The following is a 72,089-nucleotide window of genomic DNA, read 5'->3' on the forward strand; positions in this document are numbered from 1 at the left end:
TTATTTTGAATTATCATCTTTCGTTAATTCTGTGGTTAATTGGCAAACAACTCATCTAGTATACGGAAGAAGGCTACAAGAAATACCCTAATACGCTTCCGTAAATAAGAATCCAGGCAAAGGCTAAAAATGTTTATATTTAATCACTAGACATCAACTTATTCTCCTGAACCTGCGTGTACATCTTTAATGCTTTTCTTTGGGCAACGACTCAGAAGTGCAGATCGGAAAAAACTACGAGTCCCAACATCCCTCAGGTGTTTAGTAGTCTGTGACGTCAACAAACATCGACGAGCCCAAACCTCTGTTTGTCGCGCTTAGGAGTAGGTCGGGGTCTCAGCAATTAACCAAAACAATCCAGGTATTCTTTAAAATAACTCTTACTTTTTCGTATTTCTTCATATTGACATGTCTACATTTATCATAAAATATTTTGCCATTGTACGTGCTGTATGCTTTCATTTTTTTTTTTGCTTTATTGTCGCATATATGCTACAAGACTTTTGGCTTTCACGTTATGTAGTGAAATTAATATTTGAAACTGATTTTTTCAGGAGCTTATTTACAGAGTAAAGTACTTTGTCTTCATGTTTTTTTATTCTTTGAGACCGTTCTGTACGTACTAATGCAAACGAATAATTGGTCTAATATCTACTGTACATACATTCGAAGTTTTCAGCCTAGCTGGTTATAAGTTGGGTAATGAAAAAAAAAACGTTCATAGTTTTAGATCATCAACTTATCACATCACATATACAGTATGTGGTTTTTGTCAGCGTCTTCGATCTCCCCTGATGTCGTGCTAAACTTTATTATGGATCAACAAATTACGTAATTTTGACAGTGGTTCAGATTTTAAGAAGAGTGCACTAGTGTTAATGTGAATTTCAGTTTATAACTTAACCTTTATCATCTAAAAATCGGTAGAGTTAAGCCCCCTTGACATGCATAGATGGCTTAACGTGTTCACAATAAATTATACAACAGTATATACGAGTAGCAGTGATTGTTGATGTCGACGCCAGGATGTGAAAGAGTAGAAGGCGTATTTATTGATGTAGCAATAGATTTTTGTTAATGAAAAAATGAAGATGCTAAAAATAAAGACTTTGCCTGGAAATTCATAGGTAGAGTGGTATTTTACTGGAAAAAACATGTATCAGATTTTTATGCAGCAAATATATATTTAATTCTAGTTTTCATGTTTTTGTTCACTTGAATGTACTTTAAACCATTCACTAAACTGGAGCCTTAGTGGCTCTGTAATTTAATCCATCGTTTATCTGAAGCCTCATTATCATTTTCAGTATAACAGTGAGCTGGAGCTTTCTCAGGACCGTTGGGTGTTCCTACTTGTTATTATATTCCATATTTAATGTATAGCTTGTTATTTCATACTGTTATTTAATTTCAAGTAAACATAAAAATGTACATTTCTTGCGGAATTTTAGATAATTGCATATTTGGTAGGAGTGGCATGGTAAAGCAGTGGATAGTATTTAGGCTTAGTAGTTCAAGGGACTTTCATTCATGTTCACACTCAAAACTACTCACTGCATATATGGAGTTTGCAGATTCTTCACTTCTGCACAGTTTTTTTTCCCCCTAATTTAATTTCTTCCCACATACTGTCTACAGTATTTATAAGGTTGATCGTGAACTCTGGTATGGCTCAGTACATGTGAGTATGGGTGTGAAGAACTGGCATTCTGTCCACATTTTGTTCTTGTTTTAGCCCTGATGATACCAGGATAGGCTGTTGCACCATGTTAATTGCATGTATATACAGTATGTGCATACTAGGTAATCATAAACTCCACATTAAAAAAGTAGAACACTGGAACTGCCATATTTGCTTTTGAGCCTTTGTGTGCCTTAAATAATCAGTTAAGATACAGTGTACTAGTAGGGAAGAGAAGAATAAAGTTGCAGGTCGGAAATTTCCCGTTGGCTTGCCTGCTCACAGCTGCCGTGATGAGTGAGTTATGACAGTCCCCACTCCCTTTTCATCAAGGTATATTATGCGTAATATCGTACTTTTGCTTTTGCCGTTCTGTTTCTTCAGCAGTTATGTTCCAGCATAGCTTGTAACAATACAGTAGATGGGTGTGCACATTTTGTGCCCTTTTGTTTTATGAGGCACAGTTATTTAGTTTGGGGCAGTTTGGCCCTTTGCTCTTGATTATTTGCGGTGCTGATCTAATTCGAGCTAAGATTTGTGTCCACATCAAAGAGGACCTAACCTGGTCCAAACACTGCAAAATCTTGGTAAAAAAGGCACACTAACATCTTTACCACTTCAGACGCCTTAGGGATATCAAGCTGGCCTCCAAATTATTAAACCACTTCTACACACCCACCAGTAAAAGTATTCTGACAGAAAGTATTACTGCCTGGTTTGGGAACAGCACACAGCTGGCCCACAAGACTCTGCAGAGAATGGTGCAGTCAGCCAAACAGATCACTGGTTGTAAACATCTAAACTTCAAGGGCAGCTTCGCCAAGTGATTTTGGACCTGGGCAAAAGAAATGAAAATTTTTCCTTTTCCAGCAACATCCTCTTTTCTATACTGTGGTCAGGTAAACACTACTGCTTCGTAAAGTTCACTTTAGAGAGACAGAGGAAGAGAATTTTTCCACAGTCCGTATGCATTTTGAATAAGGAAAGTCTAGGACTACACAATGCCCCATTGTTAACTCTCTTACATTAAGTTATTTAAGTTGTTTATTTAGTTATCATTTATTATTTATTATGTAATTAAAATTATTTTAATACTGATTTATTATATTTATAAATATATTTATTGTTATTGTCCTTTTATGTTATTGTTAAAGGCACAATCCTTAGAGTTGAGCAACTAAAAATTCCAGCACATATTGCACGATATAAATAATTTGTATGTGACAAATTTGATTTGATTTTCTTTTGATTTTAGACAAATTAGTAAAGTAATTAGAACAAGGTGCTGGTAATCAAGTTCACATAATTAGCTGATGGCCAGAAACCGTTATTAACTTTATATAAACTGCTCAAAAAAATTAAAGGAACACTTTTAAATCAGAGTATAGCATCAAGTCAAAGTAACTTCTGGGATATTGATCCAGTCAGTTAAATAGCAGAGGGGGTTGTTAGTCAGTTTCAGCTGCTGTGGTGTTAATGAAATTAACAACAGATGCACTAGAGGGGCAACAATGAGATGGCCTCCAAAACAGGAATGGTTTAACAGGTGGAGGCCACTGACATTTTTCCCTTCTCATCTTTTCTGACTGTTTTTTTCACTACTTTTGCATTTGGCACCGGTCAGTATCACTACTGGTATCATGAGGCAATACCTGGACCCTACAAAGGTTGCACAGGTAGTCCAACTTGGCCAGGATGTACATCAATACGTGCCATTGCCAGAAGGTTTGCTGTGTCTCCCAGCACAGTCTCAAGGGCATGGAGGAGATTCCAGGAGACAAGCAGTTACTCTAGGAGAGTTGGACAGGGCTGTAGAAGGTCCTTAACCTATCAGCAGGACCGGTATCTGCTACTTTGGGCAAGGAGGAACAGGATGAACACTGCCAGAGCCATACACAATGACCTCCAGCAGGCCACTGGTGTGAATGTCTCTGACCAGACTATCAGAAACAGACTTCATGAGGGTGGCCTGAGGGCCCGACATCCTCTAGTAGGTCCTGTATTCACTGCCTGGCACAGTGTAGCTCGATTTGTATTTGCCATAGAATACCAGAATTGGCAGGTCCACCACTGCCACCCTGTGCTTTTCACAGATGAGAACAGGTTCACCCTGAGCACATGTGACAGAGGTGAGAGGGTTTGGAGAAGCCGTGGAGCACATTATGCTGCTTGTAACATCATTCAGCGTAACTGGTTTGCTGGTGGGTTAGTGATGGTGTGGGGAAGCATATCCATGGAGGGATGCACAGACCTGTACAGGCTAGATAACGGCACCTTGACTACCATTAGGTATCAGGATGAAAATCTTGGACCCATTGTCAGACCCTATGCTGGTGCAGTGGGTCCTGGGTTCCTCCTGGTGCACGACAATGTCCGGCCTCATGTGGTGAGAGTATGCAGGCAGTTCCTGGAGGATGAAGGAATTGATACCATTGACTGGCCAGCACACTCACCCAGCCTAAATTCAATATAACACCTCTGGGACATTATGTTTCGGTCTATCCGACACCACCAGGTTGCAACTCGGACTGTCCAGGAGCTCAGTGATGCCCTGGTACAGATCTGGGAGGAGATCCCACAGGGCACCATCCGTTATCTCATTAGGAGCATACCATGTTAGCCATTATGAATGTAGGGAGAATTATAGCAAAATGACACCTTTTATTGGATAACTAAAAAGATTACAATATGCAAGCTTTCGAGGCAACTCAGGCCACTTCTTGCTAAGCTATCAGGGTAGACATCTGCTCTTTGACACCCTGAATTAAATTAAAAATGGAGTTTCAGAAGAAAAGCCATATTTGAAATTGGCAACTGAAAAGGTTAAAATGGGCAAAAGAATACAGACATTGGACAGAAGATGACAACAAAAGTGTATTATGCTCAGCATCCTAGAGTAATTTTTTTCTCTGTTGCAGATGAAACTGATATTTAGTATATATTTAGTGAAGAAGACAACTGAGAATCTGAAAGGCATTTGTTTCTCAAGCTACAGACTCTGTTGTCTTAATGCTCTTATGCAATTGCCCATCTGGACCTTTCCCTTTTTCTGTCCTGACTGAATCTAGTTCGCCTTCATCTCTTAAGACAGTACTAGACACCATTGTATGAAGTCTTCATTTTTTGGCAACCTGGCAAATGAGTTAGCCTTCACTCTACAAAAACAAAACCAATAGATCAACATGTGTCTTGCGAAAGCCGTTTCATTTGGGCCATTTTTGAAACTAGAAATGAACTTTGTGAATGCCAATACCTTGCAATCCAAGTGAACAGAATAACAGGTTTCAATGATGCAAAAGCAATTGCATATGTTTCTCTAAGAGCCAATTAGCATGAAAGCATAATTAAGAATAAGCTAAGGAATTTTACAATTAGGGCACTGAAGGAATTGCTGCTCAAAAAGGGTCTTTTCTAGTCTTGTGTGAATGATAAATTAAAAATCAGTAATTTCGTGCAGTAATAGCCATTATAAATACTAGTAACGTTTTGTCTATTTTTTTAAATCAGTTTAGTGCTATGTTGAGTAGGTGGCGCAGTAGTAGTGCTTCTATTTCGCAGTTATTTTATTATGTTTTTGGAACTTTAGTGTCAAGTTAGTATAGAAATACCAGTGTCATGACATCCCTACTATGTAAAACAAACTTACTTCTTGTATAGTCACACAATGTCAGTTAAATAATCTTTGTAACCATAAAAGTAAGAAATGCAAGTAAGGAACTCAAATAATGACTGAACTTATCTAGAAGTGAGTGGAAAAGGAAGAGAGCTCTTTAGGCCTTTATGCACACCAGTGATGTGCATGAAGTTCATGGCTGGTGAGGCGCTGACTCCTTCAGAGTCAGATTTACAAATATGTGAACCCAAAAGAGTAGCTTATTCACTATTCAATTGACAGCATGCACATTGACTACTGGTTATGTTTCATGTCTCATCAGCATTTTTCATACACAGATAGGTAAGGTACATTTTTGGCTAAGAAAGAACATAACATTTATAGCGGTGAGAGAGAGCGGAGAGAACGCATTTGCTCTGCACCCTTCATGAGTTCTAAATTTGTCATTGCAATTTCACGTATAGTGTAATGTACCAAAGAAAATGGATTTCAATTTTTAATTTAATTGAAATTTTAATTGTTTTTAAAAGCTTTTAATTCTGATGCTTTAATCAATTTAAATATAGACTGTTCAACAGGAGGATAACAGGGAAAACAAGAATATTTTATTTAAGGTCAAAATTTAGTTTTTAAATATTGGATTGTTTTTTTTTTTTCTTAATCTGATCCCATTTTTTATAAAATTGAAAACCGTTTATGGTCTTACCTTTATTTGTAAATGATGTCCATGCATCCTATCCTTCTCCATGAAAATCTCTGTCACTTTCTTGTAAAAGTCCTCCTTATTTTTCTTTAGTTTTAAAAATCTTAAATCTTCCATTTTAGCAGTCAATCGGAAACCAAAAATAAAAAGCTGACTGCTGCAGTGTACTTGACTTTCTCATATTGCTAACTTATTGGTGCCTAGAGCCTCAGTGTAGAAGAACAGCAGCAACAAGCACCTTTTGGGCTCACATGTGCCCTCTTCAGTGCACCATGGTATTGTCTGCCTCACCCTGTGCCTTTTCACTGCTGTTTTATGACCGATCAGTAAAACTAAATATGTCACACATATTCATTAAAGGTATCGGCCAGAATGTGGGAAGTCAGGGTGTAAATACAGAGAGACAGCAACAGGCACGCACCAGTTGCATACATCAACCCAGTGCGTGAGGGATAGCGGAGTCCGAGGCGAGGCTGAGCTTGTTGCTGCCACACTTCACATTATTCCCCTGTATTTGAATGGGAAATGTGCACATTCAGTGATTTTGACTATAAAAATGATCAAAATAATTGGAATCATACAGAAAACAAATTTATAGCACAGACCAGTGGACACATTTATTTTATGTTATCATTATTAGTTTTTTTTTTACTTTTCATGATGGGAGCCTCACCTGCCTTGCTCGACCGCACTTCCCTGATGCACACAGTGATTAAAATTTCCACTGTATTTACAGTATTTAACACCATAAACCACCTCCAGGCTGCATATGTTACATCATAACCATTCTTAGGCTGGCTGTGTTAATCTGCAGATTATAATCTATACTAATAAAAGGCAAAGCCCTCACTGACTCACTCACTCACTCACTGACTCATCACTAATTCTCCAACTTCCCGTGTAGGTAGAAAGCTGAAATTTGGCAGGCTCATTCCTTACAGCTTACTTACAAAAGCTGGGCAGGTTTCATTTCGAAATTCTACGCGTAATGGTCATAACTGGAAGTTATTTTTCTCCATATACTGTAATGGAGTTGAGCTCGATGGCCGTGGGGGGTGGAGTTTTGTGTGACATCATCACGTCTCCCATGTAATCACGTGAACTGTCAACGCAGTACATAGAAAACAAGGAAGAGCTCCAAAAAGCTCTGAAGAAAACATGCATTATACAATTGAGAAGGCAGCGAAACAATAAGAAGCGAGCGACTGACACATACAACCATATTCATGAGTGCAGCTACTTCAGAAACAAAGCACGGTGTAAACCTAAAGTTTAAATTAAGTTCATAGACAGGCTGCTGCTGGCGTTTGTCATGCCCACGGCTAATGCGGGATACAAGTTTAATGAGAGGACACAGGATATAAACGAGAGTTTTGATCACTTTGTAACTAAGTTAAAATTGCTGTTGAAGGGCTGTGCTTATGTAAATCCCGAGAGACTGTCTTTGTGGGGGGATTGACAGTTAAGGCGGATGGGGGAGTCACGTCATCATCTCCCCTCCCATTCACCTCATTTCGCTGTGAGCTGAGCTCCGCAGCTAACGCAGTCTTGCGGAACCAACTTTGTGGCACTGCCACCAAATACTCACAGAAAAATCCACAAGTTAATACACACGCTGTCTCTAGAGTTTCTCCACACTCTGAATCCTCCAGGCACTACTTACAAAAGGTTACATTGACAATCATGTTACGTTATTTTTAAAATGTTTCCTTTTCTTAGCACAAGCACAGCTGAGAAGCTTCGATGCATGTGCTCCATAACGCGTTAAAAAATAAAGCATTTAATCACACTTTGCATTCCAAGCAAAGGGGAACTTCTCTCAATGCATGATTTCCTGGTACACCGATTACATTGATCAACGCTTCCCGATTCATTTTACCCTCCCACCCCCTTGGTTTGAGAATGAAAAAATATGAGGTTAATGCAGAAAAGCAGATCACCAATTGAAGCTTTATGAATAATGGATACTTTATTCTCCATCAATAATTGTTTTTGTAAAGCCATACTCGGTTTAATCCCCCTTCCATTTTATAATTTTTCCGCGACTAGCCATGATTAAATGAACGGTAAAAAAGTAAGAGCGAAGCGAGGTGACTTATTCAGGCAGGCAGGCAGGCGACAGCTCAATAGCTCGAATTTGGATATAAGTAGGTTCTATTTCGTCGGCAGAAATATCTTTGGTAGGAATTGAAGTTGAATTTTGTCTTTAAATTTCTATAGTAAAGAAAAATGTATGCAATGATGACTAAATTTAACTTACATTCCTACTAAACATATTTCTGTCGACTAAATAAAAATTACTTATATTTAAAATTTAAATAGAACTTGAACAGATACAATAGTTCATAATACCCACTCAGCACTAAGTGCACGTAAGAGCAGGAGCCATTCGTTTTAACAAGCAACGTATTGCACTTACATGAAATAGCCTGCCCATTTAATTATTTAGGAATGGATAGATTAAAAACATTATTTGTACAAAATGTTAATTTATTTTTCTTCCTCGATGGATTCTGGCACCCCCAGCAACAGCTGCTTGCACCCCAAAGTATATATATATATATATATATATATATAGATAGATATATTTAGATATATATAGATAGCTAGATAGATAGATATAACAACATTTATTTATATAGCACATTTTTATACAAAAAAAATGTAGCTCAAAGTGCTTTACAAAATGAAGAATAGAAAAATAGAAGACACAATAAAAAATAAAAATAAGTCAACATTACTTAACATAGAATAACTAAGGTCCGATGGCCAGGGTGGACAGAAAAAACAAAAAAACAAAAAACTCCAGAGGCTTGAGAAAAAAAATAAAATCTGTAGGGATTCCAGACCAAGAGACCGCCCAGTCCCCTCTGGGCAATCTACCAAACATAAATCAAACAGTCCTCTTTGTATTTAAGGTTCTCATGGAAGGACTTGATGATGATGGTCTTCTGGCTTTCAGTCCTTCAATGTTGGAGCATCATGATGCTTTGAGTAGGTAGTGGTGGCGCAGGCCGCCACCACAAAGAAACCGGAAAAAGAAACAGAAGAGAGAGTTGGGGTCAGTACGGATTTTGGAGCCACTATGAATAGTTATTATGATGAATTGAACATACAGAGTATCAGTATTAAGTTAAAGTGAAGTTAGGAGAAAGCCATGTTAAAGTAATGTGTTTTCAGCAGTTTTTTAATGTGCTCTACTGTATTAGCCTGGCGAATTCCTATTGGCAGGCTATTCCAGATTTTAGGTGCATAACAGCAGAAGGCCGCCTCACCACTTCTTTTAAGTTTAGCTTTTGGAATTCTAAGGAGACACTCATTTGAGGATCTAAGGTTACGATTTGGAATATAGGGTGTCAGACATTCCGATATAGAAGATGGAGCGAGATTATTTAAGGCTTTATAAACCATAAGCAGTATTTTAAAGTCAATCCTGAATGACACAGGTAACCAGTCTAAATCTAGATATAGATTTACATATACATATATAGATAGATAGATATATACATATAGATGGATATATAGATATAGATAGATAGATATACAGTATATAGATATAGATAGATATATAGATATAGATAGATATATAGATAGATATATACAGATATATATATATATACAGTATATATATATATATATATATACACATATATATGTATGTATGTATGTGTGTGTGTCTATGTATGTAGACATGTATGTGTATATATATATATATATATATATATATATATATATATATATACAGTGGTGTGAAAACTATTTGCCCCTTCCTGATTTCTTATTCTTTTGTATGTTTGTCACACAAAATGTTTCTGATCATCAAACACATTTAACCATTAGTCAAACATAACACAAGTAAACACAAAATGCAGTTTTTAAATGATGGTTTTTATAATTTAGGGAGAAAAAAAAATCCAAACCTACATGACCCTGTATGAAAAAGTAATTGCCCCCTGAACCTAATAACTGGTTGGGCCACCCTTAGCAGCAATAACTGCAATCAAGCATTTGCGATAACTTGCAATGAGTCTTTTACAGCGCTCTGGAGGAATTTTGGCCCACTCATCTTTGCAGAATTGTTGTAATTCAGCTTTATTTGAGGGTTTTCTAGCATGAACCGCCTTTTTAAGGTCATGCCATAGCATCTCAATTGGATTCAGGTCAGGACTTTGACTAGGCCACTCCAAAGTCTTCATTTTGCTTTTCTTCAGCCATTCAGTGGTGGATTTGCTGGTGTGTTTTGCGTCATTGTCCTGTTGCAACACCCAAGATCGCTTCAGCTTGAGTTGACGAACAGATGGCCGGACATTCTCCTTCAGGATTTTTTGGTAGACAGTAGAATTCATGGTTCCATCTATCACAGCAAGCCTTCCAGGTCCTGAAGCAGCAAAACAACCCCAGACCATCACACTACCACCACCATCTTTTACTGTTGGTATGATGTTCTTTTTCTGAAATGCTGTGTTCCTTTTATGCCAGATGTAACGAGACATTTGCCTTCCAAAAAGTTCAACTTTTGTCTCATCAGTCCACAAGGTATTTTCCCAAAAGTCTTGGCAATCATTGAGATGTTTCTTAGCAAAATTGAGACGAGCCCTAATGGTCTTTTTACTTAACAGTGGTTTGCGTCTTGGAAATCTGCCATGCAGGCCGTTTTTGCCCAGTCTCTTTCTTATGGTGGAGTCGTGAACACTGACCTTAATTGAGGCAAGTGAGGCCTGCACTTCTTTAGACGTTGTCCTGGGGTCTTTTGTGACCTCTCAGATGAGTCGTCTCTGCGCTCTTGGGGTCATTTTGGTCGGCCGGCCACTCCTGGGAAGGTTTACCACTGTTCCATGTTTTTGCCATTTGTGGATAATGGCTCTCACTGTGGTTCGCTGGAGTCCCAAAGTTTTAGAAATGGCTTTATAACCTTTACCAGACTGATAGATCTCAATTACTTCTGTTCTCATTTGTTCCTGAATTTCTTTGGATCTTGGCATGATGTCTAGCTTTTGAGGTGCTTTTGGTCTACTTCTCTGTGTCAGGCAGCTCCTATTGAAGTGATTTCTTGATTGAAACAGGTGTGGCAGTAATCAGGAAATTGAACTCAGGTGTGATACACCACAGTTATGTGATTTTTTAACAAGGGGGCAATTACTTTTTCACACAGGGCCATGTAGTTTTGGATTTTTTTCTCCCTAAATAATAAAAACTATCATTTAAAAACTGCATTTTGTGTTTACTTGTGTTATATTTGACTAATGGTTAAATGTGTTTGATGATCAGAAACATTTTGTGTGACAAACATGCAAAAGAATAAGAAATTAGGAAGGGGGCAAATAATTTTTCACACCACTGTATGCCAGCAACACTCATGACAATGACAAAAAATTACATTGTCAATCATGTTACGTTATTATTAAAATGTTTACTTTTCTTTTTCATTACTTCTTTAACACACTACTTCTCCGCTGCGAAGCATAGGTATTTTGCTAGTAGTTTATATGCATATAATAGTAATTTATCAGCAAAGCACCACAATGATCTGCTATCCATTATGGTTTATTGCTGCTAATAATTTTAACTCATCCATAACCCACAACTAATAATCATCCAAGAAATGAAAGTTTTTATTTAAGGAGTTGGAATCTACCATCTATAGAAGCTCTCCACACATCTATTTGAGCCATTTTTGTAAGTGCAGGATATTGTAAAATGCTAGTAAATATGTATTGTATGTACTCTATTAAAACATGTAGCTACATTCTATTCTCCCAGTTATTTTTGAATATTACTCATTGGTACAAAATGTTAATTAACAAAAATGTAATATGTCTCATTCACTTCTTCATTTTATTCAATGAGACAAGTAGTTGTATTTTATAGTACATTGATATAGTTTTTACTTTGAATGGCACTACAGAAAATAAACACCAGTTTATGTCTGACTAAAATATGTACCGTAATTGCACATTTCAGTGATCATGTAAAACATTTGCTTTCTATAGAATAAATTAATTTTATGAAATATAAAAAGATTTTGCAGTCTCACATCTTCAAAGACTTGGCATAGGTTTCAGCCTGGAATGTGTGAAGTTAATCTATTTGGATTTCTTGCCCAATTTAAAGATTTGTTTATTAGTTAAGTAATTGTTTAAAATAGTTCCAGTATGAATAAATGTGGTTGTGCACTTGGATAAGACTCTTTTTGTTTGGTATCCAAAATGTGTCTGCTTCCTGCTATTTGCCTAATGCAACACTATAGTTGAAAAAGTAGCTTCTGAAAATAATTGGATAGATAATCCACAAGTCAGATATTCATGTGCATTGCAATACATATAACATACACAATACATACAGAATAATACAGAAATACATATATAATATACATAATAAATATAATATTATTTCCTTTGACTTATTCTTGCAATGTTATTGGTCACAGCTATGAAGTGATGACCGTATTATTTAACAAGAAATGAGCTCATGAATGTACCTTTCAGTCTTATTTCAGTTATTAATTTGGACATTTTAGTTTAATTATTGAACATCTCAGAAAAAAATATAAGATTTATAATAATAGTTGACCTATAAATTTAAAATCCATTCCATTTTTAATTTAATTCAGGGTGTCAGAGAGCAGATGTCTACCTTGACAGCACTATGCATAAGACAGCAAATAACCCTGGGTAGGATGCTAATCCCCACATATCAATTTAACACCAGATTAATTCAGGAAAGGTTTTGAAAGTGATTTCAGTCTAAATGTCTTGTAGATTTCTTTTATTTTATTATTGTTTTTTTTTTCTTTTTATAAAGTGGATAGTTATTCAACATACTGTGAAAGCTGCTATATACAAAGGTTTATTTATGAAAATTGGAAGCAGTATTCTAAAGTGAAGAAAGATTTATGAAATTTAAAGATTGTATCTGGCACTGTATCTTTATTCCATTGCCCTTACCCTAATGATGGGTTATGTAGAATCCCCAATAAATTAGGGATCTTTCAGATTCTTTAAAGGAAGACATTACAACATCCTCTTGGTCCAAGATTTTATTTGCAAAGCACTTTGTGAGTTAGGAATACAGAGTCTTCAAGCACTGTCCTGTCTGACTTGAAATACCTATTTCAAAACATTACATTTAAAGACAAACAATTTGAGTATATAAACAGGTTGTTATCTACATTTGTGCATCGAACAGCTACAGTGATATAGCTGTCATATTCCTGAAGTTGTGAAAGAGACGTTGGCCTATCAAAGGGTTGATACATCCTACTTAAACAGATTCCTTAAATCAATGAGATTATATTACTGCTTTATGGAAAAGGCAAAAGACTATAAACAGGTTGTTTCTAGCAAAATACTTTTCTTATCTTTGTTTTACAGTACATCAAACAGTTGCATTATATTATTATTACAGTTATGAGAAATACATAGCCTTTTCTAACATTAAAAAACATTTTATGAAAGAGGTTGTGATTCTAGCTAATACTGTATACATCAAGCATGCTAGTGCACACCAGTATACCCTTTTAAAAGCAGTGTTAACTTAACCTTAAACACTTTTACCATACAATCTATAAAATTAGTATCATGTCCATTGTCTGTAGTTTTCAAATGAGAGATATTATTTTCTTAATTTTCTTAATTTATACATACTGACATAGGTGAAATGGAGAGGGGTTTGTGGCAATCTTGGTGCAATGCTAAAGAAAAGTTCTGAAGGTAAAAATTAGGGCTCTTTTGTTTCTTTTTCATTTCTTGCTTCTGTAATCAATTCAATATCATATCACTTTAGTGCTCAGTAAGTTATCTTTGAATGGCACTAAAACCAAAATAAGTCTCTAGTACATCAGTATTTAACTTGCCAGTCTGCCTGATAGCTTACAGTGCTGACTGCCCTAATATAATGGCAAAATTATATGAAATAGAAATGTAATGATTATCCCTACCCATGTTAAAGTTTGCAGTATCTTTTCTAATTTATGTAAAGAACGCAATATAACTAGCTAGGTAATAGACGGTGTCAGTTTTTAACATGATAACAGCTATGGAGATCTTTTTTAGCATACTAGGAGCAAATATTTAGATAAAGCAGCTTTTTCCAACCATTTTTCTGTGGTGGAACGTTTCTGTAACCCAAAAAATCCCAAGTCACACCACGATTATACCGACCACAAAAGCATTAAATCTCTTAGACTTATTAAACTGTCTGATGGGACGAGACGGGGGAAGAAAAAAAGCAGCTTTAGAGATTGCCGTTTGCAGACACAACACTTGTATAGAGTATAATTTTCAATTGTTGATGGCGATGAACAAAAGAGGATAATATTTGCGGAGTTTTAACACGTTTTAATGTATGCCAATTTAGGAGATGCTTTTTCTTTGTCTGTATATCAAATTCTATGCCAATTTGATAAGTAATACATTAACCTCATATTCCTATTGCCTTCTTTTCAACTTGCCTTTTAGAAAGACATTCAAATTCAGGTTGTACTTGCTCAGGTAGTATTTTGTTAAAAGTTCATGTTTAAGGTCATTGTTTAAATTTAACTTATGCCATTATTTTTTTCAATTCCTTTGTGTTGATTCTACATTAATTTTGTGATTCAGTGTGTATTTAGTTAATGATTTATGTAGTAATTTTATAATTACATGTTTTAATATTAGATGCGATTAATCGTGATGCGATTAATTAGTTAATTTTTTAATCCATTCCCACCCCAAAATACATTTTATATATATATATATATATTTAACAGTAGCTTTATTGCCAGCTTTAGCTCTATTTTTGTTGCCTCATGTATACAGTCTTACTCATTTTATTAATTTGTTCACAGTTTGTGTTAAAGACTATGCCTTGGCTTTTTAATGTGCATCTTTTTTCTCCAGCCCTCTGGAGTTTTTTTTTTTTTTTGTTTGTTTTTTCGGTCCTTCCTGGCCATCGGACCTTACTTTATTCTTTGTTAGTTAGTATTGCCTAATTTTATTTTTATATTCTTTCTTTTTTCTTTCTTTATCTTGTAAAACACTTCGAGCTAAATCATTTATATGAAAATGTGCTATATAAATAAATGTTTGTTATTGTAGAGAACAGTGTTATCACTTGACATTTTCAGATAATGGGCCACCCGTCCAAACACTGTCTGCATTTGTTCAGTTTTGCATGTATATTAATAAAGAGGTCAGTAAGTTGAAATATTCAGTAACGTCGACATCTAGTAATAATAGTGGTATATATAATTTTTTTAGGTATCACTAAAGATTTTGTTGTGATTGTCAGTGAAAACACTGATATGTATTTAAACAGAGCTGGCACACAAGTTAACATTTTCAAAGTTGTGTGACATGCTGGTGAAATCGGAGCATTTAATAAAAATGCAAATAATATGTTTCTTATGGTCATAATATTAAAGCAGCATGATATAATAACACATGCTGTATCAAGTTGGTCATCCTAGAAGTGTTTGATATACTCTGTTTTCACTTTTCTTTGCAGATGTTACTAACTACAAAGATTTCATTGTTAGGCACTTCATAATAGTGTGAAGTCAGTCAATTTTTAAATGAGTGAAATTAAGTATTTTGCTTTTAGAATTAAGCAAGTATCCTGAAGTGGTTCTCATTCTCATTAGGCCTGAGTAAGAGTGGGTAAGATTGAGCCTTGTTAAAATTTAAAAAATGTTTTTTCATCATATGGTAAAACCCTTTCAGAATATTGTTTTGTTAGATAGTTTTTGCTTAGTAAGATAACATCCTCATGTACTTAGCTTGAATTTATTTATTTTTTTTTTATAAAATTATTGACTAATAATTAGATAATCTGTTGATTATATATTAAGAATGAAAGTTGTAATACCATGGTGATTTGATTAGTACATCTATAGAAATTATGGTTGCTGAAGTCAGATCCTGTTAATGCATAGTTGCTTTTAGTATTTCTTCAGGCATTTGTATGCTGTATGGATTTACTGATTTACAACAGTTAAGTTAAAGTGATAACTTCTTATTTGAAAGAGTCTGCATATTTGCTGTTAATAATTGTTCACACTGAAAAAATAAATCTTGCATAAGAAGCATAACTCATATTCCTGGTTGATTTTAGAAAGAATATTGGCTGATATAAATGAGTTGAATTTATGTTTCTTCATATCATCTGTTATTTTGAGCAAAGAAATTAACTTCTCATCGATTCAGGTCTGTCGGAAAGGAAGACTTTTGTTGGGGGAGTGTTTGCTAAGAGCAAGGTGATTCATCTTTCTTGTTTCCTGAGCCTCTCCAGCACTGACAGTACATGAATCTACAGCTAGTGTTATTGATAAGGTATCTTAAGAGGGCTGATAGTTTAAAACAATGAACTTTTAAAATGATCTGAAATATCAGTTGTTATTTTTGTATTGCCATTTGGCTTTTTTAATATACTAAATGTAGAGAGAAAATATGCAGGGATGAAAGTGCAATCAATGTTTACAGTTGCTTCTAAATGCTGAATTATTTTGTTTTTGAAAATATGCACTTAGTCATTAAGGAAGTGTTTTGCTAGATAACATCTATAGAGTTAAAATCTAATATGCCTTTCCAGATATTACCTGACTTTGCCGCCACCTTCGGAATAACTATAATAGTGACTTGTTTTTATTTTATATGCTTCTGTGCTAGCATGTATTACACGGAGAGCTGCAATGGCAGGAAGAATTTGTAGTTTTAAACAATCAGTAAAAATATCTGAAGTTTTTGGCATTTCTTTTTCCCACTCACCCTTAAATCTGTGTATTGTTTCTGTTGCTTTTGTTTAACTCCTCACTTCCAAAATTGGGAAGCTTGTGGTTGATAGAGCTAAGCTGCAGAAATACATTTTTGTTTAATTTCAGTATTATTGATCGAAGTGTGGTTTATTGCTTTGTGACATCCATAATCGCAACAACAAGTTGACAAGGAAAATAAATAAAAGTGAAGACAGGGGCAGATAGGTAATGGGGGGAGTCGGGGGATTGAGCTGAGTTCTCATCTCTTTAGTAATTACTCCTGTTTTCTAATCTAATTGATTTTGCTACCTGCTGTAAATCTACAAGCATTTAAATTCCAAAAAATGGGAAAATGGAAGATGTCCTAAACAAGTACCTTTTCTCTGCAACTAATGAATTATTTATCTTTATATTTATGGTCTTTTCTTCAAATTCACTAAAACTTTGTTACTTTTGATATATTTAGGTTGTAAATGTATTTCTGTTTGGAATGCAATGTAAAATGTAATGCTGCATGATTTATTAATATCACAGTACAACACTGCTTTTTTGGCATTGTATGGTTTTTAACTTGTTGATCAAGAAGAATATTAATTCCTTATATATTTAGTTTGAAAAAAATGTTTAGTTTGAATTTGGCTATCTTTAAAAGTGTGAACTAATTATGCAAGAATTACTTGATTCAGATATATACAATAAGTCCTATTTTTACAGCAGTCCATCTACCACCGATGTACCATCTTTTCTTATGCTATGTTCAGTAGCTTACACTTTGAAAAATGTACACATATGAGTCATGCTCTTTTTATGTATAAAGCTGTGTATATATTTACAGAACACCATTCCTAGAGCACCATAATCAATCAACAATTCAGTCTTTGAGTATAGAGTCATTCTGACATAATTCCACTCCCAGAATGGGGTAAAGGAAACCATGTATATCAAAAAATGATTTGTTGAATTTATAAAATGCACAGTTGATGTTTACTTGAAGGAAAAACACAAAATTTGAAAAAATAGCAAAGTATCAAAACTTGCTCTCCTCTGGTCTTCCTAAGCAGGAATTAATCACCCTTTACTTCCTGCTCTTGTCTCTCTCATAATACTTCTTGAAGAAACTTAGAGATGAGGCCCCAGATAATTGCTTCCAGAGTCAAAGTCACCTCTTTTGAACTAGAGTCACAGCAAGCATTCATGCTCTGGTGAAGCTGGTCTATTTTCCAGAACCTTCCTGGCATAGGAAGGATATTTGCTAAGCTGTCTGAGGAAATTTCCACATTTCCCTTCCTGTATACTAGACTTTCTCTTTATTGCATTGGTTCCTCTTGAGGTTTCCAGGCACCTCACATAAAAGTGTCTATGACCTGCTATCAGTCCCTCCGTCTTCATACTCTGGAATGGTGAGGCTTGGTGCTCTTTCTAAAGTTTCTTTCATAACATTACTCTGCTTATTGCCATTCTGATGGATCATTGCATTGGCAGCCTTTTGCCAGCTGGGCACTTTTTTTTACAGCTAACCTCTTAAAAGGCATTTATGAAGCTAGTCTGCAATATAGAGTAATTAAAAGCACCAGAAGATAACATGGTAGGTTGCAGAATATTGTATGGTTTGTTACAGTTTGAAAATAGAAAAAGAAAGTTTTTTATTGTGGAATTTATTAATTTTTTACTGTTTTTCAGAATTTTCCTTCTTTGATAACAATGAATCAAGAGGCAGAAAAGAAAAGGATACGTTCCAGAAAACCTGACATGGCTTTGTATGTCCCCAGAGGCCGTCGAGTCAATGATGCGCAAGAAGAGGATGAGGGCGAATCAGAGAAGGATCCTGCCAAAGTACAACCTTCTGCCAGAGATGAGCCCTCTTCACAAGCTCATAATATTCCTAGCAAAAGCTCATGCAGAGTTTCAAAGGTTCAAAAGGCACATAAATTTAGGGAGAAAAGGGGAGGAAAGAGCAAGGAAAAATGTTTGAAGGAAATTTTGCATGAAGATGAAATTCATAGTAAAAAGGAAAATATGAAAAGCGATAAAATTGCACAGTGTGCAGTTGAGAATGACAGTAATGGCAAGAAGGATGCAGTTCAGAATTTTACCAAAGAAGAAAAACAGAGTTGTAAAAACTCAGAAAATCTTGAGAAAACAAAGGAACATTTTTTTAAAAATGGTGATGTTGCTTTGGCTGAAAGGAGAGATTTACAACTCCCAGATCAAAGCTACTCCTTAAATAAAAATGGTTGGGAACAGACTTATAGCCCTCATGATTTTGGGGCAGAAGGACACACTGAAGCCAAATATGATGATTTGTCAAAAGATAACTTGAATCATCTCACTGAAGAATCCACTGTAAAGGTATTTCCAGAGGAAAGTGTCCCTAGATTGTCCCCAGATCTTGAATCAAGAAATCCAGACACTTCATTAGTGGAGTCTAAAGTTGAGGATTCACAGAATTTGGAACAAAGTTGCAATCATGAAAACTGTGTTGTTGAAACACTATTACCACTTGACCTCAAAATCCGAGAAGAAGGGTCAGATATTTTAGTAACAGTTGGAAAAGAAGAGCATAATGACCAAGAGAGCTGGGACTCCATGTTTAATGATGATGGTGACTGCCTTGATCCTCATTTGTTGGATGAGGTAATTGTAATTATGAAAGATGTAGAAAATGTATTTACTAAATTATCACCAGTGATAAGCCAGTGATTTTGCATATTTATATTCATTTATGATACTGTTTAAATTAAATATATTTTGTTTGTTTTAAAATTGAACAATTACGGTATTAGTTTAAAAAGTTTAAATGATTTGATTGCTCTGAATAGATGACTTTTAGTTACCGTTCCTCTGTGTTAGAAGTTTGAGAATGTGTCACTTAAAAAAAAAATTGTAATATAGACAGGTTGCTGTTTTGTAAATTTCTGTTCTAAGGGTGTCTTCCTGTTACCAGTAATAGAAATTTCAAACACACCTTTCATTACCAACTTATTGCAAAACACAGTACATTAAAAGAAGTTCTTAAAACTTAATGCAATAAAAAAAGTTGTTTTCTCTTTCTTTGAGAAATGTAGCACAAGTAACAGCAGTTAGTTGGAAAAATAATTAGATTTATCTGCGAGCAAACAAAATTAATTAATGTAATATTAAAAAAATTGGTAGCTTTAAATTGGAATTCATTAATAATTTGTATAATAATTCATAGATTAAACAGAATAGTATAGCACATTGAAAAAAGTTCAGAAGTTGGGGCTTATGAATAAATACAAAATATTTGAGAAAAGAAAGGCAGGAGGATTGTCAGTCCTCAAAATGGTAGTGTTAATTCCTAATGACACTTAATAACCTCCTTAGATGCAATACAGTTTGTCTGACTGGAGGCTAGACTGATCAAAATCTTGTTTTCATTTAGAGAAACTTAAGTTGTATTTGACACTTATTCAACTGCTAAGTATTCAACAGGCTGGTAAGAATGATTAATCACAATAAATGGTACGGTTGATGTAAAAAAATGGTGTTAGGCTCAAAACAGGAACCTATTTTGAAATAAAAACATTGCATTTCTTTTTTTTTTTTGTATAACTACCAATTTGTACATCAGGGGAGTCCAACTCCCATTCTGGACCAACAGTTGGCTATAGGTTTCCCTTCCTGCCACTTTCTTAATCAGTGACAACTTTCTCCTACTAATTAACATTTGCCTTGCTGTTTAATTGACTCAGATCCCTTAATTGTTTTTTTTTTCCTTAATTGGCATCAAACAATCCTGAGAAACCAAGTTTGGTAACACATGACTGTGTCCATCGTACAGTATTTGAATATGAAGAAAAGTAAGGGTCTCAGTAATGTTGATCTGCTGATCTGTCACCAAAACATTCTGATGGTGCCTTTTAGGAGAAAATTAACAGGTTTGTAATTGTCTGGTGTGGCAGAATAAAAGGACCAACAAACCATGGAGTTAAATGATGGGCTTAACTAACAACAAGAATCCATTACTAATTAAGAAACTGGATGGACTTTGAAGCCCCAATGTAGCTGGTCATCTTTTGGCTCATTGTACATATCATTTTTATTTGGCTGCCACTTAAGGAAAAAAGAAGCAGTTTAGAGGACTTATTGTTAAACGATATGGCAATTAAAATGAAAAGCAAAGAAGTCAAGTGACAGCATAAGTTGGTCACTGATTAAGAAAGTTGCAGGAAGGAAAATCTGCAGCTGCTGTAGCCCAGCAGGATAGGAGTTGGGCACCCCTGTAGACAAACAGATAGATAGATATAGATATTCATAGTATGTTCAAGAATTTGTTTTACATTTTAAATTATCTTTGACTCATTGTTGCAGAGCAAAATGTGTTTTGTAAGCACCAGTGTAATTTTAATGAAAACACCTGGCTTACTGTGAAATTCTTTCAGAATTTTTGCCAAACATTGTATAATCCTTTCTCATAATTTTGAATGTTTTCTTTCCAAATTGTTCTTTGCAACATGCAAAGCCACTTTTCTTGAACTCCTCCCCATATAGCTGAAAAACCAACTAAAAGGTATGCCGCATTGTACTTTCTTTATTAGATCTTTAACAGATTTTTGTGCTGCTGCATAAATGCACCCTTAAATTATGTCTCTTTGACTTTAATTAAGAAACCATTCTCTGTGGAGTTTGTTATAATTTTTACAATTGGTTGGTATACAGTTATTTTTTTATTTGAAAATCTAATTCATAAATGCCATTAACACTTCATTTTAAAAAATCTAAGCTATTACTTACTACATGTCTGAACAATGGCGGAACAAAATAAATCATAAATCATTATACTTCTGTCTCCTGACTTCCCCCTTCCAGAGAATTTTTCTTAGGTATTAAATGATTCCTAATCACAGTGTTCCTATAGGTACAGTGGTGTGAAAAACTATTTGCCCCCTTCCTGATTTCTTATTCTTTTGCATGTTTGTCACACAAAATGTTTCTGATCATCAAACACATTTAACCATTAGTCAAATATAACACAAGTAAACACAAAATGCAGTTTTTAAATGATGGTTTTTATTATTTAGGGAGAAAAAAAATCCAAACCTACATGACCCTGTGTGAAAAAGTAATTGCCCCTTGTTAAAAATAACCTAACTGTGGTGTATCACACCTGAGTTCAATTTCGTAGCCACCCCCAGGCCTGATTACTGCCACACCTGTTTCAATCAAGAAATCACTTAAATAGGAGCTGCCTGACACAGAGAAGTAGACCAAAAGCACCTCAAAAGCTAGACATCATGCCAAGATCCAAACAAATTCAGGAACAAATGAGAACAGAAGTAATTGAGATCTATCAGTCTGGTAAAGGTTTATAAAGCCATTTCTAAAGCTTTGGGACTCCAGCGAACCACAGTGAGAGCCATTATCCACAAATGGCAAAAACATGGAACAGTGGTGAACCTTCCCATGAGTAGCCGGCCGACCAAAATTACCCCAAGAGCGCAGAGACGACTCATCCGAGAGGTCACAAAAGACCACAGGACAATGTCTAAAGAACTGCAGGCCTCACTCGCCTCAATTAAGGTCAGTGTTCACGACTCCACCATAAGAAAGAGACTGGGCAAAAACGGCCTGCATGGCAGATTTCCAAGACGCAAACCACTGTTAAGCAAAAGAACATTAGGGCTTGTCTCAATTTTGCTAAGAAACATCTCAATGATTGCCAAGACTTTTGGGAAAATACCTTGTGGACTGATGAGACAAAAGTTGAACTTTTTGGAAGGCAAATGTCACGTTACATCTGGCGTAAAAGGAACACAGCATTTCAGAAAAGAACATCATACCAACAGTAAAATATAGTGGTGGTAGTGTGATGGTCTGGGGTTGTTTTGCTACTTCAGGACCTGGAAGGCTTGCTGTGATAGATGGAACCATGAATTCTACTGTCTACCAAAAAATCCTGAAGGAGAATGTCCAGCCATCTGTTCATCAACTCAAGCTGAAGCGATCTTGGGTGCTGCAACAGGACAATGACCCAAAACACACCAGCAAATCCACCTCTGAATGGCTGAAGAAAAACAAAATGAAGACTTTGGAGTGGCCTAGTCAAAGTCCTGACCTGAATCCAATTGAGATGCTATGGCATGACCTTAAAGAGGCGGTTCATGCTAGAAAACCCTCAAATAAAGCTGAATTACAACAATTCTGCAAAGATGAGTGGGCCAAAATTCCTCCAGAGCGCTGTAAAAGACTCATTGCAAGTTATCGCAAACGCTTGATTGCAGTTATTGCTGCTAAGGGTGGCCCAACCAGTTATTAGGTTCAGGGGGCAATTACTTTTTCACACAGGGCCATGTAGGTTTGGATTTTTTTATCTCCCTAAATAATAAAAACCATCATTTAAAAACTGCATTTTGTGTTTACTTGTGCTATATTTGACTAATGGTTAAATGTGTTTGATGATCAGAAACATTTTGTGTGACAAACATGCAAAAGAATAAGAAATCAGGAAGGGGGCAAATAGTTTTTCACACCACTGTACATCTTGAAAGAATGTTGACTGAAAACCTAGTATCACACTGTTAAGAAAAAAAAACAGGATTTGTGTAATATGTGGTTTAGTGTTTAAACCAGGATTGATTTCAAAATGTAATAAGTACAATAAGCTGCAATTTTAAAGACACAGTACTCTATACAGGTAATGTTTTTGCCCTCCTTTGTTCCGAAGATTTCTTTAGGGATAAATAAAAAAAACCTTCTCAGTTATTGAATCGGTTTTGATGCCTTCTCTATTAAATGTGAAAAAATCATTTAAATTTAAGTTGTATAATAATGTTGTATTGTAAGTTGTTAAATTATATGTTGTATAATAATCTTTATGATAAGTTGTATGCTAATGTTTATGTTGCATTTTTATTTTATTTTATTTATTAAACGTAAGGATTCCTTTAAAAAGTAGTTCTGCCATAATGTTCAGGTATTATTAAATCCTTATGTGTAACTTTCTTAGTACATTGTAGCATATAATTGAATCTCAGACTCAACCTGTTTCATTCATTGATCTTTATTGCAAATACAGTGATCCCTCCTCGATCGCGGGGGTTGCATTCCAGAACCTCCTGCGAAAGGTGAAAATCCGCGAAGTAAAAACCACATGTTCATATGGTTATTTTTATATATTTTAAGCCCTTATAAACTCTCCCACACTCTTATAAACAATTTCCCGCACAGTTATACTGCATAAACCCTTTGTATTCTCTTAGATATTAGGTAAGATTCATTGAAATTATGTATGTAAACACACTGTTTATATACAGTAAAACCTAATTATTATTTTAAAGATATCGAGCATCTCCGGTATCACATATGTTACAGCCATTACGATAGACAGGCCACCAGCAATAAATATGTACAATGGCAGAAAAATTTTATACAGTAAAATGTGTGTACAGTAACACTAAATGCACGTACATGTACTAAGTACTGTACGTAGAAAATTAATTATGGTTACTCACCAACAATGACTTGTCCGATAATGATGAGTTTAATTTTACTGCACAACAAAGGAGAGCGTTACAGCTCTTTTAAAGGAGCCTCTTCAGGTGACTGTGTAGCACCGCTGTTGTTCTTCTCCTCCAGTCTTCAATCCAAATGCCTAAAGCAGATTCCATCCGGACTACCGCCTTATTACATCCACTTACAACTCATTTTGCGTCCTGGTTAAAGGACACTGTGTCCATAGATCTTATATTCTTTTCCTCCTTTTTAAATAAAAAGAATTGTGGACTCATTGATGCCGTAATGGTGTCCTACAAAGCTGTTCCCTTCCTTCAGCATATCCAAAACTTTTACCTTTTTGGCAATCGTTAGCATCTTCTGTTGGCACTTGGGCACGGCCCCGAAGCAGTAGCAGGAGCAGATCGTTTTGGAGCCATAATGAAGGGCTTGACTATGCACAAAGATAAACACAAAAGAGCACAAAAGTTAACTTTTTACACGGCGAAACATGTTGATGCTGAATGAGCGAGATGAGACTTCCTGGTTAACGCAGTGAAATCGAATTCGCCGCTCCGTCGCTGAGCCAGTCAGCACACAGGAACTTAACTCCGTGCTCTGATTGGGTCGCTTCTCAGCCATCCACCAATAGTGTCCCTTGTATGAAATCAACTGGGCAAATCAACTGAGGAAGCATTTACCGGAAGTAAAAAGACCCATTGTTCGCAGAAACCCGCGAAGCAGCGAAAAATCCACGTTGTATATTTAGATTTGCTTACATATAAAATCCGCGATAGAGTAAAGCCGTAAAAGTCGAAGCGCGATATAGCGGGGGATTACTGTAGCTCAGTCCAGAACACTTACTGCTTAAAACTTAAATTAGGATATTTGACTTTAAATATGTTTATAGCATATTACTGCATCCAAAGTTATTCTTAAATACCGAAAAGACAGTTATTTTTTGGTAATGGAAGGTTTTAGAAATTTGAACTTTAGTCATATTTGTGTTTTTATCCATTATACACAGACAGGTAGTTGTAGTGCAGTATAAGTACAGTGGTTTTGAAATTAAATTCAAGATTGCCGAACCTTTTTACTGTTTTTCAGTAGGAACAGGTTTGGATACAGTAAACATGCCTCCTTTCAGCACTGACATTTTTCACTGGAAGGAATTTTATTAGACCAGTAAGTACAGATAAGTACAGGATGTTTCCCCATTCACTTTAAATTCAATTTTATTTAGTCAGTTGAATGTATACAGTTGCTAAATACACACTTTTTTGATACTGACCATGAGTGAATCCACAAATTTATACTACCTGTTTTTTAAGATGTACTTTTAAATATGCTATATTAAACTAAATTTTCTTTATCCAGAGTTGCAAATAAAATTTAGGAACTGTAAAGCTGTCTGCTGAATGTGCTCATTGTGAACTTTTGAAATGTAGGAATGTTAAAATAGCATTAACTACAGCAAACTGAACGTTCTGACTTATGCTTCATTATATACTATTTACAGCTATATTTAAATTTATGTTTGTAAGTGTAAAACAATTGGTTTTATTTTACATCAAACAAAAATGCATTACTTTAGTAAAAGCTTTCATATTGCTGTTTTGAAAGTACAGAATAAATATAAAACTCTTTCTGCTATAGAACTGTAATTGTTTTTGCTCAATTGTTGGATCATTAAATTATAAAATTAAATATTAAAAATATGTTGATGGAGGATTTTCTAATTTTTTTTTAAATTTCTATAATTATTTGGTATCATTATTAATTTATTGTTTATTTGTATTACTTCAATTTCTGTCTCTCAGGTTATTAAACAAGAGAAGAAATCAAAGAAGTCTATTCAAGATCCTCAGTATGATTACTATAATTACTCAGCAGAACCTGATTTGGAGCTCAGAGAAGATGAGTTGTCTCACATTATTGAAATATATGATTTTCCCACAGAATTTAAAACTGAGGATCTTCTACGGGCCTTTAACAGTTTCCAGTATGTATCTTTCTCTTTGTGTCACAAGCATAAAACCCTAGGTATGCTAACTGATTTGTCATGTTTTTTGTGGGGTATGGCGATTAACATATTTGAATGCACTTTAGCTTTTGTACTTCTTTATTAGAATTATACAGTAGTTGCAGAGTTTAAAATGTGGGATTTGATTGTCTTCTGGTAAGATCACAATAAAGGAGTTGGTTTTGCTTTTATGACAAAGACACCATAAGAAACTGAAGAGAACTGTTATCAGTAATTCTTAATAACTTGAAGTTGTGGTCAATGAGGTGTGCAGTATATTTTTATGAACAACCTTTGCTATGGAAGATATTTTTTGCAATAATATTTATCATTTTTATTTCAGCCAAAAGGGATTTGATGTTAAATGGGTGGATGATACCCATGCCCTGGGACTTTTTTGCAGCCCAATTGCAGGTTAGTGAATTATCAGTATTTATTTTTAGTTTGCTTTAAAAGTTACTCTATCTTCAAGTACATAATTTTATACATGCAGTTTAACTATATATTTTATCAGGAAAGGACTTTGATGCAATCTCCACTTAAAATATAAACCCCTTTTTAGTCTTGCAGATACTTTTTCCTGTAAATCTACAGCTATTTGTCACACCCCTGTCACTACTTTTGTTTGCCACTTTTTGTACTTTCCTACCTAGTAGTATACAATTCACAGTTGTAATGCACATGCACCCAGTACTATAGACCACCTCCTTCTGCCTAGTTCCTTCAGGCCTCACCCAGGCATGAATGTCACCATAGCCTTAGAGAAGGAGGCACTCCCTCCTCCCTGCTGATTAACCTAGTTGGGAAACAATAATAATGCAAACTTTTAAGTAGGGGAACTGGCTCAATGTACTTTATTCTTCAATCGTTATTCCAATAGCTAGTATCATAAGCAAAACCAAATATAGTATGGAAATTCACATCATGCAACCTGGATCATTCTGTAGTTCTGTAGAGTAGACAAAGATAAGAAGTACATTCAGTATGTGTGCTGTTATGCCAGGTGGCTTTTCTGTTGTCATTGCTTGAAACTTTGGCACTGACTCAAGGCATTCTCAGTTTGATTTCACTCATTTTTTTAAACCGTTCATTGTCTGAACTTAAATTGTTATATTTGGGCATTGTGTGGTCCTTTCCCCTGTTTGGCTTAATGCTTACTTGCTTTTCATCCAGGGCTTATGCAACTAAATAACATCTACCTGTTCTAGATCTATCTTGGCTGCTTTCATTATGAAGGGGATGAGGGAAGCCTTCAGGATCCCCATCCCTGAAAGAGTGAAAACTGTCGGAGAGCCAATGGGGTAAGGCCTGTTAGGAATCAGAACTGGTGTGGTGCTGAAGCGTTGCCCGCTGCACGGCAGCACTCGGGTCACAATTTTAGGATTGCGCATCTGGGAAGGCCCATGGAACATGTCTGAAAATAAAGAAAGGTGAAGATCTCAGTAACATTGATCTGCTCAGATCACCAACACATTTTGACGGTGTTCTTCAAAACAAGAAAATCAAGTTTTGGAAATATCAGCTGTGAAAGAATGAGAGCAGCAACAAGCCATGGAATTAAATAATGGGTTTAATAAACAACAACAAACAGCTTCTTATTAAGAGACTAGTTGGAGTGAAATTGGTTGGGGGTTGAATCCTCAGTTTAGCTGGTCGTCTGTTGGCTTGCTTCACATCTCATTTCTGTTTGGCTACCATTTATTGAAGAAAAGAATAATTTCAGAGGACTGAATCCTAAAAAAAGGGAAAAGAAGTTAACTAGCAGTGAAACTGGTCACTAAATATGAAAAGGGTTGGAATGAAAATGTGCAGCCACTGCGGCCCACCAAGATCAGAGCTGAACACCTCTGCTGTAGCGGATCAGCTCCTTCTGATGATGTCCGATGTCACTCCTTTCAACGGCCCTCTCTGGATGCCTTGTCTGTTGTCTCAGTGTATGCTCTGACCGCGATGATTAAAGTCTCAGTGAGGGAGACATTCTATTTGTAGCTTCACTTGGTGGTTGATGGGTGTTTGCGAGGTGACATTCCTCTGGTCTTGGGTGATATCAGTGCACTGGCATTGTCAGGGCTCGCTATGAGGATTGCGTCGGTCCCTGTGGGTGTGGTGAAAGGTCAGGTGCTGTGGATCGCTGGATCGTGGTTCTAGTGCCCCGAGCCACATCATTGAACTTGGTACTCCAATACTGGTGGTACGGTGAAGGAGATCTATAACATCCTCGTGGGCAGATGCTGGAGGCTTTTACAAAAATGCAGGATTTACAGAAGTGCCCAGTTCGTTAAATTTGACCACAGACTTGTTGCTACTCTGAAGATCAAGCTTAGGTCTAGTAGGCTTCCACCTACTTGGAAAATGAGGCCGGACCTGGCCAGAGTCTTAAGATCAGGTTGTTTATGGCGAGATTGCACGCAGTTTGTTTGAGGATCTTAAGGACTTGGGTGTGACTGCCGATCCTAATGTGATGTGGGAGACCTTTTGTGACAAAACCCTGAAGGTTGCTGAGGGTTGTGTTGGTGTTACCAGGGTTCTCAGAAAGAGGTGTTTCATTACGCAGGGCACTCTGGATATTATTGAAAGGAGTCACAGCGCACAGCTTAATGGCAACTCCGGTCTGTACCGGGAACTGAGAAGGACATCTGTGAGGGCTCTGAGGGCAGATAAGGAGGTGTTTGTTAGAGGAATTTTTGAGCAAGTGAGCATCTATGGTCTAGTGACCCATGTCCTGCTTACAAAGGAATCGAAGCACAGAGCACATCCAAATGGAGAGTCGCAGTCATGGTGGCTGATCGAATGGTCCTTAAGGATGACAGTGCAGTTGTGACCCACTGGGCTGGCTACTTTGAGCAGCAGTTTAACGCTGATCCTCCGGCTAGGAGGTTGGATATCTATGGGTCCACGGTTCTTGAGGCTGATCCTCCAGTTACCTGTGAACCACCCAATCTCACTGAGATTGCACAATTGGTGAACCAGCTGAGAGTAGGCAAGGTTGTAGGATTCTGTGGTATTCAAAGTGAATTTCCCCAGGCTGGTGGTAAGTCTATCCTTCTGGCATTGCAAGCAGTCTTTGCTTACATTTGGAGACAGGCGTCATCCCAACTGACTGGAAAACAGGACTTGTCATCCCTATCTGGAAGGGGAAGGGATTGTGGCAACTACAGGTGGATAACACTGCTCTCAATCCTAGTTATGGTCCTTGCTAGGGTCATCCTCAATAGGATCCGTGATCACTTGCTAACCTACCAGTGACAGGAGCAGTCTGGTATTACACCTGAGACGTCTACCATTGACCGCATACTGTCACTGAGGATTCTCATGGAGCGTAAATGCGAATATCAACAGAGTTTCTTTGCAACCTTTGTTGATTTTCGTAAACCATTTGACTCAGTTGATCGAGCTGCCCTGTGGGACTTCCTGAGACTTTGTGGGATCTCCTCAAGGTTGCTGGATATCAGGGCTGGCCTGTGAACTGGTACAATGTGAGTGCTGTGCAGAGTGGAAGCAGAACCTCTGCGTTTTTCCTGGTTGAGTCTGGGGTCCGTCATGGGTGTGTTCTTGCTCCTGCTCTGTTCATTTCTTGCATGGACTGGATGTTGGGCAACGTCATGGGGTCCTGTGGCTGTGGGGCATCTGTTGGTGAAGAAAGATTCTTTGATCTTGACTTTGCTGATGATGCTGTGATCTTTGCAGAGTAAATGAAGACTCTGATTGGGGCGCTTGAGAGATTGAGCGAGGAGTCTGAGTGTCTGAGCTTGCGAGTGTCCTGGATAAAAATTAAGATCCAGGCCTTTAATGACCTCTTAGACAAAACCATCAACAGTTTGTCTGTCTGTGGAAAGAGTGTCAACCTTGTTGAGAGGTTTACTTACCTTGGAAGTAACATTCATGTCTCTGGTGACTCTTCCTATGAAGTCAGTAGACGGATTGGGAGAGCTTGGGGTGTCATGAGGTTGCTGGAAAGGGGTGTGTGGCGCTTCTGATATCTGTGCAAAAGGATGAAGGCCCAAGTGTTTACAGTCCTGGTGCTTCCTATCTTGCTATATGGCTTCCAGTGACTTGAGACAAAGACTGGACTCCTTTGGTACCGTGTCTCTTGACTTGTGTCAAATAAGCGGTTGTTAATGGAGTCCCAAATGAGGCACATTACCTGCATTGTGAGGGAGTGTCAGTTATGACACTATGGCCATGTAGCGCAATTCCCCAAGAGTGATCCGGCTTGCAGGGTCCTCATAGTTGAGGAGCAGGGTCCTCATAGTTGAGGAGCAGAGTGGCTGGACCAAGGTGATGCCCACGTAACACCTGGCTGCGGCAGATTGGTGGTCATTTCCAGAGGATGGGACTGGACCGCATGTCTGCCTTGGGAGATTGCCAACCAGGATCCCAATCTGTTTCATCGTGTAGTAGTTGCAGCAACGCTCTGTACCAGTGAATGCTTCCCAACCTGACCTGATCTGTTGTTGAGGTCAGTTGCCAATGTAAGTTTTATCTTTAGAGACATGCAATTTGCTGCTATATATAATATGATTATATATTTGTTATTTAAGCTAGTATTCATTTATTTAGTATTATTAATTTATAATAGTATTTATTTTTATTACTTTTTTTATGACTATTCTTACCTAATTTAATTTCTTTTACTTTTCTTATAATTATTTTTGACATCTTGTAAAGCACTCTGGGTCACATCCTGGGTATGAAAATGTACCATAGGAATAATTATTGTTGTTGTACCCTCCAATGTGGGATTCATGAAACTATAACATAAAAAGAAAGGGTGCTGTAGCAAAGAATTCAAACCAATAAATCTCTCATCAGTAAAAACATGCACAGCCAAGTAACACCCTGCACAGTATTCCTAACAGTGTATTTATAGCACCACAGAGCCTTAACACTTTCTGTTTAAACTGATTAGCAAATTATTTATGTAAGTTACTACAAGTTAACTTCAAGCAATTTTTAATACACTAGCATTTAATGTATATCTTGATTATAAAATGAACAGGCATTTATTGACAGAGAAAAGTATTCTTTGTAATGTCTGCAGGAGATTAACCGTAGTGCACAACAAAGTTTTCAAAAAGAAGCAACAAAAGATTTAGAAAATCTCAAGAAAGACCTGCTTCTTCCTCCCACAGTACAGTATGTTGTCAATAATATGTGTGGCAAAGTTTAAAGTTAATACTAACAGTCTAACACCTTATCACTTTTGTGGCAATTCAGTTGTATCCTAAATACATCAAGTTTCATGTTTCCCTGTTTCTTAAAATATAGTAAAAACCACTTTGCGCTACATTATTTGTATGAAAATGTGCTATATAAATAAATGTTGTTGTTGTTAAAATATAGTAAAATTTTAAAGGGATATACTAGTCACGTAAATACTAGGCTTTTGTCCTTAATAACCTAATTATATGAACAAAAGGAGCCACAGGAGTGTATCTATATACTGTAAGTGGAGAAAATAGCAGTTAATTCCATGATAGAAAATGAAGATGTTTTGCAAATGTGACTTGATTTGGTCTGTATAGGCCTCTTTTATTCATCATTGTAGAATACATTTTCATACTTTTCTGTTCAGTTATTGAAGTTATTTTGTTTTATTTTTTAAATGTACGCTTTACAAATAACAAAAATGTGATGCTAGTCTGTTTTAAAATTTCAGCTCGTGATGCCTTAAAGTTGAAACATCCAATGTTGAAAGTCAGACCACTTTCTCAGGCATCCTCAGCATCAAAAAACAAAGCCAGGAGGTGCTCAGGTGGGACTGGGATATTCCTTATTAATGTTTTAGCAAGGCAATCATTTTTGTATATGTACTACTATATTTTGTTTTCTTTTAATTTGTACATATGTAATTTTATGTGCACTGTCCCTTTGTGAATTGAACAGTTCATATTTTTGAGCAACTATGTTAATATTTTCAGCCCTAAAAGTTGTTTTTCAAGATGAGTTTTCTAAATATTCTATTTAAAATATTGTTTAAAGATGCTAACATCTTTATTGACCTTCAGAATGATCGCAGTCATTTTCCCTTTTTTGCCACAAAACTACTTGCAAGCATTGAAGCTTGTGAAAAGTATATCACAGTTTCACAATACTTGTCAACATCTGATGACCAATTCATGTAGTCATCATTGTATCTTGATTCAGTTAATGGTTCAGTTTTAGTTTGTTCTTAAATTTGCTTTGCAGGTTTTCATTTACATGCTGTTGTGTGTTTTGGTTGAAAGCTATTCCCACTCATGAATATTGATGAGTTACCATAAAATGACGGAACGCATAGCAATGGTCGTGCTTTTTTGCACCATTGTGTTATTTTATATACTAGATGGCAGCAGAATAATGTCCCAAGTGTCTTTTAAGTTTAATACTGTATATTAGAGCATAACGGCTTTTCCAGGATGTCAAATGCAAGTAGATCAGTCAGGGGTGTCATTCACACCTCAGAACAGACAGAGTGTCATACCTGCACCCAATCAGCCAGGACATAAGGAAAACTGCATGGCAGAGCAAATCCAGGGAGAGAACTGTGGGATTAGTATCGGGTGCCAGCAAGCCAGCCAGCAGGCAAGTGAAAATCAGTGCAGTCATTAGTTCCATGGAGGAGAGAAGGATTGTTGCTCTATAGGCAGCTTGTCCCCATTGATGTTTTAGAGGAGTGGTGCAATGGTGGTAAAGTCCTCCTCAGGGATCCAAGGATCACCAGGGGCTAGAAGGGAGACAGGAGGACAATCGTCCTCAAACGGTCTAGCAGATGCCAGCAGAGGCAGCCAAGACGGGGCTGGTGTAAATGACCGCATTTCTCAGATTCTCCACCAGCTGAGCGAGCTATGGGTGAGCCCGGGAGACAGAGAAGGAGTTGTGCTGGACTTGGCATGGAATAGAGGAGGAACATTAAGGACTCGATGACTGTTGGTTTTAGTCTGATTTTATTTCTGGATTTTTACTCACAGACTGTCACTGACTTTATTGGATTTTTTTTACTAAGGAAGAGTTTTATTCAGTTGTTTTTGAATGTATGTCTCCCCATTTTCCAGGCTCATCTCAATTCATGACTGTTGTTGGTTACAGGTCCAAGAGGCTCCCGGAAACTACCAGGACACCCCCTCTCCTTTATCACTTAAAATTAAAAAAAAAAATCTTAATTAAATACAGAAATGCATTGACAAAAATATGCAATATTCAACACAAATTATAACTTTAGCAGAAATAACATTCACACTTCACGTTTGTGAAGTGACTTATGTTGGTGTCACATTCTTCTTACCAGGTTTTGCACAGGCAAATGTACAAGGGCATTTCATTATTTTATGATTAGAAACTTTTCCAGGAAAAAAACAAGCATTATAACTCTTTGATTCCTTTATTAGGCGTGTTAAGTTTTTTTTTCTTTTGGATATTTTAAAGTGTAGTATTTTCGTAGATTAAATATATTAATCCATAACTCAGACTTCAATTTGTATTATAAGAGATGCATTAAATAATCATCATTGACTTACCTAATGCAATAAATTGATGTTTGTTTTGAAATTTGTACAATACATCTGATGTAGAGAAGACTACATGTTCTGGTAGAAATGATTTTATTCATACTAATATATGTCTGTATGAAATAAACCAGTCTTTTAAAATATATTTTCTTTTTAACAGATTATCTCTTACCTGCTAAAGAACGTCCTCAGACAAGTGCAGCTCTTGCTCGCAGGTTGGTAATTGGAGCATTAGGTGTTCGGAGTCCACAAACCAGGGAGGAGAGAGAGGCAGAAAAGAAAAAGCTTCAGCAAGCACGTGGTAAGAGTTTTTGCATTTTTGTCACTATCACTTTCGTTTTTTCTAGCTTATACAGGGTAAGCTGATACCAATTTGCCATCCCCTCATTTTTTTTGGTGAAGCGTATTTTTTTATTCTTTAAATAGTTACATATTTATTTTGGTGTGCTGTAAGTTTTTTTCCATTAATAACAAAAATTACAATGAAAATTACTAATTTCCTTTTAGAAAATGTAATACAGTATTTATTAGGCTTCTACCAGTGATCTCCAAAACAATAGTCAATTCTGAAGACATACCTTGTTTAGTAAAATGACGCATTGAGTGTTTTTCAGTTAAGTTAGTGCAGCAGGTGGGAACATTTGCAAAATGGACCGCTTTCATGGTGCCCCTTGAAAAACTATGGAAAAGTATTTTAGCAACCAACAATGCAGATACATTATTTTATGAATGCATATTTGTTTTTTTCATAAAATACTTTTGCTTTCAAGAGACTAAGAGCTATATTGTTTCTATGAAATGCATGAGGTATTTAAAACTTTTGTTACTAAAACATAACCTGACCTCTCTGAATACCTTGATGTTTTTCCAAATTGATTGTTGCCATATAAAAATTTCTGAGAATGTCCCTGCATTTTTATTTTCTTTGCTTAACTAAAAAAAGAGTAGATAATAGAAAGAGATAGACCTGTTTATTAAAATACTAGATGGCTCGCCCCCCAGCCTGCGCTAGACGCCAGCCACTTCGCGTCTCTGTCACTCTCATTGTGAAGATGGGGGGCTGGACGTGGTCACTCCTCTGAAATCCCCTCTTAAACAGTAATACAATGGGAAACAAATTTTTTTTTTACCTCCTCTTTGCTCGATAAGCCGCTGGATTACTGTTGTGCCGTGTGATCCGCATCTTGCGCGGCGCTTCGAAAATTTAAAAGCCTGTACAGCAGCTGCACTACTCTTTGTCTTTTATTTTCGGCCCCGGGCGAGGTTAAATATCATCTCGTGGGATGCGAGTTCTTGATATTTTTTAGTTTATAATTTAAAAACAGAATAAGAATCTGAAAATCTAACAACATCGCATTAAAGTTTGATAAATCCTGAAAAGAATAAAACCAAAAATATATATATGTAGGTTTTAAAATAAGCCCGATTTAAGGGGTGACAAAAAACTTGACATAAATAGTCACATAAAATCATTGCACTATTAAGCTTAGGATTTTATATATATATATATATATATATATATATATATATATATATATATATATATATATATATATATATATATATATATATATATATATATATATATATATATATATATATATATATATATATAGAGAGAGAGAGAGAGAGAGAGAGAGAGAGAGAGGGGAGGGTTACAATCCAATATTTCCAGTGTCACAAGGGGACTTCAGGTGCACTATACCTACTTTGCAATTAATATAAGATAACACCTGTTTTAATGTTATCATGTTATGAAAAGGTGACCTGTGTCTCTTCCATTAGTAATCAAGAGTCTTTCGTTGTGTTGCTTTGCAGGGTACATCAAGCAGCAACCTTTCAAAAATGAGTGTAATTCTCTGATAAATAAACACAGTTGTACATTCTTTATGGTGCACATAAATCATTATATTCGCACATGTACAGAATTTTTCTAAACTTAATTTGAAAAAAGATTAAATTGTTATTCATTTTAAAATATGTTTTTATTTGTAAAGATAAATGCTGCAGTCTTTGGAGGGAGGTAAGCACAAAGAAAACATATGAGAGGAGTTTGGCTATAAAAGATTTATAATATCTTATTTAGAAAAATCCCTTTTTTGTATTTGGAAGCTTTTTAAAATCAATTGTTAAAAAGTTCTAGGTTAATTCATTAGGTTTCTGTGCTGTAAGCCTTCAATATCTGAAAATATCCAAAAGATGGAATACTTTCACACCATATTTATATTATTGCAGTTGCTTATTTTACCACTAGATGAGGACATACTTCAGTTATTATTGATAAGCAAGAGCAAAATATATATTTGGTTATGCAGAATTAAAATATATATACTATGTAAAAATCTTAGTAACCTTCTATAGTTAATCATAGCACCCTACATTGGTAAAAAGTAATCAAACAATAACAATTAAAATTTTAATTTGAAAATTGAGCAGTGGTATAAATAATACATGTATAGCAAACACTGCAGTACTTTTAAGCATCATCAACGCTATATGAATGGACCAATAAGGATCAAAGAAGTAAGTGCCTGCACTCTACAAGCTTTTCAAAACTCAGAAAGCTGATTACATTGCTTAATGTATTTCTGAGTGATGATGATGGAACAGTTTCTGCCTTTAGTTACATTTACAGTTTTTTTTAAAACAATTGGCTTAACAAAACAGATGCTACCCCATTATTGACCTTAAAATGGGATAATAAAATGGAATGATGGTGAAGATGGATATTGTTTCACTGCCAAAGGCATCTTTCAAGTCATTTAGATTTCAAACTAAACAATAAATGATAGACTAAAAAGTTAAACAATGCTTTTTGCCGTATTGCTTCAAAAAATAGATGTTAAATTCTCAAATATGAACAATTTAAAACAAAATCACCTCAATTCATTTTTGCGGTCAATGCCTCTGCTTCTTCATTTTCAACGCTTCTGAATAATTTTTATTAATAGCTATAAATTGTTCTTTTATTAATTTTTTAGAGGCTACTGTTTGGAATTAAATATTTAAATTTTCTACATAAAACATCTGATTTTTTTGTTTAAATAGAAGAAAGTACCTTATACACTGTGTGTGTGTGTGTGTGTGTGTATGTTTGTGTGTGTATAGGCTACTGTTGATAACAAAGTGATTTTTATCATTTTAATCTTTTTGTTTAAATAAAAAATTGACAACAAGAGTAGTAGAAGTATCATTCATGTTGTGAACCTATCGTCTTAATACATGCGTAAATAAAACACAAAATTTTTACTATTTATGACAAAACTGTTTTCTCAAGATAATGTGACAGTTCAAGACATCAAGTATAATCAAAAAATGTAAGAATTAAAGAACTAGTATGCTCTGATATAATTTGTTTCTTACAATAAGTTTAAGCAAATAGTTAGTATTTAATTTCAAAAATGCATAGCATATCATAAAACTCTTGTTTGTGTGACTCTTTTGAAAGCAAAAAGATTACCACTAACATTTACTACTTTTTATTATATTTATTCTTGATATTTGCTAATGCTAACTGTATGTCATCTAGCCATTTCTAAAATTTGAAAGCGCATTTTGTTCAGTGAATGCTTACTATGGTTATTTCTAAAATATTGTTGAAGTCACTACTTAAACTGTGTAATAACAAAAAAAATATGTGAAAGTTATTCTAGGTATATACAGCATTTCTACATACATATTTATGTTATATACTATATATCTGCCATAGCAACATCTTAAATCTTTCACTTAATAAGCAATATGTGAAAAACATTGTTAAAATGTTCAGTGTTTGTATTACTAGTAACTTACTGTTATTTTTGCACTAGAAACACCATATCACTAAATATCATGCCTGTGCTATTCTACTGGTTGGATGCATGCATGCATGCAAGCAACTTCATTTTCTGAAACTTCTTTGGAAAACATGGAATGCCAACGCCTGTAGCATTGCAACCAGGGCAGTAATTGGTCCTGGAAATAGCCCCTGTACTTCACTGGACACAATTATGTAGAGTTCTCAACCCACACAGACACAACTAAGAATTAAACCTGAGGCCATGAAATGCTGAGATAAGATTGCTAGGCAATGTGCCACTAGATCACCCTGTTTCAAAATATTATCTATTGTAAATAACTGGATTAAAACTTAATTGATAGTTTATTTATCGGTTTCTGCTATTGGTTTGCTGACAGTAGGTTTCTGGTGTTGGATTGCTGGCATCACTCCTGCTAAATATTTTTCCTTCATTCATATGTGAGCGTGATTGAGCCCTCCAAAAACTTGGCACCCTGTCCACCTGGGTTGACCCCTGTGTTCCTAAACAGGGTGAACGTAATTATACAACATCTTATGTAGGAATAGAAACATTTCGAGAATTGAGAGTGCTTAATGATACTTGAAATATCCAGTTGAGAAAAGGGCAGTCTTTCTGTCACACTCAGTATACATACACATGGGGAGAACATGCAAAGTCCTTAGAGACCCATGATCAGGTTAGCAATCAAACTTGACTTAATATCACTATGTGAGAGGAACATTAGCTATGCACCACAGCTCTGACTATGTTAAATCATCAGCACTAAATACCCGATGTAACATCTTCTCATGTCATAGCTTTGCCACATGCCTGCGTAATTTGTCTCTGTGATTATATCAACAAGCAATCAATACCTTTACAAAATAAAGCAGTAAATTTTTGTTTTTAGTGTCGGGTATAAACATATGTAGCTAGTACTGCTCCCCACACACTACCAAATTCAGGAATCTTTTTTAGTTTACCAGTTTACATTGATTTTCTGGCTAGATCAATAACACTAATAATGCATTTGGGGCATCAGGATCACAAATCTTTACTTTTTTGCATAAAGTAAAGCTAGTGAGCAAACATAGCCACATCATTTTATAAATTTGAGGAACAACTCTTAGATGCCAGATATTGTTTTATTAATGTAATTAACGGGAAACCCTCAGAACCACTTTTTTTGTAAAATATGATTATTTGCTCTAAGCACCTATTGCCTGTCAGTAAACAATATAAAGTTGTGAACTAGAAATATGTAGCATATTTTACGTGAAGTATGTATGTTTATAAATGCATTTATTCTTAATAGTTTTTAGTATTTTTGAATGAATTATTTAGTCATTTGTATTGTTAAAAGTATAACAATGTTGTGACTGATTATGATGCATTTGTTGTCATAAGAAGAACTCGGAGTTACAAATATAATGCAGCAACAGAAATGTACATAACCACACAATTGTTAAAAAACTGAAAGCACATCAGATTAAATGAAAAGTAGTAGAGAAGTCCATAAACTCTGGCTAAGTTGTAATTGAGATCATACAAACAGTAGATAAATCATATGGCAAGTTTGCAATTGAGGATTGAAAAACAAAATCCAGATAAGAGTCTTTCTGAAGTAGTAACCTTGTGGAGTATTAGTGTTCAGCTGTCCTAGTCCAACTGGCTACTCTTCTCCATTCTGAGGATGTCAATAACTGTATTTGTTACATAATGGTCAGGTGCTGTTTTGGTCATCACCATTTTCCAAGGTTCACAATGTCTGTTCTTTCTTATACAAAAACCAGGAGTAGTAATTTTGTCAAAGTGCAACACCATAACAAAAAGAAAAAGTGTTAATAATAGCTAGTAGTGAATGCCACACATTTACTGATTTAAGTGAAGCAACAGACATAGTATTATGACCAGCCTAATCAACTGCACTATTAAGGGTGTGATATACTAATAAAATGTGGATTCAACTTAAATTAAACCCATTGGGTATTTCTTATACTAGCAAGAAACCATTCCATAGTTAAGGGTCTTCAAGTTAAAATCTTGATGTTTTTGTTTCTGCAAAAAGCAACACACAACCATCACATTTGTGTCTTTATTTCCTGAAAAATCAAATCAAATGATGTTCCTTAAATGTGGTAAGTGTTCCCATTTGCCAGTCAAACAAAATGACAAAGCATTGTCTTAGAAGAAAAAATAGCTTCAAGAGGTTGGTTTTCTTAAGTATGCTGCCAAACCTCAGAAAACTTTTTTGTGTTTCTTTTTCCATTGAAAATTGTGGAATATTCTTTTTGTGCTTTGCACAGGATCATCAATGAAATGGATACTCAAACCACAATGCAGTGCTTCCGGGCCGGCAGGCCAACTGCAATGAAAACAGCAGTATGCACAGCATGTCACACTCAAGCAAAATAGCAAACCGCAACCATGCTAAAGTAGCTAAAGTAATGCTTTCTGCTTGCTGATTTGTAATCACTAAAGTTTGCTTTTTTTATAACAAGTGAATACAATATTTTTTATTGGCCTTTCATAACCCCAAGCATTGCATAAATTTCCATTTAAAAAATTCTATTTTTATTTTTCACTTTCTTTACCTTAAGAAATCAATTTTCATTTCTTTCTCAGTATAAAAGTATTTCTCACATGTGAGACTTTAAAGACAACCTTTTTATTTTATATGTTGTGCGTGGAGATATTTGAAGATTTATGTGCTTAAGAATAAATGGTAATGTCTCAGGTCATCTTCTGCTTAGAGATTATTTTGTTAATTCAATTTAAATGTGGTTCACTTTGAAAAATTCAAGGCCAATATATTCTTTGCAGGCAGTGGTCAGGGGGACTAAAGTGTCAGATTACTTAGATATTCTTGCATGGTTTGCTATATTAATCCTAGCCCACTTATAGATAACAGAGTGGGAAAATTACTTAAAATTAGAAAAGAATAAATCCACTTTATGAGCAACAGTTCAAAATATCTTCATAATTTTGGGGGCAGTAATGAAGTCTGTAATTAATTGAACATGATGAGCCTTTGCTAACCTTTTATTATTTGTTTTTCATCTTTCGGATTACTGAATGTTGGACGATCTGTAATCTGTTCCAGGTAATAAAAAAACCTTAAAAATCAATAATATAAAAAGGTATTTAACCTGTCAATAAATACAAACTAGTTATTACAGTTTTTCTAACCACAGCAGATCATTGCCAACATAGTGAAATTGGTTTTAACTTTCTCATTATAGTGCTTACCCTTTCAAGCAACTACATATGCTTTTTTCTTTTGGTTTTTATTTTGAACCAGTGATGCCTTGTATAATGAGTTTAATGTAAACTTACATTACCAAACTACTTACATGCCCCTTTAATTGGGGGAGTACCAGCTGAACATATATTTTATTTTAATAGTTGTGCAAAGCGGAAAGGTTTACTAAATCAGAGTGTCCTCCTCAATGCTCCCCACATATGAATATCTGGTATAAGCCAGTTAGCATTTGACGGCCATTTAAATATTGTACTTACCATAAGCACTGTTTAACATAGGTTGCCATCTTCTTTAGTATTTCTTCCAATGTCTAGTAAAATCTTTTGAAAATGTAATTTTACAAAGTTACATGACAACATCATCTTTAATGCAAAATTTACAAATACCTTTTTGCAGCATAGAAAATACCCTGTCAGCTATCTTGGTTTCTGCATTGTGCATTGGAAGACTGTAATGATCTGAAGCATTTATTTCTGCAATAATTTGTTTGCTAATGTTTTGCTTTTGCTATTTGAAACATCGAAGATTTTATTTAATAAAGTTCAGTTGCTTTCCTTTTAGTGCTGAATGATTTGATTTCAAATGTAATTTTGGTTTGCACAGGGTCAGACATTAAATAAATTGCTCAACAGCATACTTTTGACACAGTTCTTTGACTGTTTCAGCTAACACAAATGCAAGTGTAAAACCTTCTGTGTTTCAGATACAGATGTTCACAAACCAATTTCACGCTTGCTTTTCTCACAAGTCACAACGGCATTATTTCTGCCTTCCTACCCTGCGGTAGCAGTCACCTTTTTAAATGTCCTAATGAACAGATGTTTCTCAGCTATGAAAGCAGATCCATATTGGACAACATTTTTATATTTAATTATGAAAAATAGAGTTATAAAGCAACATGGATTTTATTTTAAAATTATATTAAGTATTATTCTCTTTATTTTTTTACTTCAAAAATTACTGCCCTATTTAAGGCTTACTGGCCCACCAGTACAATTCAGATCCTTGGTTGAGTGCAAGTGTTAGTTAGTTGTAAAGTTGCTCCAGAAAGATGATATAATACTTGAAAACATCCCTAACAGGAGCAAAGCATTATAGAAACAAGGCCATTTCTGGGCATAGGCTTTCTAGGCATGCATCATTGCTAGTAGTCAGGGTGCATTACTGCAACTCTGTATAGAGATTACTATCTTTATTTTGTTTAGAAAAATTTGTCTGGGCCAGAGCTGAGCACAAAGAAATGTTTATGTTCTGTGCCTCAGCAGTTCTGCACTGTGCACAGCACAATTGTGTGTTGTTCCATACAGTAGTGCAGGTATCATACTAGGTATCTCATGTGATGTGTGGCCTCCTCGCTGTCTGTGCTCCATGCGCACGACAGTGAGGCAGAGCCTCTTCAACTTTAGTAGTTAGCTGATACCAAGACCAAGAGTCATGAATCATGCCCTGATTTTCCAATGTGACACATAGCCTGCCAGACTGACACACAATGTGCATTGCCACATTGCACTGCTTGCAGTATGTGCTGGTATTTCAAGTGCCTGGTACTTCATGTTCTTGCCATTGTCACCGCCTGTTCGCCTTCTTTGGTGGCTGTGGCAACTGTGCGGGGACAGCTTGTGGCTAGCAGGAATACACAAATAGGTCAGAAGCCACCCTGTATAGTAATATGGATTTTCACTCAGAATAATTACATAGTATTTACATTGGAAACAATCAACAACAACATTTATTTATATAGCACACTTTCATACAACCAGTAGCTCAAAGTGCTTTACATAATAAAGAATAGAAAAATAAAAGACACAATAAGAAAACAAAATAAATCAACATTAATTAGCATCTAATAAGAGTAAGGTTCTATGGCCAGGGGGGACAGAAAAAACAAAAAAACTCCAGACGGCTGGAGAAAAAATAAAATCTGTAGGGATTCCAGACCATGAGACCGCCCAGTCCCCTCTGGGCATTCTACCTAACATAAATGAAACAGTCCTCTTTGGATTTAGGGTTCTCACGGAAGGGCTTGATGAAGATGGTCATGTAGAGTTCTGCCTTTTAATCCATCCATCATTGTTGGAGCATCATGAAGCTTTGAGTAGGTGGAGGTGGCGCAGGCCACCACCACACAGAAACCGGAAAAAGAAACAGAAAACAGAGTATTAGTCAGTACGGATTTTAGAGCCACCATGAATAGTTATTATGATGAAATCAGCAGAGCTTGATACTATATTGCTGTGTTTTTTCACACCACACTATCTGCAAGTTTCTTGGTATATTAAGTGGTTGTTGCACTACACTTTTACTGTGATGTCAAACTTCTAATAGCCTCCTTAATGAAACTGTCTGTTCCCACTCTAGATTTAAATCTGTGATGGAATAATTTGGAATTCCTTGAACATTAAGCCATGAAACTCACCCTAATGTACTATTATTATCAGTGTTCCCTCTAAAGAGGGGCACAAGGAGTGGCTGTTGTGTGAATTTTTTTTTTGTATGAGCAAAAGCTAAAAATTAATAATTTTTGCATGCTAGTATTTTGCAAATTACACCATTTGTCTCTGAGTAGTTCAACATTATTATGCAGTAAGTATATTTTAACACATTTTAAAGTACATCAGCCATTCCATCTTAAACCATAAATACAATTTCTTCGATGTCTTACTTTTGAACTCTGTCCAGCTTTGTGCTTAAAGTGACACAACACCATAGACCATTTCATATAGCACAATTTTGTTTGAAACTTGTTTAAATTGAGTTGGTAATAAATTCTGTTTAATTAATTTTCTTTTTTTTTATATAAAGTTCAGTTTTTTTGTGAGAGGCTATGTTAAATCTGTGAGTTGCAATCCTATAATGTATTAGCAATTATGTATGGGGACAGAAATGCACCATAGGAGTAGCATTTTTAAAAATGGTAAAACTCACAATAGGGCTGGATGATTTTTTTGATTAAATCATTTAATTTGATTTAATATTTCAAATGATATTCAAACATTAAAATCTATTTTTTCTTTTTTTTAAGTCAAATGGTACAGTTAAAACATATTGTAACGATCTGGCAAAAAATCTCCACAAAGCAGGATGTCTCAAAAAGCCAAGTCCTAACAAGAGGCATGCAAATAAGGCTGCCCAGAGCACCTTGGATAAACAGGAGCTGCATCTGCCCAATCTAAATGTAAAGCAGAAACCGAGATGCCAAGGGAGACAGGCATGCTTTTCAGTTTGGATGGTGATAGGCTGTTTGTGGGACGGTAATTTTATCAGCTGTGCTGGAGCTGAACAGAGAAAAAATAATGATCTAAGTGACGTATCTCCCATGATCGTAAGAATTGGAGTCTTGATAATAGTTATTGTTTCTTTGAGTGTTTTTGTTCATAAGAATGCATGGGACAACGTTAAAGCCTGTCCCTAGGGAACAACTCCTGAATATTCACCATTCTGTTTCAGCATGAATCAAACAAGAAGTGCTCTCTGTTATATATCCTGTTAGACAGCATGATTACATTAATAGCTGAGCGTGCTTTCCTATGACTGTCATATGTAGTAAGGGCTTGTCTTAGGTATAGAGATGAGCAGTGAGGGCTTCAAAAAGTTGTAACAAAAGCTGCAGACAATTTAAGGAAAGATCCCTTTAAGTGATGTGAAAGGAATATTGAGGCCAAAGGGAAGAGGACTGCAAATGTAAAAACAATTTTCAAAGAAATGACATACTGTATAGACCTTTTATCTTGTAAAATAAAAATACAGTACATGTTTTTATATTTCTATGAAGGAAAGAAGTTGTATTTTCTGTTTTCAAAATGAGAACAACCTTCTCATTGTGTCTGTTTTTTTTAGTTGAAAATGATTTCTGTATTAACATATTTAAGTAAATCGTAAATAGACCATTAGTAAAAAATTAAGGCTTTAAATTTTTAAATCGCTCAACCATAACTCACAATACTAAACTATGATTTAAAAAATATATATATAAAATAAAAACTTTAATAAAGACTGCAAAAAAGTCAAAATCTAAACTGTGTAAGGAAAAGCCATGAAGCTAACAATAATTAAACACTACACAGTGACTTAGACTCACTGCTATAAACTAAGACAGAGTACCACCATTTCAGACAAACAATAAAGTTCAGACTCCTAGGCCATATACATATTTGCATCAGTTTAAACTGATACATTATTATTTAAACTCTGTATCTTTAGTGATGATTGCTAGACATATTTTTTCAAATGTATTAGCTTGGAGTTATTAATATAAGAATGGACAGTGTGATAAAGAAAAACACTGCTTCTAAGATTATGGATAATTCACCTGGTCATTGTTATGTGTAAGTGAAGAGAGCACTTTAAAGCCCAGTGTACTTTATGAAGCAAGGCAAAGGAGAAGAGCAACAACAAGAAGAAAAGATTGTCATCCAGAAAAGACATCTGCATTCCCAATGAAATTGACTATATAACTCTGAAGCAGTTATGCAAACAGACTTGAAAAGACTCATTTTCACCCTCATCTTTTTAAAATACATTCCTTAGTTTTGCTTCTACTGCTTTTACTTTAATTTTGCTTTATAGCACTAGTGATTTTATATTGTTTAATTGAGTGTTTTTGAAAGCACCTGGTGTAGGTGATTGCCATATTTCCACAGGTTTTTAGCAGCTGAGAAAAGACAATTTTAAAAGTGGTAGTGCGGTGAGCAGGCCACCATACACTCATCCACCTACATTTTGTCTGAGCTTGTCCCGTAACAGGGATGGCTGGATGGCATTGAAAGCACTGGTGTAATCAAAAAACATAATTCCCACAGTGCTGCCAGTTTTGTCCAGGTGAGAATAAGTCTTGTGGAGCAGATAGATAATTGCATCCTCTGCTCCAGTCTTTGTCTGATAGGCAAACTGCAGTGGGTGCAGGTAGTCTACCACAGGAGGACTCATATGGTCCACAACCAGTCTCTCAAAGGTCTTCATGATGTGAGTCTGTGTCACTGGTTTGTAGTCATTAGGTGAAGAGATGACTACCTTCTTTGGAACAGGAACAATGCAGGATGTTTTCCACAGTAGCAGCACTTTCCGGAGCCTTAAAGACAGAATGAACAGGTGACGGAGGACAACCCAACGTTGGTCAGCATAGGCTTTAAGAACTTGAGGATTGACTCCATATGGTCCCACAGCTTTTCCTGTGTGTAGCTTCCTCAGTTATCTTCTTACTTGGTCTTTAGTTATGGACAGTCATACTGATGATCAGAGGTGGATTCATCACTGTCAATTCCAGTTGATGTGGTAGGAGTTGCTGATATAATAGGGATGGTGTCAGAAGACTAGTCATTGGAAGAAGGTGGCAGTGTGAGGGAAAATCTTTTAAAAATGTAGGTCAGTGCTTTAGCTTTGCGCACATCCATTTGTAGTACCTGAGCCCTAGATAGCTTAAGTCTAGCAATTATGCTCAATGCATTCCATTTTATTCTGAGGGAGTGCTTTTTCTTTTTTAGTTTTTTAATCTTTCTTTCTTTCAGGGGGCGAAATGAATTGCATGACAGATTCTTGGGACTTTGCCCCCTGCTTGCTTTCAGCTTTTTCTTAAGCACTACTTCAGAGCCTCTTTGTCGCTGGATTTGAATGCTCTCTACTTCTCATTCAGGAAACCTTTTAGCTCCTTATTAATTCAAGGTTTGTTGTTTGGAAAGCAACATACTGTATTTGAGGGTACTACAGTGTCAACACAAGTGTTACTATAGTCTGTGATACAGTGGATAATTCCCACAATATCATCACCATGTGTCTTGCACATCATTTACCAGTCTGGCATTTGGAAGCATTCAGTCAGAGGCATTTTCAGCCTCCAGGCTCCACTTTATGACAACAGGTTCCCATCTAATTAACAGGCTTTTAGCTGGGAATAAGGTGAATCAGTTTGTGGCCAAATCTGCTCAGAGTTGCCAATAATGTACACTTAAAGTCATCTTTAATATTTGAATAGAGCAGGTATGCTTGTTATCTCCTCAAGTGGAACAAGACACAAACTGACAGAAATTTTCTTTGTTCCTTCCAAAAATCACATGGTTGAAGTCATCACATATAACTAACTGCAGGGTCAGAATGAGTCACCTTTAAGGTGTTGGTGACATAGTGAACCATTTCTGTTGCAAATTCCCCATTTACAGAGGGAAGAATCTAAACATTAATATGGGTGATGCCATTTATCTCTTGAGTAAATAACATGGATGAATTCTTACAGCCAGAAATTCCATATCTGAATTACATCCATTCGTGTAAGTGACTAGCGTCGCCTTGTCTTTTTTCCTCACTACACTGGGTCTCTTTCTGTTTGATTAATTTGAAATCCATCCAGCAGTAAACCAGTGTCTGGTATATCAGGTTTAACCAAGCTATCCATAAAGCACAAAATGTCACTGTACTTATATGTTCCATTTCCTGCTATAAGTGCAGACAATTCATCCATCTATACCTTTTCTATTAAAAAGAAAACTCTTACAAATGTTTGAATTAAAAACAATTTGTGAACAAGTCAGGTTATATGTAATATTCAGTTTAATCAGTGAAGTATTTTATTATACCACTGATTCTAGATGATTATAAAGGCCACTGCATTGATTACATGATTCCTTTCTGTTTCTTTTCACATTCTGAATACAACACATCCCCTGGCCTCGCACACAAACCCCCTTCACCACTTATCTCACTGACTTGAGGTTTACATTTTAATGTATTAGGTCCCAGAACTTGAAAAAAGAATGTTATCACCTAAACATTTCACCTTGCTACTTGTCAAATCCATATCATTCAGAGACAATAAAGATAACAGAAGTATAGAAAAATGTTATAACTGAATTTTGGTAATGGTAACCCCGATTTAATTTGCCTGTATTTAAACAAAAATATGTGATTAGTACAGCTAAATTTGCAGGAATACCATTGGGAAGGAAAAAAGCTGGTCTCACTCAATATTACACAAAACATATTAATAGTCCTCCTTGTCCCCAAAGACTTTTTCATTAGAATGTTTCTAGTGTTGTTTTTGTTTTGTGCAATTTGGTACAGTAATTCAGAATATTTTAGTGTTTCTGTTTTTTAATATTACAATTTTTGTTTATGCTATAAAATACCTTTTCTTAAAGGGTTTTGTTTCCTTTAATTGTAAAATGTTTCTGTTCTTGGTTATAAAGACTCCTTGGTTAACAGGATGGATACAGTGTTAACTGAAAAAAAATCTTTTTCATATTATTCCTATAAATCTCACTGTATAAGAAATTTAAATTAGAGTATGTTGTATTTACCTGGACATTCTGTGCTTTTTATTCTAACAGTTGTATTTAGTTTCCTATTATTTTTATGTTGACATGAACAAAACACATGTATCAAAATATCTTTTTAATGAAAACCCAGGAAACAGTGGAATATTAGAGTCTTTGCATTGTGTGTCTAATGATTTTTATTGGAACTTGCAAAACTCTGCAGCATATAAGAAAGAAAAGAAAAGAATTTGATCACCTCAGTCAATTAATCTCAGTTTTTCAATACTTGTTCATCTGAAATAATATGGAGGACAAAGTGAAAATCTTCAAGGTGTTCCTTTCAACTTTAATGATAGGTCAGTCATTATGTTTCTGTGGATCTTCTTGGGCAAAGATACATTTTGTTAGATTTTACTCTAGTCCCCTATGATCTTGTATTAGAAAAAGAAGGTTCTGAAAAGAAATGAATGAATAACTTAAGTGTATCCACAGCCAGGAAAACCTTCTCAGGTTGCTTATAGCCATGACTTACTTTGTTAGTTTTATGTAATTTTTTGGGAATATAAAATTGCTCTTTGGCAAATACTATCATTAATAAACATTTCCATGGTATGCAATGTGCTTCATTTTTGTTTCAATTTTGCATTACCAACAGGTCTACCTTATATGAAAATATGAAGTCTATGATACTGTTTGCCACACAGATGATTTTATGACAGTTACTTTAAATTAATTTTTATCACATGGTTTAAGTTCGTATAGATGTTGATTTGTGCATTAAAGATCAGTAATGGCACAAGAGTTTGTACTGATTGTTTACTGGAGATTCTTGGAAAGTGAACTGATTTACAATATTTTCTTTTTAAGGAATTGCACATATTGAATACATTATTGGAAAAAAAGTGTTTCTTTTCTGTGGAACAGAGACATTTTTTATATTACAAGGAAGCAAACTAATTTTAATTGGCTTGTTGGAGGTAACATAAATGTACTATGGTGTATACTCTAAGGATTTAATTCAGCATTTGGTTTTTTGGGGCCGTTTTTTCTGAAATTAACCCCCTTGTGATGTTACTTGAGATTCATAGGTCTCTATTATGCTTATTTCTGTTTAATACATTAATATATCCCTTTATGTATTATTCTCTTGGCTGTACTATGATGCTTGTAATTCCACATATATGTTGATTTTTACAGGTCATATATTGCACTTAGCTTTCACTATTGTTAGCATGTGATGCACTATATGCAATTCATTATATAACAAAGTTCTTTACTTGGAAAATAATAGTTATTTAACATGTTTACTACAACTTAACATACTTTTAACAATTCTATGTGTCTTGTTTACTAAAACAATCCAGGTGCTATAAGTAATTGGTGAACCATTTTACATAAATATTTAAAGTAAAAGACATTTTTAAATCCTTATAATTAACAATTGTTATCACTGCAGCAAAATGGATTGCATGACAGATTCTTGGGACTTTGCCCCCTGGTGCATATTTTTGGCACAGTTGGTGTGTTTTCCATTATGTTCACATTACAGCTTGTATCTTCTTATATAATACTCTACTGTGGCTGTTCATTTGTCTGTCCAGGATTTTAAATCGCCTGTAGCTCACAAACCGTTTCACCTATTGACTTGAAATTTGGTACACATATACAGTGCATCCGGAAAGTATTCACAGCGCATCACTTTTTCCACATTTTGTTATGTTACAGCCTTATTCCAAAATGGAGTAAATTAATTTTTTCCTCAGAATTTTACACACAACACCCCATAATGACAATGTGAAAAAAGTTTACTTGAGATTTTTGCAAATTTATTAAAAATAAAAAAATTGAGAAAGCACATGTACATAAGTATTCACAGCCTTTGCCATGAAGCTCAAAATTGAGCTCAGGTGCATCCTGTTTCCCCTGATCATCCTTGAGATGTTTCTGCAGCTTAATTGGAGTCCACCTGTGGTAAATTCAGTTGATTGGACATGATTTGGAAAAGCACACACCTGTCTATATAACACAGTTGACAGTTCATGTCAGAGCACAAACCAAGCATGAAGTCAAAGGAATTGTCTGTAGACCTCCGAGACAGGATTGTCTCAAGGCACAAATCTGGGGAAGGTTACAGAAAGATTTCTGCTGCTTTGAAGGTCCCAATGAGCACAGTGACCGCCATCATCCGTTAGTGGAAGAAGTTCGAAACCACTGGGACTCTTCCTAGAGCTGGCCGGCCATCTAAACTGAGCGATCGGGGGAGAAGGGCCTTAGTCAGGGAGGTGACCAAGAACCCAGTGGTCACTCTGTTAGAGCTCCAGAGGTCCTCTGTGGAGAGAGGAGAACCTTCCAAAAGGACAACCATCTCTACAGCAATCCACCAATCAGGCCTGTATGGTAGAGTGGCCAGACGGAAGCCACTCCTTAGTAAAAGGCACAAGGCAGCCCGTCTGGAGTTTGCCAAAAGGCACCTGAAGGACTCTCGGATCATGAAAAACAAAATTCTCTGGTCTGATGAGACAAAGATTGAACTCTTTGGTGTGAATGCCAGGCGTCACGTTTGGAGGAAACCAGGCACCGCTCATCACCAGGGAAATACCATCCCTACAGTGAAGCATGGTGGTAGCAGCATCATGCTGTGGGGATGTTTTTCAGTGACAGGAACTGGGAGACTAGTCAGGATAAAGGGAAAGATGACTGCAGCAATGTACAGAGACATCCTGGATGAAAACCTGCTCCAGAGCGCTCTTGACCTCAGACTGGGGCGACGGTTCATCTTTCAGCAGGACAACGACCCTAAGCTCACAGCCAAGATATCAAAGGAGTGGCTTCAGGACAACTCTGAATGTCCTTGAGTGGCCCAGCCAGAGCCCAGACTTGAATCTGATTGAACATCTCTGGAGAGATCTTAAAATGGCTGTGCAGCAACGCTTCTCATCCAACCTGATGGAGCTTGAGAGGTGCTGCAAAGAGGAATGGGCGAAACTGGCCAAGGATAGGTGTGCCAAGCTTGTGGCATCATATTCAAAAAGACTTGAGGCTGTAATTGCTGCCAAAGGTGCATTGACAAAGTATTGAGCAAAGGCTGTGAATACTTATCCATCCATCCATTTTCTAACCCACTGAATCCAAACACAGGGGTCACGGGGGTCTGCTGGAGCCAATCCAAGCCAACACAGGGCACAAGGCAGGGACCAATCCTGGGCAGGGTGCCAACCCACCGCAGTGTGAATACTTATGTACATGTGATTTCTCAGTTTTTTTATTTTTAATAAATTTGCAAAAACCTCAAGTAAAATTTTTTCACATTGTCATTATGGGGTGTTTGTGTAGAATTCTGAGGAAAAAATGAATTTAATCAATTTTGGAATAAGGCTGTAACATAACAAAATGTGGACAAAGTGATGCGCTGTGAATACTTTCCAGATGCACTGTACTACATGATCTCTGCTGTCCACTTTTGGGGTGATGATTGACCTCCAAGGTTATTCCACTTTTTATTTTTATTTTATTTTATTGTAGAATCAACTCTCGGCAGTGAGCAGCAGGGTAGCCATGTGACGCATGCATACGGGTGCCGTTCTCATCCCTACCACCTTTGTCATCACTTCCCCTACCTCTTTGTATCTTAAATCATCTTGAGGAAGATTTAAGACTTAAGTGCCAGCTTAAGTGAAAAATTAAGGAAAAAATACTAAGTAATTGCAACACAAACACTGACTTAACCAGTTTTAATGCGAAAAGATGCTGATAAAAGAAGAGAAGCAGCGGGCCGCTAGGGTGGAGAAAAGAAGAGCTGCTCAGGAAACAGCAAGCACATCAACCTCTGAGCAAATAAATGTTAAATGTACAGAGAAAGAGTATGAAAACTTTGAATGCTCAAGTCAAGTGTATTCACTGCATGTTACCGTGCAGTGCGCCTTTACTACTAGTGTTGGAATAATTTGTACTGGGAACATGTTACATCCTTGAGCAGGGATAAATGATCCAGGTCATAGGAGCCCACAATGATTGCAAACTTTACTGTTGCAAATTTCTTATTTTAAGTATCAATTTTTTGGTTTGTGGAATATGTTAGAACTTCCTTTCAGCCTGTATTTTACTTGGAAAATCAAATATTGATTTGAGAGTATTAGAATCATTCAATCCCATTTTATTTTATTGAAAGCAGGTTCTTAATTGAGCACAATTACAAGTGAAGATAATTGATTACCTGTTGTCTTTTTTATTATTTGCCTGTCATTCTTAATTTTCTACTCACTAAAAAAAGAAACAATAAATAATTAAAAATTATTCAAAAGCAACAGAATTAAAACAAAGGTAAAATAAAAGACTGCCATGTACCAAAAGTCACAAAAGTGTTAAGCATCCATTTTTTAATGTGAAAGTCAAATTATTAAATAACTAGCCGTCCCCTGTGGCTCCACCTGTGTAGTAGTGAAACAGGACAGTAAGAAGGGCCCTGCTCCCCACTCCTGACATCACCATTCTCCCTCCCCTCAGCCCACAGCCTCTGTCTCGGATTACTGCGATTATATCACTCCTGCAAGTGAACTATGATTCTTAACGTGCTGAGAGAAGTCGCAAAATAAAATTATAGAAAAAATCCCTATCTAAATCCATTAAGTAGTTCTTTCATTCGCTAGCTAAGCGGAGGTAGGGTACACGCCCCGAGTGAGGAAGGCTGCACCCCTTGGCCTGCTGCGTGCCTCTTGATTCGCGCAAATAAATCACTACCACAAGCAAACTGTGAGTTCGATTTACACAAAAACCTGCAGCTGCTATGAATTGTCCAACTGGCTCCCCGAGTCAAAAAGCATGCAATCAGTTTGAGTGGTGTCTCAGAAATTACTTCTGAAGAGAACTTAATTTAGACACTGTGGTTAATAGGTGTTCAGCATTCGGAGCTGACAAAGTTAATGAGTAAATGAATTTGATTTAGTAACTATATCTACATGTACATTTAAAAAAAAAAATAATTAAATTATGTGTTTGTGTTCCAGAACAAAAGCGATTGGCAGCAAAGCAACGCGAAGATGCATGGGAAGGGAAGTGATCAACTTTTCCTTCAATGTAAAAACATTGGACACAAGTTTTTTACTTGCCACATCACTCCGTCAGACCCAGCACAGACCTAAGAAGGAGGAGCTGAACAGAGAGAAATGAAGGGTTCATATAGGAGGCATGAGGATGGAAGACACTTAAAACATTAATTTGATTTTTAAGTCAGTTCCTCCTTAAACAAATTTATTTGATTTTTGTTTATTTTAAAATTATATTAAATGTACTTTGTGTAAATATTGTATATTTTTCTTCTTTCAAAATTTTCAGGTTTTGCCTTGGTTACTGTAAAACGTGAAACTCTGTAATTTAATAACAGTATTTTTCCTTTTTAAGTTGAAATCCAAAGTTTTTACAGAAAAAAACAGCTACATCACATATTAGACAAATGTCTGATTTCATCAATGTTATTGTTATTTGTGCACCTCAGCCTTTTCAGGACTGCAAATTGAAATGTTTTTAATAGTCTAGGTAAGGTTTATTATTTATAATAATTTTATTACTAGTTTAAGTAATAATAGACAGCTGTTAATTGTAGTTTGGATGAAAGTGTTGATTAATTTGGTGCAACATATTTAATACAAAGACATACATTAAATAAACATACACCATATGCTCCAAAGAAAACAATACCTGTGTTTTTAAATAAATAATTTGGCTGTATTATTTTAGACATTTTATATTTGATATGTAATTAAATCAGTGGCTTACGTATTTTATTTGTGATTTTATTGATTGTTTCAGAGTCCTCTTTTGTCATCTTAAATGTACACATATATTTTTGTGTGTTTTTTATTATTAGAATATTTCTGTTGACAAAGTAATATTAATAATTACTTTTCTGTTATACTATATTCTTTTGGAAGTTTATGACTTGTAGATAAAAATCAACTTTATATTCTCAAATCTAATTTACATGCGTAGCAAGATAAAGAAAAGAATAAGAAGGGGTGGCCCAGAGTTTATACAGTGTTCTGGTACCACATTATGGCATCGTGTACAGGCCTGGCATCTAACTTGGGCAGCATACAGTAGGAAACAAGTGAAAGTGAATTAAAGAGAAAATAAATAATGTATACTTTTATATAAGCACTTTACTAAATTTACAGGAATCTTAAAGGTTTCAAGGATCAGTTCAATAAGTGTATTAAACATTAGGGGTTTGACTTTTTGAAGAATCCACTTAGAGATGCTTCATAAAATTAATTGCGCAATCTGTAGTGCATGCAATAAAAAGTCAATGTGTAAATGATAGTGTGACACAAATGTTTAAATCGCCACGACCTGTTAAGGAGTTTTATGTAAGAATAATCTCTTCACTGGTATATATTAAAATGTTTGACTCTTTCTTAATTGTGTCCTCCAGTTGCAGCATCCGTTCTGTCCATTCTGGACACATATACTTATAAATCTGGTTGTCAAATAACTACATTATTCAACTACTAGATTGGAAAAATATTTAGGGGACATAATGGTGGCAGAATTATTAGCATGCTGCCTTGTAAATCCAGCATCTTTTGTTTGAATAGTTTGCCTGATCAATTTCCACATGCAGATTGCACATTCTCCCTGAGTGTGCTCTGGTTTTGCTCCAAATACACCAATTTTCCTTACATACCCCCAGAGTTGTACATATGAGGTTGATTTCCTATTTTAAATTGACCAGTACATCCTGTACAGCACAACTTTTAACTTAACCAGCCAGTTCAACTAGTTTCCACAATGTCCCAGTCGAAAGTAGCGTGCTTGAAAATAAAGCCCATAGTCACTGAGGTGCCTTAAGAATGGGATTGAAACCCTTAGGATTAATCTAAAGTGTTTTACTATTTGGAAAGATATGAGAATAATTTAAATAAATATGTGTGGCAAAAATGGTGGCAGAGCAATTGGGTCTGCATGAAGGCTTTTGTGAAGAAGTTGTTTTTTTTAATTACCTTCCTATAAATCTTCATTTATAGCTGGACTATTCTTCTGTTCTTGATCAGGATTAAGCATCATAAATGGTTGATGAAATGGCTACTCCATTATAATTTTTATGTGAAAAAGTGATTCATATTAAATAAATTATACACACAAATTAGTATTTTAGACCAAAACTTAATTTTAAGACACTACAAATTATTCTCTTAAACTAGAGCAGTCCAAAAGAGTTTGCAAGATCAGATTAAGAGTTAAATGATGAAGTATTTTCTGAGTCATTGTTGAGTGTGAAGTTCTTTTAATTCCTTTTAAATGTGAAAATAATCTTTCTTCACCTCCTCATTTAACTGCTCCTCCCTCTTTCAAGTGGAACAGTGCTAAAACACTTAGTAAAGCCAGTTAAAAATTGTGTTTGTTCATCGTATTTAGTATTTGGCACCTTTTACCGCTTCTTGATAAGTATAATAGGGGATGTGATGGGTGAAAATTTTGATTTACATTGGACATGTAGAGGTTTGTTATGTCTTCATACAAAAGTGGAAAACACAACATAGAGTCAATGATTTAATTATATTTTATTATTTATTAATAGTATTCAGGGAAACGACAGATTCACTTTAAAAATGCACAATATATTTTGTTGTTACTCTTAGAACATAAGAACATGGAAAATTTGACAAACAAGAGGAGACTATTAAGTCCATAAAGCCTGTTTGTTTAGGTAATAGCTAAGCTGTTCCAAAATTTCATCCAGATTCTTCTTAAAGGTTGTCAAGGTTTCTGCTTCAATTACATGTTTCAATAGTTTTTTTACAGAGTCCGACAAATACTTTACGTAAACAAGTGCTTCTTGGCTTCAGTTTTAAATGCACTTCCTCTTAATTTCCACTGATGTCCTTGAATATGTGATTCACCCTTATTCACCCATATCCACCTTTACTTTTAACATTACTTGAATTCTGCCAGTTTTATGTCCTATATTTTCCAAACTGCATTAAATATGAGTGGGGATATGATCAAAGTGGAGCATATGATATTATTTATCTTGACTTTCAGATGGCATTTGATAAGGTGCCACATGAGAAGTTGGGCATCAGACTAAAAGAAATGGGAGTTTAAGGTTATGCTTTTAGATGGGTACAGAATTGGCTCAGACACAGAAAACAGAGGATGATGGTGTGAGAAACCTTATCAGAATTGGCATATGCCAAGAGTGGTGCCCCTCAAGGGTCAGTGCTAGGGCCGCTGCTATTTTTAATATTTAGAAATTATTTAGATAGGAATATAAGTAACAAGCTGGTTAAGTTTGCAGATGATACAAAAATAAGTGGATTGTTAGATAATTTGGAATCCGTTATATCATTACAGAAGGACTTGGGCAGAGTTGTGGCACATGAAATTTAATGTCAGTAAATATAAATATTACACATAGGAAGTAAAAATATTAGGTTTGAATACACAATGAGACATCTGAAAATAGAGAGTACACCTTATGAGGATTTAAGAGTCGTAGTGCGCTATCAACTTCCAGACAGTGTTCTGAAGCCATTACGAAGACATATAACATGTTAGGTTATATAGCACGATGTGTGGAGTAACGTCCAAAGAGATCATGCTCAGGCTTTATAATGCACTGGTGAGGTCTCATCTGGAGTACTGTTTGCAGTTTTGGGCTCCTGGCTACAAAAAGGACAGCAGCACTAGAAAAGGTCCAGAGAAAAGGCTAGTTCCAGAACTGTAGGGGATGAATTATAAAGAAAGATTAAAAGAGCTGAGCCTTTGCAGTTTAAGCAAAAGAACAATAAGAGGTGACATGATTGAAGTGCTAAATATTATTAAGGGAATTAGTTCTGTGGATTGAGACTGTTATTTTAAAATAAATTCATCAAGAACACAGGACACCAATGGAAACTTATTATGGGTAAATTTCATGCAGTCATTCGGAAGTTTTTCTTTACACAGAGAGCCATAGACACTTGGAATAGGCTACCAAGTAGTGTGGTAGACAGTAGGACTTTAGACTAAAATTAGATTTGATGTTATTTTAAAAGAATTAAGTGGCTCGGACTGGCGAGCTTTGTTGGGCTGAATGGCCTGTTCTCCTCTAGATTGCTCTAATCTTCTAAATGTTCTAATGAGTATTGTTTCCTTTTCCAATAAAAAGAACAATCTACTCAAAGATGCAGTTGGCCATAATATTTAGTAAAATAAAAATAATCTGTTACAAATCTAGCAATGTTTTAAAATGTATGTTGATTAAACAAAAAGCATTCTTTTGTTTTAAAACATATAATTTAGCTAAGCTGATGTAGTGATATAAATACCTGTCAGACAAGGTGTGCCCACCTTCTACTGCAGAGCTATTCTGGACAGTCTGGCAGAGATGGCTGGGAGTCCAACAGCTGTGAGTCCCAGAGCAGTGTAAGACATGGTGAGTACTGTTGGGATAATTAAGTATATGCTTCTTTAGATTTGCTATCATATTAACATGATATTTCACAACAGGGCTTTTGGAGAAGCAAGACCCCCACATCAGGAAGCTGTTATCTGGAATTGTCATCCAAGGCCTATACGGTAGAATGAAGTGACACTTTTTTAGGGACAGATTTTCTGTGCCAGTTGTTAACAGGATGCCATACGAATGATGATCTGTAATATCACTTGGAATGGCTGCATGTGAGAGGAAGGTTAGTGTGGTTTAGAAGCTTAGTCTGTCACTTACAGTTTTGAGTACTGCTTAACTACATGTTCATCATCATCATTACTGTTAATGTATCTATCCATTCATTCTGTTCATTTATTTTAAATAAGAGCATCAAAACACAATTCAGTCAAGTAAGAATAACATAATACAACATTATTGTTCAAAATCAGTCCACAAAATAGAAGACCTTGGTATTCTGCTTCCAAGCAAATAGAATAAAAGAAAGCATCACATATTGTGAGCCCCATCTATAATACAACAGAGTAGCAAGTAGAGTGAGAAAGGTAAGAACAGGCCTGGTATTCTTCTTTCAGTATTATATTCATAAGTTCTTGCCACATTTTGAAAATGTTTAGAACAGATCATCTTTAAGAGAATTAGACTTTATCTAATTTTAAATAATACAGAATGCCTGTTTCCACACTCTTTTAAGTAAGGTGGATTGGGATTCTTCCAGTTGAGCAAAGCAAGTCATTGTGCTATTAGTGTAGTGTGGAATATTTCGACTGGTTTGTAATAGCACAGTTACATCTGATCTGTTAGTACTCAAGTATTGCCATTAATGGGTTAGCAGTCTATTCATTTTGACACCTTGTGTGGCCAGACTGTATTCTGTCAATACACCTTGCACAGATTGACAATCCATTGCTTTGCACAGTGATTCACACAGGGTTATCTTAATCTTTTCTCTCTGCCTGTCAAGGTTTTAACAAAAGAAAATTAAGAATATAGAGTATGTTTTCATAAGCATGACGCATATGTCTGGGTGTCCCAGTGTTAGAGAAAGGATTGTTATTAAATGGTGTAAACGTTTCCCAATGTTTGCAGACATCCTTTTCCTTCTTAGTGGATATATAACTTTTTTTCTGTAATCAAGAGTGAATAAAAAGCTTTAAACTTAACATAGATGTATTTAGGATGTGGGAATAAAAGCCACAAAGAACTGAGGTACACTGTACATATGCAGTGACCTTCCTGTTTTACAGTAGTGCTACCCACGGGTAACTGAATGCAAGCTAAAAATAAAAACAGCAGCAGTCCTGTGTTACACTTGTGTTTTCCATCCTATAAGCTATGGGTAATAAATGCATCACTGTTATTTATGTTTGCTTGTTATGCGCAGTGCAGTCATTCATGTTGTTGCCTCACGGCTGTAGAATTCTATGTTAAAAATCCCAGACTGGACATTATCAGTGTGGAGTTTACATGTTCCCCTTGTGTTGTCAGTTGTATCACCCAAGAGGTTTATAATTTGCAGATTACATGTCCTTGTTTTAGTTTATATCTGTGTACAGTTTTAAATATTATTGTGTTGATTGTTGTTTCTTAAAGTGTCATAATTCTTACTCTGTCTTTGCTGTTAGAACAAATGACATCTATGCATATTACATCCCCTGTTGGCCTTGCGTTAACCTGAGCATGGGGTCAATCATTTTTCTTGAGTTTATTTTAAGTAACATGTTGCTTGAATTTTCAGTATTTTGTGTTGTATTGAGAATTTCAGCCATTAAATATGTGGATTTCCTTCCTCCTAGTAAGTTAGAACTCTGCGTTTTCCTCTTTCTGTTCTTCCATATATTTTCTGTTCAGTTCTGAGTAATGGGAGCCAGACCTACAAGTGGCAAGAAAAAGTATGTGAAACCCTAACCTGGTTTCCAGCATTAACTGGTCATATAATGTGATCTGATACTTACACAAATAATACAAATATAATCTTTCATGTCTTGAATACATCCATCCAAAATTCCAGTGTGCTGTGGAAAAAATCAGTGTACCCTTGGGTTTAATAAATGGCCGATCCTCCTTTGAAAGTAATAACCTCTAACAAGCACTTTCCAGTAGCTGCAGTCAGACATTAATGATGTTCAGGAGGAATTCTAGACCATTCTTCATTACAGAACTTCTTCAGATCTGCCAATGTCTTAGGTTGTCTGGTGTGAACGGCTCTCTTGAGGTCTTTGTACAGCAGCTCTGTTGGGGTGTTGTGCTTTGCTAAGGTGCCTTGAAAAGTTAAATTTCAGCACATACTTCTGCATTCTGCCCCCTTAGTACAATCAATAAACAGTTAGTTGACATGATGGGATTATCAAAGACCAGCATGCCGTTTTGTGCATACACCTCTGCTGTCATGCGTAATTTTTAGGGCAGTTTCAGAAATCCACTTGATAATTAAAGGACATTTTTAATATCAGGTCAGGTCTATGTAATTAATTAGGAAGGGAAAATTGACTATTATTCTTGCACATACTGATTTCTGGAATTTTTGTAAATTTTGATGCTTGCGGTTCAATCAGAGGACCTCTCATTCACAGGTGTAGGTAAATTGAAACCCCAGAAGATCTGACATCAATATCTTTGTTGATCACACATAACAGAGATGTTAATTATTCTTTGTTCGGTGAATCTGGATTATCCCATTATGTGAGAGTGTGTGCATTATTTTGTCCTCTGATTGACAACCACATCCACCTTTCGCCTGATGCTGCGAGCCTTCAGGTCCTAGTAACTCACTAATTGGATGAATTTTTGAACACACAAAATCTTGCCCAAGAAAGTCAAGAAGTATAATTGCTGAAGAATTTCAGAATTGTAACATTCTCAATCCGGCTCAGGGTCCTGGAGCAATCGATGCAAGACAGAAATCATCCCAAAACTGGGCACAGGTCTATTTCAGGGCCCACTCACAGGCTCACTAAAGGCCGATATGGAGTTTCCAGTTAACCTGGATAGAGACACGGGGGAGAACAGCAAAACTTCACAAAAACAACAAGGTATGAGATTTAAACCCAGTAGGAATCTTGGAGCCATTGTGGCCATGCTCTCCACAACCCTGGAGATAGACCAACATTTTACCACGGGTTTGTTCTCACTAGTGTTAGACTCAGAACTGGATCAGTGATGAAAATGGCATCTGGATGGATGGATGAATGTTTCCACACCTTTTAAGTCACCATATAATAAAGTATCTTCATACTGTAAATGACCAAGCTTTATGGAATGATTAACAGGGGCCTTTTTAGTTACATTGCTCTAATCCATTAATAAAAGCCCTTTCCTTTATTTATTAACCCCTTAATCAGTACAGTAATCACCATGATGTAAACGTGGCTGGGTGTGTAAGGAATTTCCAGCTCCAAGATAAATAAAGGCTCATTAGACAATTCCACTTCTGGGCTGAGTGGAAATGAGGTCCCTTAGGAGAAATGAGTACTTGCAGAGTTCCACTCATTAGAAAGAAGGAGAGAGGTGTAACCAAGTCTGGACAGAAGTGTGATTCACACCAGTCCACACTGACACTGTTGTTGGCCGGGGCACTGCAGGGTGTGAGGAGCAGAACTGACTGACCGCAGGTGGCAAGAGTGTTACTAAGTAGGATGTTTACATTCAGAGATAAAGAGAATATGGCTGGACACTTTTTTCATTCATTTAACATGGTGGCTTTATGCAGATGGAAAAAAGCTAAAAAAAAAAAATAAAATCTTGATCCACTATTCACAAAGCTTTAGAAGGTTACTACAAATTCAGGCGAAAATATAGCAATATATGCCACCATTTGACCAGATAGTTTTACATCTAAATGACTCCCTGTAAGTTTCATAATTTTAATCATTTTAGACTTCATATTAAAAAATAAACCCTCCAGAGTCTGTCTATTTTGAACACAAGCAGAAGGTCCTATTGAAGTACAAAGTTAACTGAATTGGAAGATGAGTGGATTGAGAGGTGCTTTAGGTCACATGTTTTGTTTTTTCTTAAACATTTTATTGAATTTATTAAAAGCAGGTAACATTCCATGCAAGCAAGTCAAACTTGACAAACCTAAGTTCACATCAACCACCACCCATGACAAAGAGAGCTAGGCCAACAGACAGAGTAAAACTTTTAAGTGTAGGAAAAAAAGTGAATAGAATCCTTTTCCCCAATTTAAATGCTTTTAAGTGAAAATATGATTTTTTCCAATTTCAAATAGTATATAACATCAGTTGCCCACTGACTTAAAAAAAGTGAGTTAGGATTCTTCCAGTTAAACAAAGTGAATGTATGTGCCAATAGTGAAGTAAAGGCAGTTACAGTTTGTTTGATCTTCTCCACTTTAAGTCCATCTGGAAGTACACCAAACACAGCTGTTAATAGATTAGGAGGGATTGTGACACCAAGGCTGTCTGAAAGGCATTTAAAGATTTTGGTCCAAAATGATGTTAATTTGGTGTAAAACATATGGGCTAGTGAGTCTGGAAATTGATTGCAAGACTGCAGGTTGGATCTTGCCCTGGAAACATTTTGGACAACTTTAAACAAAGCAGATGTGCTCGATAAAAGATTTTACGTTGAGTAATTGTGTGCTTTGCGCATATGGAGCTTGAGTGAATTCTGTACATGGCTGCCTTCCACTTCTTTTCTGAAATGTTAAGTAAGAGATCCTTTTCCAACTGTTCGCTGGGACTTTGAAAGGGAGGGACTGTAAAATGTTTTTATATTTTACACAAAAATTGTATGAGTACTCAAGTGTTGGTGGAGATTTAACTGGCCACCTTGTACTTTATAGTCCAACACTGCAGCTACTCATGTCTGGTCATGGAAGGCCACTGTGGCTGCACGTGTTTACTCCAAAGCCAGTTTCCTTACTGATCACAGTTCTTGATGTCAAATTCTGTCATGGTAGGTTATTCTTATACTGTAGATTTTTCTTTTCTGTGAACATTATTCAAATGATTTGAGGACTGGCAGATTAGTAATTCACAATCTTTCACAGTTTTCTCAACATTTCTTTCCTAATATTTTATTTCAACAGGTACTTTGCTGTACACAAACAAGTGTAAATGGAACCAAGTTAGGTTATGAGCTCATTATTAATTAGTAGCTATTTAAACAAATACTACACCTAAAAATGATAGAATTTTTTAAATGTTACTTACTCCATGTACTTTATAGTGGTTACCAAGAGCATTTTTAATCCCACGTCTTCATGTAGAATAGAGAGAAAAAGATTTAAAGTATGATATAACTCAACGGTTATCAGTGTTGTACAATGGCAAATGATGTGAAAAATGTCCATGGAAAAAAGAAAATAAAATCTTGCGTTACTCGTGTCACATAATCCACATGTCAGTTGTCCAGTTGTATTCTTAAAATTTGCAAACACATGCATTTTTTGACACAATATTGTTAAATAGATACTTCAAGAATTTTCAGCGTGTTTCATAAACAGAAGTGCATTTCCTGTAATGCTGTGTTTTTGAATTGAAGATTTGCCTCTCCCCCTTATTCACTGGTCAAGAGGCCTATCTTCAATTTAAAAGTGCAAAAATGGAGCACAAAAATGTTGCATAAGCAATAGCAGCATTAGCAGCAAGAATTCATTTCTAATCGTGAAACTGTTTTAGAATAAAAACCTGCAAGCCCATGGGAACAATATTGAAGACCTCTGTTGTAGCCACTAGGCTTCACTGCCTTCAGAGAGCACAAGTACAGCTTGGCAAAACTAAAAATAAAATCCCAAATTATTCACAATAATTCATCTATAAAGGGGGCAGCTAGGAGGGACTGTGAAACTGCTCCCAATGTGTGCATTTACATACACAAAACCAGGATAAGGTGAGTAACATGGTTAAAAATCCCATTTATATGCCTGAGTCCACTATGGGAAACGTGCCAATATCATTCAACTGTGGAAAAAAGAGTTAAAATGTCGTAATCAGCCACCATGGATCCAAAAACAAGCATGGGGCCTGTGTCTCCCAAGTGGTGTGGGGAACATTACTTCTAAAGTACCTTAGTTTCATTATTCATTACCTACAGAAGAAAAGTAACTAAAAATTACTGATTATAAAATGGAATATGTAAATAATGTGTTATGTTTGTGTTACTTTTTCTTCTTCTTTTGTGTGAAAATCTGCATATTTCCGTAGCCAGCATTTGCTGTTAAATTCTAAGCCATTTTTGTGAACTTTCATAAAACTGACCAGAAACACAGCCAAACATGATGATATGTTTAGTCTTTCATGTGCTGTAAAGTAAATGACATCCATTCCCTTTTTACATATCTGAGTTGAGCCCCCATTGATTTACAGTAAAGAAATTTGGCTACTGAGTCAGCCGATCACACTGTTTCAGCATATCTATAGCAAATAGCTAAATAAAACTTAAACTGACACTTATTAATATGTTTCTGTTACCAGATTGCACGCAGCACACTCTTTTCTACTTGGGTGTGCGATTGAACCCTACACGCATCTGGCGGTATGTATCAGTATGTGTTCCTCTTGCCTTACACTCAGTGCTGCTCGGATAATAAGATCGTAGGTATTTTTACTTCAGTAGAATAAGTATTGTGTTAGGTTACTCATTACTTGGAAAAAGTAATCAGACTGTGTAGCACAAGTTACTACTAATACAGGGGTCTCCAACCTTTTTTCCCCTGAGAGCTACTTTTACCGAGAGCTACTCATGTTTTCTAACATTTATTCTTCAATCTCTCTTGAACATTAGAACATTAGAACAATCTAGACGAGAACAGGCCATTCAGCCCAACTAAGCTCGCCAGTCCTATCCACTTGTTTCCTTCAAGAAAACATCAAGTCGAGTTTTGAAAGTCCCTAACGTCTTACTGTCTACCACACTACTTGGTAACTTATTCCAAGTGTCTATCGTTCTTTGTGTAAAGAAAAACTTCCTAATGTTTGTGCGAAATTTACCCTTAACAAGTTTCCAACTGTGTCCTCATGTTCTTGATGAACTCATTTTAAAATACAAGAATCGATCCACTGTACTAATTCCCTTCAGAATTTTAAACACTTCAATCATGTCACCTCTTAATCTTCTTTTGCTTAAACTGTAAAGGCTCAGCTCTTTTAATCTTTCCTCATAATTCAACCCCTGTACACCTGGAATCAGCCTAGTCGCTCTTCTCTGGACCTTTTCTAGTGCTGCTATGTCCTTTTTGTAGCCTGGAGACCAAAACTGCACACAGTACTCAAGATGAGGCCTCACCAGTGCATTATAAAGGTTGAGCAGATCCTCCTTGGACTTGTACTCCACAGATCGTGCTATATAACCTGATATTCTGTTAGCCTTCTTAATGGCTTCTGAACACTGTCGGGAAGTCGATAGCTTAGAGCCCACTATGACTCCTAAATCCTTCTCATAAGGTTTACTCTCGATTTTCTGACCGCCCATTGTATATTCAAACCTAATATTTTTACTTCCTATGTGTAATACTTTACATTTACTGACATTAAATTTCATCTGCCACAAATCTGCCCAAGCCTGTATGCTATCCAAGTCCTTCTGTAATGATATAACGGATTCCAAATTATCTGCTAATCCACCTATCTTGGTATCATCTGCAAACTTAACCAGCTTGTTACTTATATTCCTATCTAAATCATTTCTATATATTAAAAATAGCAGCGGCCCTAGCACTGACCCCTGTGGAACACCACTCTTAACATCTGCCAGTTCTGATGAGGTTCCTCACACCATCACCCTCTGCTTCCTGTGTCTGAGCCAATTCTGCACCCATCTAAAAACATCACCCTGAACTCCCACTTCTTTTAACTTGATGCCCAACCTCTCATGTGGCACCTTATCAAATGCTTTCTGAAAGTCCAGATAAATAATATCATAAGCTCCACTTTGATCGTATGCTTTTGTTGCAACCTCATAGAATTCCAACATGTTAGTAAAACATGACCTCCCTCTTCTGAACCCATGCTGACTGTTCAGAATAACTCCTGTCCTTGCCATGTGTTGCTCAATCTTATCCTTAATAATTCCTTCCATTAATTTTCATGTGATGCTTGTTAAGCTTACTGGCCTATAGTTGCTTGGATCTGCCCTGTCACCCTTTTTATATAATGGGATGATATTTGCCATTTTCCAGTCCTTTGGAATCTCTCCAGTGCACAGTGACTTCCTAAAAATACGTGTCAAGGGTTTATATATGTACTCACTAGCCTCCTTAAGAACACGAGGATAAATATTATCTGGGCCTGGTGATTTGTTTGATTTCATCTTATTTAATCTGAGCAGCACTTCTCCCTCTACAATTTCCAAATCCCTCAGTACCTCCTTAGTAGTCTTGTTTACCTCTGGGAGGTTATCCACTTGCTCACTTGTAAACACCTCAGAAAAATGTAAGTTTAGGGCATCTGCTATTTTTCATAGCTTATTTCAACCCATACAAACTGAATACGTTTGTTTTGCCTGAACACTTACAAAATGTTGGTTTCCACAACTCACATTTTGCATTAAAACATCACAAAAAATATTTAGTTCACCTGCAGGTGCATTTTGTATGTCTGTATGCATTTTCTAGTGAATCTCACACTATTAAAACATAAATGATGTCAAAACAAAACAATGCAATTGCAAATACACAAATATTACTTATTCATTTGTCATTTTGTTCCATGTCACTGTTTCACTTCTCAAGAGTATTCACATGTCCAGTTGCATGTGTGATGTGATGACTGGCACTGCATGGAGTCAACAAGAGAGGTGTATGGTGGAGTGTAGCCACTTAGGCTCACTCTTTAGGAGTCATTTAAATGTTCATCTGTCAGTCTTGTTCTGAACTTTGATTTCATGACATTCATGTCAGAAAAGGCAGACTCACCGAGGTATGTAGACCCAAACAAAGCAGACATTTTCAGAGCTGCTTGGTGAAGATTCTTATAGTTATCTGGCTCCAGAAATGCTGAGAATGCTGTTGAGACTTTAACTGCACATTATTTTGAAGGTTAACTAATATATAATATTTACAATCCAATGTCTGTCTGTCTGTATGTTGTCCGCTTTTCACAAGAGAACTACTTACGGATTTGAATTGGGTTTTTTTTCTATAATTTGCTTGAACATTCCAGTTGATTTTATGACTTATCTCATTTCGCTATGTATCATAGTTCGCTTGCGGTACTGATTTATTTGCACAAATCCAAGATCTATGCAACGGGCCAGGAGGCGGGGCCTTCCTCACTCACTCGCCAGCTTTGGGTTGTGTTCCTTAACTCCGCTTAGCTAGTGAATGAGAGAAAAATTGAATTCAACTTTGTTTGATATTTAAAATAAAGTGTTACTTAGGTCTTGACGAGTCTGAATATTCTCTTAAGTATATGCCACATTGAAAAGATAGATTGCAGTTCAGATTGTGGATTGTGATTTTGTGTTAAAAGGATCGTGATATGATTTTGTGGAAAGATCACCCACCCCTTATTTGACTAATCAATTTTTCAAATTTATGTAGGATTCATTAACCCTTTGGTGAGCTACTTGGAAAGGGGTTTTGAGCTACCGATAGCTTGCGAGCGATGTGTTGAAGACCCCTGTTCTAATACATTACCCTAGCACTGCTACTGAGATTGTGTTGCTGAGTTTAGCACTATACGTTCTGCTCACCAACATAAATTTAGCAATTTCTGAAATATTGAGACAGACTACTTCAACCAGGAGAATAAATAATTGTGATCAACCGTGCATTTGCCTCAAGAAATTTGTTCATGGCTGAGTGCCATGTGCAGACATGTGCAGACTACAGAACTTAACTGTGACCTAGTTAAGGGTTTACATGGCCAAATAACCAGATTACTCACTGAGAAATCTATATATGTTCACTTGGTTTCTCAGATGCCAATCTCCAGGTTTCTCCAACCAGAATAAGGGTTTCCATGGCATTTTAGAAACTGTGTTAGTGTCAGTATAACCGGTATATTAAAACACATGTAAACACACTCATTGAGAACTCTTTGAGTACCTGTGCAGAGAGTAGGTTGTAAATACAATTGCAGCCACCAGGTTGCATCACCATTTAATAACTTTCTCAAATGTACTTAATCCAGCTCTGACTTGCAGAGACCTGAGTCTATATGAGTAGCACATGGTACAATGTAGAATCTGTCCATCCAGTACCAAATTTAGGTTTGATGAAGCTCTAAACACTATAAAGTTTAGAGACCCCTTGTTAAAGATGTACACCAGCAGGTCCCACAAAAGTGTTTACCAAAAAAGGACCTTGTGTCGCCACAAAAAAATAGAAAACATAATGTGATGCGTGAGTTTCTGTTGTGCACCCCAAAACACGAGGCTGAGTCTTGCTACTTTAGCAAGACCAGCTTTATTCAACTTACAGGAACGGCAGGGTTATTTATTGCAGTGGGAGCTACCACTTTCCTATACTGACACAGCAAACGGGCATAGTTGGGGCCAGGTCAGTGGCCAAATTATACTGTTCCGTGTATATATATTTCGATATATCTCGATCGGCTCGTACTTGTTTCTGAAGAGCTGTCCTTCACAGATGCGGCAGGCGCACTTTGACATGCCGTCCCATTTATGGGGGATTGGGAGGTGTTGGGCCTAAAAGAGTCCAGAAACCTCACATCCCCTCCCTTAGCTTTGTTCACACTGGTGTGGGAAAAGCGACCATCCAAGGCGGCCAGGCGGGGAAAATGTCAACATTGATGTGTGCAGCCCCAGAATGGTGGCAAACATCAAAGCGAAAGCCTGCAAGCTAATAGATCACAGAGTGAGCCGGGCATTTGTATCCTTCTGTTTGTACAGCCACTAAAGTGGGGCGTGGTCAGTGACCAGAGTAAAATGCCATCCCTAGAGGTGGTAATGGAGGGCCTCCAACACCCACTTAATCTACAGGCATTCTTTTTCAGTAGATGAATAATTACACTCCATTGGTAGCAGCATTCTGATTAGAAACGTGATGGTGTGTTCTTCCCTCTCAAAACACTGTGAGAGCACCACTCCTAAACTGTAAGTGCTCGCGTCCATTTGCAGAGTAAATTCCTTTGAAAAGTCTGGATTGCGCAGAACCAGGAATGGTGATGAAGCAGCTTTTAGATCTCAGAAGGCTCTCTCACAGGCGTTGGTCCAAACAACACTACGGTTCATTCTGCCCTTTGTCAAGTCAGTGACGGGGGCGGCCCGATGTGCAAAGTTCCTGCCTCTGTGTTTTGGGACATGGATATGCAAGCACCTCCCCCACCTTATCCATTTGAGGCTTGAGCAAACCCTTCCCCATGGAATATCCCAGATAATGGGTTTCCAACATACCCAGCCTGCACTTCTTAGTGGTAGCCTTCAACCCTGCCAGCTGTAAACTGTCAAAGACCACCCAGAGTCGGACAAGATGAGATTCCTAGTCATTACTGAAGATGACAACATTGCCAAGATAGGCAGCCGCATATGCAGAATGGGGATACAGGATCTGGTCCATCATACAATACAATTTATTTTTGTAAATTTAACAGCCCCCAGCCTTGACTCTGTAAGAAAAAAAGGAAAAACTCCCAAAAAAAAAACCTTTGTAGGGAAAAAATGGAAGAAACCTTGGGAAAGGCAGTTCAAAAAGAGACCCCTTTCCAGGTAGGTTGTGCATGCAGTGGGTGTCAAAAAGAAGGGGGTCGATACAATACAATGCACAGAACAGAACAAATCCTCAGTACAGTATAAAAATAAACATTTTACAAGTATGGAGCAGAATTTAACTGTAGATGATATCACATAATATGATTTGGATTTGTTTAGAGTCCTGGAGACCTCAGCCATCAAGCTGCCTCCCCAATTTGGCCATTCCACATCTGAAACAGCGCTGGGCCAGCCAGTCCTATGAGAGGACCCCTCTACCCCACGATTCCTGCAATCCTCCATCAGGGATAACTTTACCTTAGGCAGGCAAAACCATTTGGCAGGTGGGCCGTGGCAGCAAGTGCCACATTTGAGTACTGAGAATAGAAACAGAATAGGTGAGGGTTAGTAACAAATTATAACTATCATGTTTTACTTCAGCCGGGATTTAAAAGCTGAGACCAAAGGGGCATCTCTTATAGTAGCAAGCAGTCCATTCCACAGTTTAGGGGCACTGTAACTAAAAGCTCGACCTTTCACTGTTATTTTATTAATCCTTGGAATCATAAGCAGACCGGCATCTTGAGATCTTAATGTGCGCTCTGGATTGTAAGTCATGATAAGTTCAGACAAGTAAGCTAATCATTTTACAACGCTTCAGTGGTGCTGCCCAGTCATTTACACACACCAGTCTAATAGAGTGTTAATTATTAAAATAAAGTGTAAGCCTTACTGAACTGCCTATTACTGGTATTGTCAAAGGCACAAACTTATATTTTCATGTTGTTAGTATTTCCTTAATGACTCTGAAAAATAAAAAGCTATGTCTTTTCAGCCTTCCTTACCACAGAGGTTTGCATATAAATATACTTGATCAGAATGTGTTTTGTTTAAATGATCTCTGCTGCACCCCTGTTAAGGGAAGTCTAGCATGATGCCCTTTTCATCATTACCATTACTTTTGTTCTGCTTTTCTTGGTAGTCTTTACTGGCCTGGCCAACCTGTCCCTTTTCCTGACACTTAACAAGTCAGTCAAGAGCTACCCAATAATCCCTGCAGCTCATCCTCAGTCTTCCCCCAGTGACCCGTATGAACTGCTCTCTGGGCATCCATAACTACCACCTTAGCTGGCTTATTAATTTGGAAAAGCTGTGGTCCTCCTGCATTCCTGAGCCCCTTAACCTGAAGGCCTGTTGTTTTCCTTGAAATAAAGTTGTGTTAATAAAGATATTAATTAGACAGATTTATGGAAGATGACTTTTTGTTTGGCTTCCTCTTTTCATTTACTGTACACACATCCTTAACTACAGACAGAGACATGGAGGAACAGTGCAACAGCAAAAGCTAAACAAGAAAACAGAATTAATTTGGTGGGAAAAAAAAGTCTGACCAATTTTGCCCGATTTCTTAGACTGCTAACATTTTTTTAGCACTCCTTGGACTAAAAATATAATATATATAAATGCAAAACAAAATGTTAAGAAATCATTTTCAGACTGCTGATTAAAAGGATGTTTATCCTTGAACCTCTGTTGTACCGCCATTAAAACTGAATTTAATGAATGGAATTTTCCCTCAATGTTTTTATGGTCAAAAGGAAATTTAAATGTTGACTGCAGAAATACCACAAATCTGGAGTTTGTTGCAAAGAAAACAATATGTTTTAGCCAAAAATAAACTAGTAGCAAGTCTGAAATTTGCAGTTATAATTGCTGCTGCCTCTTAACCGCTTGCGTTCCAGTAGTCTTTATATAGCCTACCTGTGGGCCGAGAGCACTGCATTCGGAGTGTTTGTGGACCTACCGTCTTTATTCTTTACTGGGTCATGGTGAGCCCACTTAAGCAAAAGCATCTAAGTACACTGGTGTAATTCTGTTAGGTCTATAGAAGTTTAGTAGTGTGTTATTATTAGTATTTACTTGTATCTTTATAATTACTTTTCTTTAAATTATAATTTTTGTTAAGACCTTGACTTAGTGTATGAAATATGCTTTATAAGTACATTTATTTTTTATCTCATATTTATCTGTCAGTACTTTCTGTCTCTATCTCTTTCTGGAATTAATTATTAAAGCCAAAGTGATATGATACCCATAATTTCAAAACTACACAGATATCCCAGGAGGTACACGTTAATTGCATATGATAGGTTAATTCGCACCATTGACGACTAAGATTCCAGTGATTCAGATAACTAAAGTTGTTCTTAAACTCCAACATTTACGATTCTTATGAAACACTAATATGTACAAAATTTGAGGTTTGTCAAAAATTAAAATAATCGGGAGCTGATGGGAACCTGGATAAACAGACCAGAAACACAGCCAAACATGATCAAATATGATCTTTAAAACCCATTTCCTGTATATTGTATGCACGTGTGGATGTGTTTAAGTAATATATATGGATTATTGATTTTATTAATTATACATAATTTATCTGTCAAAAAACTCATGGCTTTTAATCAGTCTTGGCCATATATATATATATATATATATATATATATATATATATATATATATATATATATATATATATATATAAACTGCTCAAAAAATTAAAGGAACACTTTGAAAACACATCAGATCTCAATGGGAAAAAGAAATCCTCCTGGATATCTATACTGATATAGACTGGGTAATGTGTTAGGAACGAAAGGATGCCACATCGCTTGATGGAAATGAAAATGATCAACCTACAGAGCCCTGAATTCAAAGACGCCCCAAAAATCAGAGTGAAAACATTATGTGGCAGGCTAATCCATTTTGCCAAAACTTAATTGCAGCAACTCAAAATTGTACGCAGCACTTTGTATGTCCCCTGTGTTCTTGTATACATGCCTGACAACATCGGCGCATGCTTCTAATGAGATGACAGATGGTGTTGTGGGGGATCTCCTCCCAGATCTGGACCAGGACATCACTGAGCACCTGGACAGTCTGAGGTGCAACCTGGTGGCATTGGATGGACCAAACCATAATGTCCCAGAGGTGTTCTATTGGATTTAGGTCAGGAAAGTGTGGTGGCCAGTCAATGGTATCAATTCCTTCATCCTCCAGGAACTGCCTGCATACT

At 36.2% G+C, this 72,089-nt stretch overlaps 1 protein-coding gene across 1 annotated transcript; it reads left to right on the forward strand.

The window, feature by feature from the left end:
- Nucleotides 1-282: 282 nt before the first annotated feature.
- Nucleotides 283-54,382, forward strand: LOC120542235 (coiled-coil domain-containing protein R3HCC1L-like). The gene is made up of 7 exons (XM_039774545.1): nt 283-361; nt 18,407-19,360; nt 25,999-26,180; nt 26,545-26,615; nt 31,861-31,956; nt 33,849-33,989; nt 52,977-54,382. Exons 2-7 carry the CDS (start codon nt 18,428-18,430, stop codon nt 53,027-53,029), a joined length of 1,476 nt encoding a protein of 491 aa, XP_039630479.1. The 5' UTR covers nt 283-361; nt 18,407-18,427; the 3' UTR covers nt 53,030-54,382.
- The last annotated feature ends 17,707 nt before the right edge of the window (nt 54,383-72,089 follow it).

The sequence above is a fragment of the Polypterus senegalus genome, chromosome 1 (genome assembly GCF_016835505.1).
Source record: "Polypterus senegalus isolate Bchr_013 chromosome 1, ASM1683550v1, whole genome shotgun sequence".
Classification (NCBI taxonomy): domain Eukaryota; kingdom Metazoa; phylum Chordata; class Cladistia; order Polypteriformes; family Polypteridae; genus Polypterus; species Polypterus senegalus.

What these genes read in the sequence shown, in the direction of transcription:
- LOC120542235 (XM_039774545.1), top strand. Translation starts at nt 18,428, where the DNA reads ATGAATCAAGAGGCAGAAAAGAAAAGGATACGTTCCAGAAAACCTGAC. An exon ending in CGGGCCTTTAACAGTTTCCA is followed by an intron (nt 26,181 to 26,544) that starts GTATGTATCTTT and finishes TTTTTATTTCAG; the next exon opens with CCAAAAGGGATTTGATGTTA. An exon ending in TTTTTGCAGCCCAATTGCAG is followed by an intron (nt 26,616 to 31,860) that starts GTTAGTGAATTA and finishes TTAAAATTTCAG; the next exon opens with CTCGTGATGCCTTAAAGTTG.